At 39.6% G+C, this 68,327-nt stretch overlaps 1 long non-coding RNA gene and 1 pseudogene across 1 annotated transcript; one reads left to right on the top strand and one right to left on the bottom strand.

Annotated features, from left to right (window-relative positions):
• Positions 1 to 8,048: 8,048 nt before the first annotated feature.
• On the bottom strand, positions 8,049 to 37,207 carry LOC143268694 (uncharacterized). The gene is made up of 3 exons (XR_013044799.1): positions 37,135 to 37,207; positions 9,830 to 10,355; positions 8,049 to 9,024 (listed from the first exon to the last, which is right to left on the bottom strand). It is a non-coding gene; the product is annotated as an uncharacterized LOC143268694 (long non-coding RNA).
• Positions 37,208 to 40,619: 3,412 nt separating this feature from the next.
• On the top strand, positions 40,620 to 41,815 carry LOC102906878 (speckle-type POZ protein pseudogene; annotated as a pseudogene).
• The last annotated feature ends 26,512 nt before the right edge of the window (positions 41,816 to 68,327 follow it).

Raw genomic sequence — 68,327 nt, 5'->3', positions numbered from 1 at the left:
TGTTCAGACAGTGCCGACCTAGTGCTCTCACACCACAACACCGAGGTTGATACTGTGGGAGAAGAGTGCTTTTCCATTAGCAAAGACTGGACTTTAGGAGCTCAGCTTCACCACTTTCTTCCTGATTTTTTCATACCTCCCCATCCCATGTTATAGGATCTCTTTCTTTCCTAATCAGTGCCTTCACTTTGACATAAACATCCCATGAAGCAGGAAATTGAACTTGAGTTATTAATTTCATCAGACACAAAATGAAATTCTGCATTTTATTTTCAATGATTTTAGTCTACAGGTCTTCTTCAAGACACACATGTGATACTCAAGAGATTCACCCTCTAACTCATCATTCTCATCGATTGCTTTCTTAAGTCACAGTGGAACACTAGAAAATTTCATTACATTATTTAGTTTTTGTCCTCCTTTGCTTTCTATTGCTGTGACAAACACCATGACTAAAATCAACTTTGAGAGGAAAGAGTTTATTTCATCCTACAGCTTATAGTACATCATGAAGAAAAATCAGGGCAGGAACTCAAAGTAGACATCTGGAGACAGGCACAGAAGCAGGAACCATAGAGAAATGCTGCTTGCTGGCTTGCTTTCCCCACGACTCCCTCAGACTTCTTTCTCATACCACCTAGGCCCACCCGTCTAGGAGCCTTGGAAGCCATTAGAAGGTCTCACAGTGGACTAGACCTCCTAAATTCAGAAAATACCCCTTACACTTGCCTACAGGCCAATCTGATGGAGACATTTTCTCAGTTTAGGTTTCCTTTTCCAAGATGACCTTAGTTTGTGTTGACAAAAACTGACCAGCACAGTTTCCAAAAGAAATTCTATAGTGCGTTCAGAGCCACCCAGCTCCCAGCTTCTTGTAATAGACTGGCTGTCAGTATCCAATGCGGATCTTTTATGAATCTCTATAACCACTTCACATCATGGACCATTATTGTGTTTGTGCATGTGTTTATATAAAGAATTAATTAACACAATTATGGAGGCTGAGAAATCCTATACTCCAATCTCCTTTCTGTAAGCTCAAGCCCAGGAGATAGTTCCAGTGAGAATCTGAAGGGCTAGAAATCATGAGAAGCAGTCATGGAAACTGTAGTTTGAACACAACAGAATTAGTCAGACAGGGAGAGGGAGTTCTCACTTAGACGTTCCTCCCACCCCTGATGCAGCATCATTTGCTTGCTGTCATCATCCAGCACTGCTTCCAGGCTGCAGCCGTGGAGACGGAGCACATGACCCGTAAGGCCTAAAATATTTACTCTCTGGCCCATTAGGTAGCAAACCGTATTCAACCTTGTCCCAAGACACTGGCTTTAAGAGTTTAATATGCACACAAGTCACCTGGGAGATCTTGTTAAAATGTTGACTTTGATCCAGAAGGTCAGGACCCAGCTTCATTTCCGTCTTGATTCTCAGGGAGGCTATGCTGCTGGACTGCAGACTGCTTCTGCTTCCCAGTTTTCACTCTTGTCACAGCTCCTGACTGAAATGTCTCAAACATACGCCTGTATCAGTTTCTTTAGGCCCATTGAGCTTAAATCTCATTACTTCTGTGTGCCCTCCAAATTGTACCAGTGGCAAGAATCATATGTCTTCCCGTATAGAACTAGTGCTAAATAAAATCCAAATCTTTGGACTGATATATTAAGTCAGACAGTAGTGCTGAAATTTAAATGATGCAAGCCCTTACATTAAAAACTACACCTCAATTATGAACTGAAAAGCTGCTTACTGTGCAAATTGCCTGGTGACTGCAGAACTAAAAATGTGATGTTAATTTCCCATCTTCATGATTTCAGAGTTTGCTTGAGGAGATATTGATAAATTGTAACAGCCAATTCTGTATGAAAGTTTACAGACTATGAAAATGGTTTATTTTGCGATTAAGAATCATGTATCCCAGCCTTTGTAAAGAATTATTTGAGTAGTTAAGTGAGATGAGGAACTTCTGCAGTCAAAAATTAGTCAATTTGTTTTGCTTTTCTCCTAATCAAGAGAAATTTCTACCTGAACTATTTCTGTATATCCTGAGAATAAACGTGGCGTGATTATGGGCTGCTGGAAAGGCATCCAAGAGACATAAAAAGGCAGCTTTAAGTGTTTGGCATTTCAGAAATCCTCATAGCACCTCTATCTCTACCTAAAATGATATACAACCATTTCACTATCTAATACATTTAGACCTAATAAATGCCAATAAATACCCTTTCCATAAATGTGCACAAAGAAATATTATAAAGAAATTATGTACATAACATTATTTCAGATCTTAATAAAGTATTTTAGAACTAAATTTTTAAAGAGCCAATGTATTTTTCTTTTAATCAATGTATTATTGTTGGCTTTTAAATTTGTTTCTATTAATATTTGAATGTTTAAAGAACAAGGATCAGGAAGAAAAAAAGCAATCAGTCACCTCGGTACATCCCAGTTTATCCACATGGTGGAGCCCTGTGGCTAGATCCTGGAGACTCTAGCTTTATTATACTCATTGTGAAAGAAGTAAAGGTGAGGCCAACCGGCCAAAATTCCTCCATGAGGTATTCTCTGGCAACCCCTCACTTTAACACAGTGCGGTCTCATTGCTGCCCAGCCTGCTTCCTATAGCAGCAGGTCTGCGGCCTTGGCTCTGCGCTAGCGTCACCTGGGCAGTTTTTCAAAGCCCTATACTGAGGTTCCTTAGTCCAAGTGGACAGAATCTTTCCCCGGTGCTAAACGGACAGTGGCCAATTTTAAGGATCCACAAATAGATCTATAATGAAATTGATGTTGCACACTTTATTACTGTAAATACGTTTAAGAAAATCGAATCTAATGGCACCATATTTTTGGCATAACCATTCGTTGTTTCCCCCATTTGCTCTACGATAAAATCACGTGATGAGCAAACTTAGGAGACCACCTGACCATTTCCTTTCTACTGTCATCAGCACCGTCTCCTGTCCCAATCTGTGCAGGCTCAGCCTGTGGAGTCACTTTCAGATTTCTAAACTCACCAGGCTTTTCTACACTTTTAAGCTTGTGCTTATGTGCCCAACCATGAATATAGTAGGTAACAATTAATATTTATTGAACGGCAAAATGAATAATGTAAATTGTCTTCCTCCTATTTAGGATGGGAATATTTATTCTGTGAAACACTTCACAAGTGTTTGCTTACATTCTAGTAGGTTGGAGCACAAAATGTGGCATCTGATCAGCAGCAAATCTGGCATATATTTTAAGGACTCTGTGTTCTGCCAACTGACTCAGTTTAGATGCAGCATTTGAAACGTTCTTGGGAACATCTGCTTCTCTTTTGTCTCCTTTCGCACTCTGAATTTCTCAGCCCTGGCATTAGTGTTTAAAGCAACAGAACGGTTACTTGCATGTGAGTTATGCTCCAGGCATGCTTTCTGAATGTGTGGGGCTTTGGAAAGCCATTCCCAATTTTGCTCTGATAATAGTTCTCATCCTAAAAATGTTACTGAACTTTATCATTAAGGCCAGATTGTCTTCCCTGCAACTCACACATAATGAGGGCTGACATCAAACACAAGGTAACATGCTGGACAAGTGCTCTCACACTGACCTTCACACTCTACCCTGTAAAAACATTTAAATGCTCTGTAAATCAGAGACATAAACTAGTACATTGAGGAAAAATGCTAATATAAAATGCTAATATATCTTTTGCCGACACAGTGATTAAAAGGCAATAATTACTTTTTTCTTGAATAATCAGTTTGTGAAGGTAAAACGGCCTAAGGTTCAGAAAACTCATGTGGCCCTTGTTTCAGGGAAACAAGATATAGTAGGATTCTCTAAAGATATGGAAATTGATACAATGAAATGTATGTATACATATATACATATACATATATTCTATTCCATCATATATATACATATATATATATATATATATATATATAATATGTATTTCATTCTATCATGGTGTGTGTGTGTGTGTGTGTGTGTGTGTGTGTGTGTGTGTGTGTGTGTGTGTTTATATGGGACTTATTAGAATACCTTACAGGCTGAAGCCCAGATTGTCCAACAATGGCTATCTCCTGACTGACAGGTCAAGGATTCAGTAGTTGTTTTGTCCTGGTGCTGGAGTCCCAGGAAGGTCCTAGAAAGCTGCCGGTTCTCAGTCAACATTGGAACCCCAAAGAAGTAGGTTCTAACACTGGTAAAAGAATGGCTCAGGAACAGGATAGATGAACTTGCCAGTGAGGTGTGGGCAAGGAAGCAAGAAGCAAAAACTTCCTTTTTCCATGTCCTTTTATGTGGGCTTCCACCAGAAGGTATGGCCCAGATTTACGGTGGATCCTCTGACCTCAAATAATCCAACCAAAAAAAATCTCTGACAGGTGTACCCAGCTGCTTGGGTTTTGGTTGATTCCAGATGTAGCCAAGTTGACCACAATGATTAGCCATCGAATAAGGGAAAAGCCTTCCAGCCCTGTGGTGGTTTGACTGAGAATGGCCCCCAAGGGCTCACATTTATGAATGCTTGGTCCCTAGTGACTGGAATTCTTTTGGGAAGGATTAGGGGCTATAGTCTTGTAGGAGAAAGTATGTCACTGGGAGGGGAGGGGCTCTGACATTTCAAAAACCCATGCCAGGCCCTGTCTTTGGCTGTCTGCCTCCAACTTGCCAATGAGATTTAACCTCTCAGCTATTGCTCTGCCACCATGCCTGCCTGCTTGCTGCCATGTTCCTGCATGGGCTCACAATTGGAAACTGTAAGCAAGTCTTCAATTAAATGTTTCTGCTGTAAGTTACCTTGGTCATGGTGTCTCTTCCCAGCAATAGAACAGTGATTAAGACACAGCCCTAAAAAAGGCTTCTTATGTTGTAATTGTCAGAAGACATAAAAGTGGTAGCAGCTGCTTACAGTATCTTGGTCTTTATTTTCAGGCCATCAATCAAAGTTGCTTGCTTGCTTCCTCCTCCTCCTCCTCCTCCTCCTCCTCCTCCTCCTCCTCCTCCTCCTCCTCTTCTTTCAGATTTCCAGGAGAAGCTGAGTGAGTTGAGGACTCAGACATCAAACACTGTAAAGTGTATGTCTAAACACCACTCCAAACTAATGCTTTAATGTGGTACATTTCTCTTACATATACCAGTGAGTTGCTTGGCATGGAAAGGCTACCTTTTAATGCAAGCATATCTTGACATTGTTTGAATAAAAAGATGTAAATATTAGAACAAAGTAATAATGTTCTGTTATGTACACACATGTAGTCTTCAGAATAAGTCTTGTATAATGTCTTCTGGTGAATGAGTTACTGAAGTTTTCAAGTTCTTGAAAATACACGTTTCTGAAAATGTTAATCACTGTTAAGAATTCAGATTTATATGAACATCTGTGATGCTTAAATCCATGATTAGAATATGGACAACATTAATGTGCAGTAATAATCAAGGCGTTTTGCTTTTCTAATGTAAATTCAAGCATGCTGCTGAATCAATTAGCGTTTCTGTGACATTGAGTAGGCTTAATATTATTCTTTATTAAAGACAATAAATACTAATGAATCCTATTTATTTGTTCATTTTAATTTTTATTTTTTGAGATAGGCTTTTATGAAGTTTAAGCTGACTTTAAACTCACTGTGTAGCTGATGAAGACCTTGAATTCCTGATCCTTCTGCCTACAGCTTTAAGGTGCTGGAAACTTTATTTCTTTTATTGACTATATTAGGAAATTCATACTTGGTGATAAGAATATTTTATGGTTGATGATCCTTAAAAATTGGGATGTGCACAGTATACATTTTGGCTATACAGAACAAGTATATATGTATTTAAACCCCAGTGTCATGATCAGAAAAAGGCAGGGGCTTTTAGCTATGTGGGTTCTGGCTCCCTAGTTGGCATTCAAATTGCATACTTGGACAACAGTTCACCTTCTTTCTTTATAAAATATAAACTAAAAATACTGATACTGTGTTGCCGGAGGGCTTCTCTCCAGGTTCCACCAAGCCCCACAGTCCCACAATCCACATATAAAATAATCACTCAGACGCTTATATTACTTATAAACTGTATGGCCATGGCAGGCTTCTTGCTAACTGTTCTTTTATCTTAAATTAACCCATTTTTATAAATCTATACCTTGCCACGTGGCTGGTGGCTTACCGGCATCTTTACATGCTGCTTGTCCTGGCGGTGGCTGCAGTGTCTCTCCCCCTTCTTCCTGTTTTTCCAATTCTCCTCTCTCCTTGTCCCGCCTATATTTCCTGTCTGGTCACTGGCCATCAGTGTTTTATTTATATAGAGTGATATCCACAGCACTTCCCCTTTTCCTTTTTTTTTTTTAAAAGGAAGGTTTTAACTTTAACATGGTAAAATTACATATAACAAAACAATTATCGAGCAAGAATTACAGTCACAATATTAAAGAAGATATCCTATCTATTTTATATTTGTGAGTTTAAGGTTTTATATCTAACTTATCTTTTATCATAACTAAGGAAAATTGTAAGTATCTAGTCTTTAACTACATCAAAGACCTCAGAAGGATATAATACCTGAGAAATGGGAGAAGGATGCAAGCAACTTTCGGGAGTCTTGCAGGGAACAAAGAGGCAGCTGACAGCCTGGACAGTTATCCAAAGTTCTCATGTAAAGTTGGGGCATTTGTCTTCAGCCCACAGGCCTAGAGTCTCTTATTTACTTTTTTCTGTGTCCTGTAGAATGTCTGGCAGTTTCCTCTGTGAAGCAGGAACCTGAAGGACCATTTTATCAAGCAAAGTTCAGTGGTCACCTTCTTATGGGTCCTGCATGTCCAGTTGATCAAACAGTCCAGGCAAGAACAGTTTCTTATCCAAATGGCTATTTTTGCCAAGGTGAAGATAAACTCCATATAGAGTGTCTTTGATGCCCATCCTCCTCTGTGGAGTAAATCCAGTGCTGTCAGGAGCAGACATGTCTCACTGTTCAGAATGTCTAAATTTTTTAAACATTTTAAATGCCATATTCTGTAGGACTTTGAAGTGTTTAAAGACTACCTATCTATCTGAAATATATCTATGTATACCTAGAAGACTTAACTAACATGGCTATAAATATGATTATCATAGATGACTAATTATTAATCTATTTTTTAATTTTCCATTACAATTTTAAATGAGTTACATAAACATAATACCTCAAACAAGAATAGAAATATATATATATATATACAGTATAACAAAACTAACTTCAAGTTTGTATCAATAACTAAAATTTATATCAATGTAAAACATTTTAAACATAAACTAAAATCTATACCAATGTAAAACATTTTAAACAAGTTGTTCTTTAAAAGTAAGTTGATTAATCTACCCTTTTATCTTATCATCTCTATATCCTCCTATATATCTATATCATATCCCCTTTTGTTTTTTAGAAAGAGATCACATTTATAATGAACCTGTTTTAAATAAAAATATTGGTTTTTCTCTGTCCCACACCAGAGGGCTCTTCTGATTTGGGACACAAGGATCTCTTAACCATTTTTTTTTTAAGCAATATGTCTGGGTTTAGAGGGGGAGTGAGCCAATTCCACCTCTAAAGTCAGCTTAGTATATTTGGGAATTTGGGTGTAGCATCTCTTACTACTTCCTGCTGGAGGGGGGCGCTGTATCTTATGGGGACGCAAAGAAAATTTTAGGCCTATGGGGTAGTCCGTGAGGCTGTATTGTGTGAACCAGTTGCCTTGAAACCGCTCTGGATGTTGGATCATCTGGGCCATGGTGTCTTCGGAGACCTTTCAAAGGGGGTCTTGGCTGGTGAAACCTGATGTATCTTAATCTGGAACAAATCCACAGCCTCTGGCTTTCTGTGGAAACAAAAGCAGAACCTCTTTTGCAAAGCAACATATCCTTAAATCCAAATTTTGAAGTCAAGGTACCTTTAAAATATACATATTGATTTAATTCAACATCTTTTTCGATCAAATTTTTTTTGCCGTTAAAAATCCCAAAGACAACACAATCCAGATTGTCTGTGTAATATTCATCTTTACGTGGCTTTTTTATATTAATTTATCTTTTTTTTTTGTCTCTTTTAAGCCTACGTATTGTGAATCTGTTGCTTTAAACTGCAGTATTCTAAGACTGAAACGGGCTGTGGCTGCTGGCTCCGCCCATTTCAGTTTACCAACATGGCGTTTTCCACCAGTTCTGTGAGTCATCAAGTCTCAGAAATAGTGGGTCTAAGCTTTTATCAAAGCAGCGTGTAGCCCAGAAACCTTTTTTTTTAATACTAGTCAGTAGAGCATGAGACTCTTAAACTCAGGGTTGTGGGTTCGAGCCCCACGTTGGGTGCCAATTGTTGCTGGAGGGCTTCTCTCCAGGTTCCCCAAGCCCCACAGTCCCACAATCCACATAAAAAATAATCACTCAGACGCTTATATTACTTATAAACTGTATGGCCATGGTAGGCTTCTTGCTAACTGTTCTTTTATCTTAAATTAACCCATTTTTATAAATCTATACCTTGCCACGTGACTGGTAGCTTACCGGTGTCTTTACATGTTGCTTGTCCTGGCAGTGGCTGCAGTGTCTCTCTCCCCTTCTTCCTGTTTCCCCAATTCTCCTCTCTCCTTGTCCCGCCTATACTTCCTGTCTGGTCACTGGCCATCAGTGTTTTAATTATACAGAGCGATATCCACAGCAATACTGCTACTAAATAACTTCAAATGAAAAGGGGCTCACAATTGTCTCATATACTATTGTCAATAGTTTTTGCTTTTTGTTTTCTTTGTGGTGCCTTTTCTTACTTCTGGGATTAACATTCTGCCTTTAGTAATGGTTGCTGATCATAGCACACCGTAATGTGGTTTTAGAGTGTCAGCTCTACTTGCAATCTGTCGAGGTTGTTAGTACATCCAGAATGTTAGAGGATGATAGGAGACTCCGAGGTCAAAGACAAAGGACTTACTTTCTCACAGCACAGCAGTGAGCACCAGCATACATGATTCTCCTCGTCAAGTCTCTGAGACAGGCCAAACAGATACCTACACCCTACACATGAGGTGATCTGCTGGAGAGGATCCAGAGACAAGGGCTCAGTGACTAGCTACAAAAATGACTTGACATCAGGGTTTATATAAGTTTTTACAATCTGGCATACAGAGCACGACCCTGCAGGACATGGCAGACATTCCCAAGAGTGCCCAGGAATTGCTGTTTCATCTTCATTGCAGGAATCATCTCTTTATAATCTTTTTTTTTAATTAAATGCATCATTTCTGGTGAATTTTTCATTTGTCATTGAAATAAGAAGGCATTAACCAAGGTGATTACTTACAATATATGGCTTGCTAGAGTCTGCATATACTGAAAATGTAGATCTGACCTCTGAAGTTTGCTTGTTTAATTCTTGCTATACATTTTCTCATGACTTTACATTGTCCATAGTTCCTCCATGATTACTGGTGTCCAAAGACTCCCTTAACATTGCAGCTGTTCTTTCTTGTTAAACATAAATCTAAGATTTACCTAGTCCAGTGCAGGAAATATGAACATCTAATTTTCTACTCTTATTAAATTTATCATTTGGAACTAAACAGCATTAACACAGGACTATATCCCTTCAATCCTATCCTTTCCTTTTTTAAAATGCAGGGTCTTATTTAGAATCTCTTATATAACTGTTGTATTTGCATCGTTTCCATCCCTTCCTCTCCCCAATGCCAACTCCTACCCAGTTCCTTCCACTCCTCAAATTCATGACCTCTTCTTTAATTATTTATTACTCTCTCTCCCGCTCTCCCTCCCTTCCTCCCCCCCTCTCACACACACATAGTTATATGTATGTATCATGTATGTATGTATCAACTTACCAAGTCCATTTGGTATTGCCCATATGTACATGTGTTTAGGACTGACTACTTGGAATTGGATAACCTATCAGGGAGCTCAGCCCTGGAGAGAACTGATTCTCCTTCTCTCAGCAGCCAGTATTGCCTGTAGCTCTTCATCTAGAGGTGGTGCCTTGTGAGAATTTTTCCCATCCATGTTGGCATGTCAACTGGTGTTGTCATAATATAGGTCTTGTTTGGGCCCAGGAATTGTTTCATGTTCATTCGAGGAATAATTTCATTATACTCTTAAATGACTCGAGATTTCATCAGTGCAGCTTTGCTATGATGTCTAGAACATATTATCTGGCAGCAGGCATCCTGATCTTCTGGCTTTTACAAACTTTCTGCCCCATCTTCTGTGATGCTGACTGAGCCTTTGGTGTAAGTGTTGCATTATAGATGTACCAGCTGAGGTTAGGCACCCAATGATCTCATATTTCAAGCCATTGTGGGTTTCTGTAATGCTCTCCATCTTCTTCAAAGAGGGATGACAGCTACACTTTATCTGTAAGTGCAAGGAAAATATGTTAAATACAATTAGAAATGATGCTGGTTTGGAAAATGGCAGTCATAGGTTCTTCTTAAGGGTCTATGACCTCTACAGTCATTGGTAATTGGCTAGGTTTACAGTCCCAGGCACAAATTCACTCCTATTCAGTAGGGCTTAAGTCCAGTTAGACTGTTGTTAGTTGTCCTAAAGATAAAAGTTCCACTATTGTGCTATTGGGGGTATCTTGCCAAGCCCCTCATGGTTGTGGTTCATAGGCTGTGCAGATGGGTAGGACCACTGATTGCTTTTCTCCCTTGGCAACTTGCATAGCACCCTCAGACACTGTGAGAACTAGTTCTCAAGAAGGAGGCTTCTGGATACAGTCCAGCTTGACTCCTCCAAGTCATGGGTCCAAAGTGTGTTGTATTTTCAGCAATAGGGTCTTACCTTTAAGTTCTGAGAGGCAACCAATAGCAAAGGTGTGATGGCTATCCTTGGTTGTCAACTTGACTACATCTGGAAATAACTGAAATAAAAAACTGAAGTGACACACCTGTGAGGGATTTTTGTTTACTTTGAAGTAGGAAGATCCACTTCTAATCTGTAGCTTTGAGGTAGGAAGACCAATCTTTAATCTGGATCTAGAGATGGGAAGATATACCATTAATCCAGGTTTTCTGAAATAGTAAAATCCACCTCTAATCTGGACCTGCTTTATGCTGAAAATCCTATATAAGGGCATTGAAGACAGAAGATTTTCCTCTTTGCTTACTTGCTTTCATCTTGCTTACAAGTCCATTTCTTCACTGACATTAGAACCTACTTCTTTGGCATGCTGGCATATACTGAAGACTGGCTGAGACAGCCAGTCTCATGAACAACTACTGGATTCTTGAAACTTACATTCATAGGTGGTCATTGTTGGATCAGCTGGACCACAGCTTGTAGGTCATCCTAATAAATCTCATATTCATAATATTCATTATATTCATAATACGACACACATATATGTACACACACGTGTACACACACGTGTACACACACGTGTACACACACACACACACACATATATATATATATATATATATATATATATATATATATATATATATATATATCTGTTTTTTTACTCTCCTGTGCTTGGCACTAAGATTTTTGTTAGTCTATGGCTCCTAGTAGAGCATTATCACCGTGTGTTACAACTCCATTTGTACTCACATATATAAATATTTTTACTTATACAATGTTTATCTCACTGTAGCTTCTTCCAACACCTCTAGTGTTGCTTATCTTTTCCTCCTTCTTCTCCTTTGGTTTTACTCTCCCCCATTCCCAGTTAAATTCTCACCTTCCATCTTTTGTCACATTTTCCCATTCATAGTACCTGCTATCCCCTCTCTAAAGCTCCCTCATCCCATGGTACCTTTTATTTTGCTGGCTCCTGTGGTTACTTCAGATTATATAATCAAATCTAAACAAGAGAGAATATGCAGTGTGTGTCTTTCTAGGCCTGGGCTACCTCATGCAGTACAATATATTTTTAGGACAAAAATCACTATATTTCTATATTTTTTTAAACTATGAATATCTTTCTTCTGCATGTTGCCACCATAAAAAAATAGGGAATACATTTAGGCTATAGTCCTAAAGGAGAAAAAGAATGATCAATGTGTGTGAAAAGTCTCTTTCAGAAAATCATTGTATCAGTTTAATCAAGGCAAGAGTGGATATCAGTGCAAAACTCTTAGAATATATGAGTGTGACCACACCCAGAGGACCATTTGATACATAATATAGAGACTGTAGAAGGCTAGGTAACTGTCCTAAGGGTCAGTAGCTAAGAATACATGGACTAAAGTCCACTAGGCCAAAGGTAAAACTGTGATCAGCACTGAGATGAATGAGAGGTATACGTAGATCAAGTCCAGTGTCTAGAAGGAGATTCTTTATACCGCAGAGTTCTAAATATCTTATAGCAACGACAGTCAACCCATCTATTGGTTGTTAGTGCCATTCTGGAATTCCAGTCTTCTGCTGTCTACAAATGGAAATGGTACGCTAACTACCAGAAGTTACCTACTCGCCAGCCAATCTCTTCTCCTAGAACAGAAAATCAGCGAGTACATTACAGAACGACATCTCATCAATGTGAGTCCTACAGTCTATTATGCAGTGAACTGGGCTTGGACCCTGGAGAGAGCATGGAAAACTTCACCTAAGCGGAGAAATGGATAACAAAGCAAAGAGCTGATTAGAACTTTGAGACATAAGCTTTTACACTAAGCTCTGCTTCTCCTTTTAAACCTCATTCCACTTGGAGTTACAGAGTAATTGAAAAAGTTTCTTTCAAACTGCTAATATTTGCCCAATAGCTTGTTACTATATTTTATCCAAGGAAACAAAGAATTTCCTGTGATTGAGATGAGAACTGACATGTGGTTCAACTCAATACAAAGTGTCTTAGGGTTTCTTGTGCCATGAAGAGGCTTCATGACCATGGCAGCTCTTATAAAGGATAGCATTTAATTGGGCTGGCTCACATTTCAGAGGTTCAGGCCACTGTCATCATGACAAGGAGCATGGTCACACGCAGACAGACATGGTGCTGGCTACAGTTTGATCAGGAAGTGGACTGAGACACTGGTGGTATTGAACATATAGGACACCTCAAAGCCCGCCTCCATGGTGATACACTTTCTCCAATAACAGCACATTTATGCCAACAAGGCCACACCTCCTAATAGTGCCACTCCCTTTGGGGGCCATTTTCTTTTACATCACCACAGGAAGTGTTCCAGTTTCCACTCATGTTTAAATTCATGTATTTCTTCAATTTTCCAGCTTTGAATGCAGGATACAGATAATCTGCAGTTGTTAATTAAAATAGTGTTTGCTCCTATAATTCTTTTCATTGGGGGTAAGAGAGTAGGGTTGAGTCAGGGTTTCTCCATGTAGCCCTGGATGTCCCAGAACTCACTCTGTGGACTGGACTAGTCTGGAACTCAGAGATCCGCCTGCCTCTGCCTCCAGAGTGCTGGGATTAAAGGTGTGTGCCATCACTGTCTGGCTTACAATTCTTATTCTGCTAAACTATTAGATCAATGTATATTTTTAATGTAGTTTTTTTTTTGTGTGTGTGTGATAGTGTTGTTTTATTTTCTCATCCTAAAAAGCTTAGGAAAAGTGAATATAGGACATACAAATACCTTGTGGAGATTGAGGAAGCTAAGGTGAATAACTGAAGGTTATGAACAGAACCAAGATCAATGGATTCCTTATCTGATGCTTTTGTGCTTTGGTTACTACCCTGTGCTTTCTCCAAGCACACCTGTCATGATAAAGATAGTATTTATTCTGGGTCTCTTTCCATATTCACATGTCAGGAAAGATAACATGTCATTTTTTTTTCTTTCCTGATGCCTCTACTGCTTCAAGGGAATATAACTTTAATATTCAATTGCGAATATTAAATACATCTATTAAACATGATATATGACAAGAAATCTATATCCTGCATTCAAATTTATACTGTTATTCAACATCCTGATGTATGTGTCAATGCAGAGAACACAATGGATCACCTTTTAACTACCCAAGTTTTATAGTTCTTAGGACTGCAGACAGAAAGCTCCTGCAGCATGTCAAACTTGATGGCCCCCATGCCCCCTTCTTAATCTTGAGCAGAGAACAAAAGGTACTACTGCCCTTATATGGTTGGTAACTGATAAGCAGATGTCTGCTCCACAGTTTCAAAAGAACTGATGCTGTCACAACCTGCCCCCAGGGTTCCAGCAGGGATTCCTGACATTCTACATGAGACTCCCATAAAGTGATAGGTTTATTATGATCTCTCAGATGTGCAGGCGGACTTTATGCAGCTAGGGGAACAGCACTGAGCAGTGAATTCTGGAGTTCGGGAAAATTATGCTGATTCTTTTTGCCCATCATTAAGTGCATGGTGTTAGCAAACCACTTGCTTATGCTCATTTATACTCAAACCAACTTTTGTTCTTTAGAAAAAATGCAAATGAAAACTCACTCGCCTTTTTCTTGATATAACGTAAAGCATTGGTTTTTCTGGGATATATATTGTAAAAAATCTCTAAGACTGTAACAAAAATTTTTGTGATTATTTCTATTTATCTATAGAGGACTGATGGAAACTAGGAACAGAAATTAAGCTTCATACACTATTTTTTCTTTTAATTCTTCTCCTCTTTCATTTTCTCATTATAACAGGTCAAGTTTAAAAATATTTTCATAGTATCTAATGTGGCACAAAAATAGAGATAAAAGGAAGGGATTGACATACGTTAGAAAAGTATAGCGGTAAGGCCTTGGACTTGCGAGATGATTCAGTGTGTAAAAGTGCTTGCCAATGCAAATTCAATGACCTGTGTTCAATTTCTGGAACCCTCATAAATGTGGAAGGAGAGAATTGATATCACAAATTTGTCTTCTGACTACCACATTCATGCCATGACTCACATGCGCGCGCGCGCGCACACACACACACACACACACACACACACACACACACACTACACACACATCATATACACACCCTACACACACACTCATCACAAACACACCCTACACATATACTCATCACATACACACCCTACATACACACTCATCACATACACTCCCCCCTCAACACATTCATCACATACACAAAGAGACAACAAAACTTTAATAGAAAACAAACCTAAACACACAAACAAACTAAAGGCAAGACCTTGTGTTTTTTTAAAATTGTTATTTAATGCATTTTAGATTCATTCGGGGAAATGGTGATACCTATAAAATTCCTCTGCATATGGTGTGTTTGATAGTGTTGCAGGCCCAATATGGTCATACTCCTTACTGTGGCAGCAAAACCATTAAAAACAACTAAAAACTGACATCATAGAGGTTAAGAAAATTGAAAGAAGTCTTGAGTGAATTCCCAATGTGTACATTAGATTTTCCACTGTGCTAAGGGAAGGCACCCTAGAGTTTCTACAGAGCATGAATGGTCTGGTAGAAAATGGTCATTTCTTTTTGTCCTTTTTTTTTGCGGGGAGGGAGGGAACTGTCATATATCTGTAAGGACAAAAAATGCCCAGACAAAGCATGTGAGACAAAAATATCTCCCCAAATCCCGTTGAATTTACTTTCTGTATATCCAGTAAGACTCTGTTGGAGAAAACTAATTTTTCCTTTGCAAGTAGTTATCAACTGGAGGTGGCTTCTGGGTTAGAGGTGGGGGCTTGTGTCCACTGAGACCCTATCTGGTTTATACCTAGCAGGCCCCATGCTTGCTGACACAGTCTCTCTGAGTTCATGTGTGCATCAGTCTGGTTGTGTCTAGAAGGCCTCCTTTCCTTGGTGTCTTCCATACCCACTGGCTCTTACAATCTTTCTGCCTCCTCTTCTGCAACTTTCCCTAAGCCCTGAGGGGAGGGATTTGACAGAGACATTCCATTTAGGAATGAGTATTTCAAGGTCTCTTTCTGCACATTGTCTAGCTATGGGTCTCTGTATTTGTTCCCATCTGCTGTAGGAGGAAGCTTCTCTACTGAGTAAAGAGCAAGATACTGATCTATGAATATAATAGAATGTTGTGAGGAGTCATTTTATTTGTACATTCCTTTAGCGGTAGGTTTTCTCCTAAGACCTATTTAGTCTCATGTTCTTGACTACCTGGGCAATGTCCGTCTCACGAGGGCCTAAATTTCAATCAGTAGTTGTCGACTCCCACAGCATTTTACCACTTTTGCACCAGTGTATATTTCAAGCAGGTCAGCATCATAGATCAAAAGTTTTGTAGAAGGCTTGTTTTTTACCTTTCTCCTTTGGTAGGCAGAGTACTGTTTTGTACCATGAACACTTGTCAGTAGGGGTGAAGGCTATAGGCAGGCACCATCTTGACTTCTCCACATTCAGTGAGTCATGTAGGTGCTGTCTTCAGCAATTGGGTTATACCATCAATTTGTGGAGTGCAACCAGTAGCCTTGGCAATAGGTTGGTTGTTTGGGGGTTTCTTTTTTTCCCATTCTATTAAAAATAGATTCTTTCCTCATACAATATATCCCCTCATACAGTTTCCCATCCTTTTTCTCCTTCCAGTTCCTCCCCATCTCCCCTTCCATCCAGACCCCCTCCCTTTCTGTCTCTCATTAGAAAAGGATGGGCTTCTCAGAGGTAACGACAAAACGTAACAAAATCACACTGAAGTTGAGCAAGGCAACTCAACAAAAGGAAAGAAGCCGCAAGAGAAGGCACATGAATCAGAGAACCACTCCTCTGCACACTCACAAGTTCCATAAAAATACTAAAAAGAGCTATAATACACATCCAGACGATCTAGTGCAGACCCATTTAGCCCTGTGCTTACTGCTTCAGTCTCTGTGAGTTCATATGACCTTTGCTCAGTTGATTTAGAGGGCCTTACACTCCTGGTGTTCTTTATCTTCTCTGGCTTTTACACTCTTTCTTCTTTCTGCTTCCACTTCCATGGAATTCCCTGAGCTCTGAGGGGTGGGACACATCTTTAGAACTATGTGTTCCAAGGTCTCTCTCTCTCTCTCTCTCTCTCTCTCTCTCTCTCTCTCTCTCTCTCTCTCTCTCTCTCTCTCTCTCCCTCCCTCCCTCCCTCCCTCCCTCCCTCCCCTTCTGCTGTGGGTTTCTGAATTTGTTTCCATCTGCTGCAGGAGGAAGCATCTCAGATGGTGACTGAATAAGGTACTGATCTATGAGTACAGCAGAATATTATTAGGAATCATTTTATTGTTACTTTTCTTTTTTAGATCAGTAGTATTTGGTTTTTCCATAGGTCTCTGGGCTGTCTAATCTCTGGTTCTTGGTCACCCAACTAGTGTTGGGTATAGATTCCATCTTTTGGAGTGGGCCTTAAGTCAAATCAGACATTGGTTGGTCACTCCCACAAGCTTTGTACACCATTGCCCTAGCATATTTTGCAGGCATGACAGATTGTACATCAAAGGTCTTGTGGTTGGGTTGGTGTTTATGTTTCTACCTTGGTGGCCTGCAGAGTACCTTCCCAACCAAAGGCACTAGAGCATAGGGATAAAAGTTCTATGTAGGACCAGATTGACCTCTCCACGTTCAATGAGTTGTGTGAGTGTTGTCTTCCGCAATAGGGCCTTGCTGTCCATTTGTGGAGATCAACTTTTTTTTTTTCAGCCTGGATTGGTGAATTTCCATGGGACTTACTTGGTCAATCACTCAATTGTATGAGCACAGTCACAGTAATGGAAGCTCCAATTGGTGACAAGAGATGACCAGTTGGGACCTCCCTTATTATTTGGATATTTCATTAGGATTGCCTTTGTGTATTTTAGGAAGTTTCTATTACAGTAGGTTTCCATACCACCTCTCAAATGCCCTCAATTCTAGCTGTTTCTCCCTCAATTCCCTCCATCAATCCCATCTCACCTCCTGCTCCCCATCTGATCTTCCCATTCTCATGCCGCACTTGACCCCTGTCCACTCATAAAATACTTGTCCCTCCTAGGGAGATCTATGCTCCTTCCTCTGTGGGAGTTTGTATGGGGGCCCTTTGGCCAACAACTTGTTTAAATATAACTCATTTCTGGCAATGGATGCTTCATTTGGTGGTGAAACATGTCTAGGAAGGGCTTGTCTCCCCACTATTTGTTGATTTGAGTTTAGATTTCTTTCATATATGTATTTATTTTAGGAAGCTTCTACTCAATTAGGTTTCTCTATGACCCCTCAACTGGCTATTTGGTTTAGTGGTCCTTCCCCATGAATATTACCCCCTCCGTTACCATCTCCACATTTGATGGCCCCACTTACATCCCCCCCACATCCATCCATAACTATGTATGTCATTTTCCTAGGGATAGCCTTCCCCCCTCCCTAGTCCCTTACTCTATACTTAACCTCTGTAGCTTGCTTATCATTGACTTAATAGTTAACATCCACTTATAAGCAAATAAATACCATATTTGTCTTTTGGGATGTAGATTACCTCATTTGGGATGAATTTTTTCTAGATATATCCATTTACCTGAAAATTTCATGATTTTGTTTTTAATAACTGAGTAGTATTCCATTGTGTAAATGTAGGACATTTTCTTTATTCATTTATCATTGATGGACGTCTAGGTTGTTTCCAATTTCTGGCTTTTATGAATAAAGTAGCAATGAACATGGTTGAGCACATATCTCTAGTAGTATATGCCCAAGAGTGGTGTAGTATAGCTGGATATTAAGGAAGCTCTATTCCTAGTTTCCTGAGGAATGATTATAGTTTTTTTCTTTGTCTTTCTTTCTCTTTGCTTTCTTTTTTTTTTGTTCCTTTCTTTTCGTTTTTTTTTTTTTTGAGACAGGGTTTCTCTATGTATCTCTGGTTTCTAATCATGATCTATCTGAAGATTGCAAATATTTCTCTCTGTCAATAACCATAACTGATATCAAAATATCTCTTTTTTATCTACACATGTTACCCTTACTTTAGACTCTATATTCCTCCCTCACAGGAAATATATTCTGTCAAGAGTAATTAGAAGAGTTCTGTAGAGGTTCAAGAAGAATATGTACAACTTAACATTTGTGTGTACATCTTATATAAAACCTAGAATGAGTGTGGTCTTAGCAATCCTGATCTCCAAAAGTATGCTTGCCAATGATGTATGTTTACTATAAGTGTTCATTGATTAGAGTAGCTCCTCCCAACACCCAAACCTGGGCAAATAATATTCAAAGTTAAAAAGTAATAAATCTTTAAGGAAGAAGAGAACTGATTTCCTTTCTTACAATTTTGAAAGCAATCATTATCAAAGACTTTCCCAGTTGTATTAATTCTATTTATTTACTCTCTCACTTTTATATTGAGTTCCCCAAACTAATGGATATTGTTCTGACTTAAATTCCATTGCCATGATAAACATCACAATCAAAATCAATTTGAGGAAGAAAAGATTTATTTGCCCTATACGTCCAGATCACAATCCATCACTAAGGGACCTCAGGGCAGTAACTCAGACAGGAACAGAAGCAGAATCACAAAAGAGTGCTGTTTCCTGTCTTGCTCTTCAGGCTCACATTCAGCTACCTTTCGTATATCTCAATGGACCATTTGTCCAGGGGTGGCACTTCCCATAGTAGCCCCCCCCATCAATCATTAATTAAGAAAATTCCCTCCACAGGTTTTCCCACATGCCAATCTAATGGAGGTATTGTCTCAATTGAGGTTCCCTCTTCCTCTTCTTAGATGGCCCTAGTTGGTATCAAGGTGACAAAAAATTAAGCAGTATAGTTTTAAATTAAAAAAAAAAAAACAGTTGTTTCTTTAGCTATAGACAATCAAACCAAAGTGTGGACTGTATTGCTATTAAATGTCACTGTCTTCTTTTCTGGTTATGGACATGGAGTGGGAGAAAGGTTTAATTCTTCTAGTTAACAATTGTAAACCTTTCGTTTTTTTAAAAAGCTAATGTATATATGGGGATAATACTGGGAGTATTACCCAAATAAAATGTAGGAATATTAGAAAATAAAGCCTCCCTGTGTGTTTAATTAAGAGCATAGACTATGCATTAGGCTTTATATTGAATTTCAGATATGAAACAAGCACTCTCTAAACACAACTGTAGCAAAAGGGTAGAGCAATTATATCAATTTATTAAACACTGAACTTCTGTTTAATTTTTGAAATAATAAGAACAAAGAAGTAATACATTGTTTGAGACTTAAAAAGCCCAAGTTGTCTGCAAGTCTCTGAAGTTGAAGAGTACTTATTTTTCTATTCTTCCTGTACCCTTACTTTTTATAGAAATATTACCCTTTAATTTATTTAATTTTTGACATGCAAAACATGGAAAGAGCAAGAACATTGACTAGCTGACAAATGTCAGGGCAAAAATAAGATGTAATTATAGCTTCACATGATGTCTAAATTTCCCATAGCAAGTAACACAAGTCTCTGAAATCAGGGCCAAATAAAAACCTAAATTTTATACTCAGGCAAAAAGATGGAGAATAACTTTGATATTATATCACAAATCACACTTTTGAGAATTAAGAAAAATACAACTAAATTTGAGGTTTTCATCATTTTTTAAAATTCTAGAAGGAGATAAAATGTAAAGTATAAAATTTTCACTAAGCTACTAATTTTAGAAAAGTATATTTCAGTCACTTTATCAGTGCTTGGGGGTAACTGTACATATTTTATCATCTCTTTTCTTGCATTAATGTGCTATTGGTGTGAAAACTCTTGCCCTTTCAGGGATTGATACTATGACTAAATTTACTCCTGAGTGTTTTTCACACAAGTTTCTCAAAAATTTTAACTTTCTGACCTAGTGTTTTTCATATCTACAGAGTTTCTCTTTTAAATGGTCAGGGCTTACTTATCAGTTGGAGTGTTTTGGGTTTCTGGTATAAGGTAAATTATAAGCATACCTTGAAAAAATAATTCAAAGACTAAAATCAAATATCTATTTAAACTTCTAAGCTGTTTATTAATGTGGGTAATTAGTACATGTCAATTGCCTAAAAACATGTTGCCATATAATGGTAATTTCAAGAACTACTATCTTTGATTAGTGATTTCTGCTCCAAATATACATGTGAAATAATAATGTTCAATCCAAGCATTATCTAAGCAAAGACCCCATGGTTAGGCTATACCTCTAGGCAAACTGGGAACATGAGTGGGTGAGAATTAAGCACTGTTTTTTTTTCTTAAAATTTTATTTTGAAAAAAAAAAATCAACCCAATAGACTATACCTAGAACAGCAAACCAACGCTGATACCCCTTGTAACATTTGGACTAGCTGTTAACATAAATATTAATGTTTCATTATTCTGAGGCATTTGCAAAATTTATTCTCAAATCAAACTGTGAAATTTTATTCTCCACTATTCCTGAATTTATCTCCTAAGTAGCAAAGGCATCCTTCTGTATGAAAAAGTCTGATTATCTCAGGAAATGTAACAATAGTAACACATTATTGTGAAGGGTACAGTCTGTATTCAAGACCCCCACCCCCGACTTGCCCTCCTTACATCCTTCATAGATGTGCATTTAAAAATCAGAATCCAGTCAAAGATCCTGCAATGTGTAAGCTGGCCTTCTTTTTTATTTTCCTTTAATTACAGAAGTATTTATTGCTCTACTTATAGATACAGAATTCTATAAAGAGTTTCCTTTATTTTTAGTTTCAAAATTAAAATTTGTCACCTTTAATTTGACCTTGCCATCATTACTACGCTGTGATGCATATTAATTATAGGTTAAAATATTCACTATTTTATTTTTTGGATTTCTATTTCACATATAAAAATATTGAGAAAATTTGTTTGTAATGTACAACATATTTTGGAATATGTATATAGTATTGAAGACTCAATAGACCCAGTTGACATGCCTTACATTACATACTTATCATTTTTTCTTTTATTGAAAATCGATTTTTTTCATACAATATATTTTGATTATGGTTTTCCCTCCTGCTACTCCTCCCAGTTCCTCCCCAACTCCCTTCCCATTTAGATCCACTCCCATGTCTCTCATTAGAAAACAAACAAGCATCTAGGGGGTAATAATAAAATAAAAGTATAATAAGATGAAGCAAAAACAAACAAATTGGAAAAGGAAAAAATACAAAACAAAGAGCCTAAGAAAAGACACAAGAACAGATATAGACGCAGAGAAACACTCAAGAATCCCACAAAAACATAAAACCAGAAGCCAAACATATGTACACAGGAACTGTGGGATAAAATAATTAATTAATAAGTTTAAATTAAAAGAGGGAGAGATAAAACAAAACAAAACAAAACAAAATCCCGGCACTAACTTATAAGACAAGGAACCTCCAAATATGCTATTGAGTTCATTTTCCGTTGGCCGTCTACTGCTGGGCATGCAGCCTACCCTTAAGAGTAGCTTGGTATTGGACCAAGAGGCAAGTCACTTTTCTCCTAGCTGGTCACTTCAGCCTCCAGGCCTTAGGTCCTATAGCATAACCCTTATCCCCATAACCACCCATTGCAGCCCCAGTTGCAGGCCAATGGTGATATTTTATTTGTACTGATATGTGATTTTATTGTATGTTAATAAATAAAGTTGCCTGGGGGGCAGATCTAATAGCAAGCCATAGCAGAAGTCTGGCAGTGGTAGCACACGCCCTTAATTCCGATCACATGACAGGCAGATCTCTGTGTGTTCAAGGATACTACCAGCATGGAGACACATGCCTTTAATCTCAATACCAACCATAGAAGATCTGGAGGTCTGTATAGATGGGCAGTGACAAGGAGGTCATGTGGTTGCGTTTACAACCAATGAGAATGCAGAATAGAAACAACAAAGGCAGAATAGAAAGTCAATAAAGAGGACAAACATACAGGAAGTAGAGCTTGGCTGAGGAGGAGAGCAGTGGCAGTGAAGGGTAAGGTTTTTGGGCTTTTTAACTCTGCAATCGGCTGGGCTCTGTGTTTCTTATTTAAAAAGATGGTTACTTCTACATTTGGTGCCCACGTGGCAAGAATTTATTAAAAACTGCTTGGCTTGGCGGTAGGTCCAGTTTCCTGCCTGGGCGGCCCAGCTCCCTAGCTCAGGCCATGCTCCCTCAGGCCCAGCCAACCTTAGCTACAAGCTGTTACTGTAGCTGGAGTTACTTACTTAAAAAGCTGGTGCTCCGAATAATTCTGCCCTGCCGGAGCTACTGCTAATTGCAGTAGCTACATGCAACTGTGAATAGAGCTGCCTTTGGCTGAAATGCCAACACACGTGGTCAGAGCTTAAGGAAGCCAGAGCCCAGGCTTGACTTGGCTTAAGTGGGAACACGTGGCTGGATTTAAGCTTTTTTTTTTTTTTTTTTTTTTTTTTTGGTTTTTTCGAGACAGGGTTTCTCTGTGTAGCTTTGCGCCTTTCCTGGAACTCACTTGGTAGCCCAGGCTGGCCTCGAACTCACAGAGATCCGCCTGCCTCTGCCTCCCGAGTGCTGGGATGGATTTAAGCTTTTAGCCCGAACTTGTGACTGTGCTTTCTCTCTTTGTCTCTCTCTCTCTCTCTCTCTCTCTCTCTCTCTCTCTCTCTCTCTCTCTCTCTCCAGATTCACACCTCGGACACTAGGTAGCTGTTTTGAAATTCCCTCAGATATCTACTGTTCTATGCAAACTTGGTAAGTCAATTAAGATATCAGATATTTTATTTTTGGTTGTGAGCCTAGCCTTTAATGGCTGAGCCATCTCTCCAGCCCAAGATATCAGATATTTTAAAGAAAACTATTTAAAAGAGAAATTTTTTCCATATTAAAAAAAATGGGTTTTATTTGTACATTGGAAGAAAATTGGGCTTTGTTTGAAATTTTAGGCAGTCTGACAATGGAACAACTATATGAGAAGATTAATGTTGATCAAATTATTCACATCATTACTTTTCTTATCCTTATTTTACTATTTAAAAAGATAGTCAATTTAAGTGCCAGGATAAAAGTTTTAGAAAAACCTGTTAAACATGTTAAAATGAATTATGGAGAAATTTAGATTCAGACAGAAGAAGAAATTAACAGTGAAGTTGTTTCAAGATTGGATTATAAGATTATAGAAAGCCTGATTTCACACAATCACCCTTAATTTAATCGGTAACCATACAGCATCTACCTGGCCAAGAGAATGCACAAAATTTTTGGACACCTACTGAAATGTTAGATTTATGAAGGTTTAAGGAGTCAATAGTATCTTATGGCATGCATTCCCCATATGTAAAGCAAATGTTAAATTCCACAGGACTGGCAGGAGCTGGTACATGCTGTTCTGGAACATGGACAACAGTTGCAGTGGCAAATGTGGTTCAAAGAGGAATCTAAAAACATAGCAAAACAATGTAGGGATAAAGGTATACAAATCTTCCAGGATCAGCTTGTTGGAGAAGGCCAATATGCTGCAATACAAACACAATATTTATATGATATCCAAACCCTAATTCTATGTCAAATGGCAGCCTTGAATGCATGGGACAGAGTTGAGGAAGTAGGAAAGAAAACTGAGTCATTTACAAAGGTTATACAGGGCCCAAGAGAATCTTTCACAGATTTTTTACAAAGATTGACTTCAGCAGTAAAGAGAATGGTCCCGAATTCAGAAGCTAGTCAGATAATAATTGAATCTTTGGCTTTTGAGAATGCAAATGCAGCACTTAAGAGAATAATCAGGCCATTAAAGGCAAGATCTGCACCCTTGGAAGATTAGATTAGAGACACAATTAATGTTGAGGCTCATGATTGTAGTAGGTAGTCATTCCAGCTTTGGTCTGGAAGTTCCAACCCCCATTGAGGTTTTGTTAGCTATCACGCCCACAAGGCAGGGCCAAGGGAGGTCCAGAAGACCCGAGATTGGGACATGCCATGCTCTCTTGCTGCTGGGAGCCCAGATGCTAGAGGTGGACAGAGGAGAGTTCTCCAGAGAACATCGCCGAACTACTGCTGCGTCTTTCCCAGAACCCTCAACCTACCTATTCCTTCATTTGTAAGTTACACCATTAAGTAAATCTCCTTTCAACTACGTGGAGTGGCCTTAATAATTTCACCAATATCTGGAGCTCAAATGGAGCAAATTCCAAAGGCCTGAACGGCTCCCACCTTCTCCCCGGCTGGAGGGTACCTAAACCCACCTGCACAGTTCCATATAACCAGGGAACGCCTACATGGTTCCATTCCCAAAAAAGGGAGCAGCTAGTCCAGTCTCAGTTTCCTAGCTTAGCCCCGGCTCCCGCCATCTGGATTTCTGCCTGCAGCTGCAGTCAGCCAAGGTCACCAGCAGGCCCTACTTTGGAGCTGTACCAATGTCACCTTCTGGCTGAAAAGTCCTACTACACCCCCAGAACCACAGAAAGGTAAAGCAGTGTCTTATTTCAAGTAAAAGTACTTGATAATTTTATACACATTTTGAGTAATTCTTATAATATGGCTTATAATATGGCTGACAACATTACCTCACAACAATTTAAAAACCTTTTTGCCTGTATGATGAATGACATTCTCCTGGAAATATATGACCTTCCTCAGGCATATTTGGCCTGTACCATTTTATACTTACACCATTAAAGATCAGATCAGGTCCTTTGGAAGAATGGATTCAATATACTAATAGTGTTCAGTCTCTTAACTACAGTAATGAAGCTTGGATAGGAGAGACAAATCCCAGAGATGAAAGAAGGCCCCATGGTAACAAATGTTTTAAGTGTGGTACACCAGGTCATATAAGTAAAAACTACACATGGGGTACTCCTAGAAGTAATACTCCTTTTAGGAATAGCCTAAACAGGAGACCCCAACCACCTCCTGAATTATGTACAAGATGTGGCAAAGGCCAACATTGGACCAATGAGTGCAGATCAAAAATAGATATACGAAGCAACCCTTTACTGGCGGGAAATGCCTCAGGGGGCCTCTTACAGGCCCCCAAATCAAACGTAGTATGAACATTCCCAACCAGTGTGGAAGAAATTCCTCTCCAGGACAACTGAATAAACCAATGCCTAATGTAAAAACTGATGCTTCAATGGATGACAAAACACCTTTGATAGATGGATCACAGTTTACAAAGAACACTATAAAACAAATATTTTGGCAGACTTCCATAAATGAACAAAGACCAAAGCTTAGAATTCGAATTAATGGCCTGGTTCTGGAGGGCCTGGTAGACACAGGTGCAGAAGTGACTATAATTACACCAAAATCATGGCATCCAAATTGGCCTCTTCAAGAGGTAGATGTCCAACTTTTCGGGATTGGCACCCTATCTCAGATAAAACAGAGTTCGAGATGGGGTGAATGCATAGGGTCAGAAGGACAGAGAGGAAGGCTGAGGCCATATGTAGCAAATGTAGCAGTAAATCTTTGGGGCCGAGATCTGTTAAAATAGTGGAATACCCAGATTAAAATTCCTACACTTTCAGAAAAGGAATACAGACCAATGCATGTTTTTAGGAATAATATCATAACATGCTATAAAAAACAGTCACCAACCATTCAGGCTGTATACAAAAAGAGCACAACTGCTGCTGAACTCTCAGAAGTACCAACTGCCTTACCTTTAAAATGGCTAACCAATAAACCTGTCTGGATTGGACAATGGCCTTTGACAAAAGAGAAGCTACAAGCTTTAGAACAGCTGGTTCAAGAGCAGTTAAATGCTCAACACATTGAAGAATCTACCAGCCCTTGGAATTCTCCTGTATTTGTTATTAAAAAAAAAAAAAGTCTGGTAATTGGAGAATGCTGACAGATCTGAGAGCTATTAATAAAGTAATTCAGCCAATGGGCTCCCTACAGACTGGGATGCCCTTGCCTTCTCTGCTACCCAAAGAATGGCCTATAATAGTTATTGACTTAAAAGACGTTTCTTTACCATACCCTTACAAGAAAATGATAGAAAACATTTGCCTTCACAGTACCTAAATATAACAATTCTCAGGCAGTCAAGAGATATCAATGGAAGGTCCTTCCACAGGGGATGTTAAACAGCCCTACTTTGTGCCAATACTTTGTGGAGGAACCATTGGAGATAATTCATGTAAAGTTTCCACAATCCATAATTTATCACTATATGGATGATATCCTATTAGCTGATCCAAAGTTAGATACATTAGAAAGCATGTTTGAAGAAGTTAAAAAAAAGTTTTGCCTCACTGGGGACTGCAAATTGCTCCTGAAAAAATACAAAGAGGAGATTCTATTAATTACTTAGGATATAAGATAGAGCTACAAAAAATTAGACCCCAAATGGTACAACTAAGGAGAGATCAATTGAAGACTCTTAATGATTTTCAAAAGTTATTAGGAAGCATTTCCAACTTACTGGGTATCATAGGAATACCCAAAGATGGACTACAAAATTTGGCTACTACTCTAGAAGGGGACAAAGAATTAAATAATCCGCCGGGCGTTGGTGGCGCACGCCTTTAATCCCAGCACTCGGGAGGCAGAGCCAGGTGGATTTCTGTGAGTTCGAGGCCAGCCTGGGCTACCAAGTGTGCTCCAGGAAAGGCGCAAAGCTACACAGAGAAACCCTGTCTCGAAAAACCAAAAAAAAAAAAAAAAAAAAAAAAAAAAAAAAAAGAATTAAATAATCCAAGAGAATTATGAGCCAAAGCTGAGAAGGAATTGGCTCTAGTAGAAAAGACAATTTGAGAAGCATATGTGGATCGTGTGGATCCAGAACTTAAATGCATTCTTGTCATACTCCCCTCCAGACATTCCACAACAGGTATTTTGATACAGAGAGAAGATATTATATTGGAATGGATATTCCTACCATGTAAACCAAATAAGAAATTAAAGACTTATATAGAAAAGATCTGTGATTTGATTCAAAAAGGTAAATTAAGACTTCGCCAGTTGACAGGAATGGACCCAGCAGAAATTGTAGTACCTTTAACTAATGATGGAATTTCATCACTATAAAAAGATAATGAATACTGGCAGAGAGCCTGCAGTAACTTTTTGGGAGAGATTAACAACCACTATCCCAAAAGCAAGAGAATAGAATTCATAAAGAAGACTGAATGGGTCCTTCCTCACATTGTACGACAAAAGCCAATTTCTGGAGTCCTCACATTCTATACTGATGCAAATAAATCAGGGAAAGCAGGATATAAATCAGGAGACTTAAGTAAAGTGGTACAAAGTCCATATAGCTCTGTACAAAAGGCAGAACTATATGCCATTCTTATGGTACTGATGGACTTCACAAAACCCCTCAATATAGTCACTGACTCTTCATATGCAGAGAGAGTTGTTTTACATATTGAAACTGCTGAATTTATTCCTGATAATACAAAATTAACGTCATTATTCATACAATTGGAGGAAATTTGGCAGATAGATGTGTTTCATTTTGCAGAATTTGAAAGTATGTATGTCATACCATTGACACCTATTCAGGGTTTCAATGGGCAAATCCCATGAGTTCTAAAAAGGCTGATTCTGTGAACACACACATGTTATGTTATGGCCATCATCGGAATACCTGTACAAATTAACACAGACAATGCCCCAGCATTTGTCTCCAATAAAATGAGACAATTCTTTGCTTATTACAATATAAAGCATGTTACAGGTATACCACACAATCAATCCCACAGGCCAAGCAGTCATAGAAAGATCCAATCAAACTTTAAAGGAGATGCTAAATAAACAGCAACAGGTAACAATGACTCTTAGAAATTGATTGCATAGTGCTTTATTAACCTTGAATTTTCTCAATGCTAATGAGAAAGGAACAATGGCAGCGGAGAGACATTGGACGACAGACAAAACTCGTGAGCTAAACCATCCGGTTTATTTCAAGGATGTGCTGACCTCAGAATGGAAACCTGAATATGTTCTAGGTTAGGGAAGGGGTTTTGCCTTTGTTTCTGCAGGAGAAGAAAAGCTATGGATATACCAACAAAATTAATAAAAATTCTATCCAAACAGGAAAAAAACCTTTATGAGGAGAAGTAAAAGATCATCCACCAATGTGACATCTCTACAAGTTGTAAGAAAAAGTTAACAATCAAAGGTTTGGGCAGGGTTCTGTTTTTGTCTTTCCAGGATAATGTAAATACCCTTTTCCAAAAATCATAAGGCCGTGGATATCCGGATGTTTAGAGCAAAAAGAAAGAGTCTATTGGTACCAGTCTACACATGGTAAAATCTCACTGTCTAACATCTATCTAGAAAAGTTATGGTTCCAATTCAATTATAAGCCAAGTTGGCTTTGGAGATGGAATTGACTCACTCCTTTTCTAAACCCAAGCATATTGCTAAAACAAAAGTTTGAGAGATTCTTCAGTCCCATATCAGAAGATCCCTCTGGTGTGGGACAGAAGGAAACCAATAAAAAGGGACCATTGTCTTTTCTAAATTCTAATTCTCTCCATGCTTACTCTTGATTTCTCCGAATCCTTTCTTACATGCAATGTCCTCTTTAAAAGATTTCAATGGAGGGTCCTCCCACAGGGAATGTTGAATAGCCCAACTCTGTGCCAATACTTTGTACAACAGCCATTGGAAGTGATACGTAAAAAATTTCCTAAATCTATAATTTATCATTATATGGACGATATTTTACTAGCTGACTCAAATGCAGATACTTTAGAAATAATGTTTGAAGAAGTAAAGAAAATTTTGCCTCGCTGGGGATTACAAATTGCTGCTGAAAAGATACAAAGAGGAGATTCTATTAATTATTTAGGATATAAAATAGAGCTACAAAAAATTAGACCCCAAAAGGTGCAAATTCGGAGAGATAGACTACAGACTCTTAATGACTTTCAAAGATTATTTAGAGACATTTCTTATCTACAAACTATTTTTGGGGTAAAAAATGATGAGCCAAATAATTTGTTCAAAACCTTAGAAGGTAACAAGGACTTAAATAGTCCAAGAGAATTATCACCTGAAGCTGAGAAAGAATTGACCTTGGTAGAAAAGAAAGTACATGAAGGACACATGGATTGTATTGATCCAAAGCTGGATTGCATTTTGGTCATTTTACCTTCTAGGCATCCTCCTACAGGAATTTTGTAATGACTATGAGACATGTTTGCTCCTGGCAGTACCAATCTACTTCAGAGAAAACATGGGCATTGAAGAAACTGCATATGGAGTTAACTTTCATTGTGGCAAAAGTTAGCCACTGGACAACAAAGTATCCTTGAATCAACTGCTGACAAATGGGACAGACAGGACATGAAACAAAGGACTACCGATTCTTGCCAAGATAAGTGTGGTGTGGCTTTAACAACGGGAATCCTCTGAGGCCAGGACAATATGGCACCATCCCTGAAGTGGCTTTTGCAATCTGGAAAAGGTACACTGTCCTTTTCTTTGAAGGCAGCTGAACAGGGAGTGGGCTGATGGCTTCTGATGTGCAATGGAACAGCAGCTGAAACAGTTATTCTTGAAGAGTAACTAAGCTCACACCTCTCAATAGTAGACTGGCATTTAATAGAGGGATATGGAGAAGAATGGGATGCCAAGATGAAGCCACACACACATAGCCAAGAAGAATGGACAGCTGAATTAAAAAAAAACATCAACAATTTCCAGAATTTAAAATCCTGAATCATGACATGACATTAGTGGAATTCAGGTGTTTCTGGTACATGGACTACTCTCACTCAATGTGAGGTCGAACTGTTGACTTTGTGTACATCCTACTTCACAAATGAGTCTGTCAGATATGCTAAGCCTATAGGCTGAAGATGATACCCCAATGCTGTGGAAAAACCTTGGGTGACTGTCCAGGCAGCTGGCTGTTTCTATCAACTCACATTTTATTTGGAAGTTGCTTACATGCACTTCCTGTTTTTATTTTTGTTAGGTAATATTATTTCCTTCTTGGGTCTCTGAGGGAGTTGAAGATTAGTTATTTAGAGTTGAAGATTAGTTATTTAGAGTTGAAGATTATTTAGTTATAGTTGAAGATTAGTTAGAATAGAAAGTGAATTAGGTACATTTTGGATTTACCAAAATAGGATAGATAATGGAATTATTTTCTCTGAATTTGTCAAATACAAATGGACTAGACATTGTTTAGGTATTTATTGCTTATAGTTATTGTACTTTTGTATATAGTTTTTCTCATATTAGTTACAACTTTCCTTTTTTCTTTTTATTAAAATAGAAAAGGGGAAATATGGTGATATTTTATTTGTACTGAAATGTGATTTTATTTGTATGGTAATAAATAAAGTTGCCTGTGGGTCAGAGCTAATAGCAAACCATAGCAGAAGTCTGGCAGTGGTAGCACACACCCTTAATCCCGATCACATGACAGGCAGATCTCTGTGTGTTCAAGGATACCACCAGCATGGAGACACATGCCTTTAATCTCAATACCAACCATAGAATATCTGGAGGTCTGTATAGGTGGGCAGTGATGAGGAGGTCATGTGGTTGCATTTACAACCAATGAGAAGGCAGAATAGAAAGTCAATAAAAAGGACAAACACACAGGAAGTAGGGCTCTGGCTGAGGAGGGGAGCAGCGGCAGTGAAGGGTAAGGTTTTTAGCTCTTAGCTATTGCTCTGACCTGTTGGGCTTTTTAACTCTGCAATCGGCTCTGTGTTTCTTATTTAAAAAGACAGTTACTTCTACACAGGCCAGAAGGCAAAACTCCTGCAGGCAGGCCTGACAAACTTCCCATCTGACCCTGTAATCTACAAACCCCACTCCATGTCCCCCAAACACACCCATTCCCCCAGACTGCAGCTGCTCCCTGAGACACAGACTCTGCCAGCTCCAATTGGACCAACATGTGAGTCACTGTTTCCCTAGCCAGTCATCCTAGCCTTAAGTCCTTAGGTCCTGTGGCACAATGCATGCCCCCATATTACCACCCATTGTATCCCCAGTTGCAGGCCAATAGGCAAGACTCCTGTGGGCAGACCTTTCCACAATCACCCCATTGAGCCCTGTAGTCTACAAGTCTGACTCTGTTCCTCAAACCCATTCATCCCCTCCCCAAGACCCCAGCAGCTCCCTGAGACACAAACACCTCCAGTGCTGATTGGATCAAGAGTGGCTCCCTGAGACACAGACATCATTTGCACTGATTGGAGGAAGAGATGGGTAGATGCCAGTGCAAGAATACATTCAACAACATAAGAACAATATGGCACCACTGGAACCTAGTGGTTCTGCTACAGCAAGACCTGAACATCCCAAAGTAGAAGAAGCAGAAGAAAATGACCTTAAAAATGACTTTATGAAAATGATAGAGGTCTTTAAAAAGGAAATGAAAAATTCCCTTAAAGAAATTGAGGAAAAGATGAACAAAAAATTGGAATAGATCCATAAATCCCTTGAAGAAAGTCAAGAAAACCAAGAAAAGCAATCAAACAAGTGAAGGAAACAGTTTAGGACTTGAAAATTGAAATAGAGCCAATGAAGAAGACACAAACCAAGGGAATGCTGGAAATGGAAATCTGAGTAAACGAACAGAAACTACAAATGCGAGCATAACCAACAGAATGCAAGAGATGGAAGAAAGAATCTCTGGCATTGAAGATATGATAGAGAAAATAGATTTGTCAGTCAAAGAAAACATTAAAACCAACAAAGTCATAACACAGTTTCCAGGAAATCTGGGACACCATGAGAAGACCAACCCTGAGGCAGGTAAGGCCGAAGCACTGGGCCATGCCTTAAGCAAATGATGAGTTATACATGTGCAGAGAGCACTCTGGTCAGATGAAACCTGACTCATAAGCTCTAAACCAAAAGATGATGATGTGCAGCCTAGAGCTGACCAAGAAACACCACAGCAGCTAGGAACAAAGCCCCACCAAAAAGCCACATGTTTAAACCTGAGCCCTTTGTTTAATAAATGAGAGATTGCTTGCAACCTCCTGGAGTCTGTATCATTGACTCTGCATCTACTCAACTCCTGTCCCCAGGTATCAGAGACAGTGAGACGCCAGCTGCAGAGCCAGCAAAAAAAAAAAAACAAAAAAACAAAAAAACAAAACAAAAACAAAACCAACCAACCAACCAAACAAACAAACAAAACCAAAACCAAAACCAAAAAAAACATGATAGGGATAGAAGGAGAAGAATACTAGCTCAAAGGCACAGAAAATATATTGAACAAAATCATAGAAGAAAAATTCCCCAACCTAAACAAGGAAATGCCTATGAACATATAAGAAGCTTACTGAACAAGATAGATTGGACCCTCACAAAAGTCTCATCTCCACATAATAATCAAACCACTAAACATACAGATTAAAGAAAGAATATTAAGAGATGCAAAGGCCAAATGCCAAATAACATATAAAGGAAGAGCCAGAAGAATAATACCTGACTTCTCAATGGACACTCTGAAAGCCAGAAGGTCTTGGACAAATGTTATACAAACACTAAGAGACCATGGATGCCAGCCTAGACTATTATACCCAGCAAAACTCTCAATCATCATAAATGGTGCAAACAAGATATTCCAAGACAAATCAAGATTAAAACAATACCTAACCACAAATCCAGCCCTACAGAAAGCACTAGAAGGAAAAATCCAACCTAAGGAAGTTAGATGCACTGACAAAAACACAGGCAATAGATAAAGCCACAGCAGCAAATCCCAAAGAAGGGAAACACATAACACTACCAACAAAAAAATAACAGGAATTAACATTCACTAGTCATTTAATATCCATTAATATCAATGGACTCAATTCACCTATAAAAAGACTCAGGCTAACAGAATGGATATGGAAACAGGATCCATCCTTCTGCTGCATACAAGAAACATATCTCAGCTTCAAAGACAGACACTACCTCAGAGTAAAGGGTTGGGAAAAGACTTTCTGATCAAATGGACCTAAGAAACAAGCTGGTGTAGCTATCCTAATATCTAACAAAATAGACATTAAACTAAAATTAATCAAAAGAGATTAAGAAGGACACTACATATTTACCACAGAAAAAAATCCATCAACATGAAATCTCAATTCCAAACATTTATGCCCCAAATACAAGGGCACCCACATTTGTAAAAGAAACATTACCAAAGCATAAATCACACATCAAACTCCACACACTAGCACTGGGAGACTTTAACACCCTACTCTCACCAATGGACAGGTCTGCCAGACAAACTTAACAGAGAAATAAGGAAACTCACAGATGTTATGACTCAAATGAACCTAATAGGTATGTATCTACAGAACATTTCACCCCAAAACAAAAGAATATACATTCTTCTCAGCATTTCATGAAACCTTCTCTAAAAGTGACACATACTCGATCACAAAGCAAATCTTAACAGATACAAAAAATTGAAATAACCTCCTGTATGTTATCAGACCACCATGGCTTAAAGTTAGAATTCAACAACAACATAAATTACAGGAAGCCTACAAACTCATGAAAACTGAATAATGCTCAACTGAGTCACCACTCGGTCAAGGAAGAAATAAAGAAATTAAAGACTTCCTAGAATTCAATGAAAATGAATGTACAACATACCCAAACTTATGGGACTCTATGAAAGCAGTACTAAGAGGGAAGTTCATAGCTCTCAATGCCTACATAAAAAAGTTGGAGAAATATCACACTAGCAACTTAACAGCATACCTGAAAGCTCTAGAAAAAAAAGAAGCAAACTCACCCAGGTCGAGTAGAAATCAGGAAATAATCAAACTGAGGGCTGAAATCAATAAGATAGAAACAAAGAGAACAGGAGAAAATCAACAAGATAGACAAACCCTTATCCAAACTAACCAAAAGGCAGAGAGAGACTATCCAAATTAACAAAATGAGAAACTAAAAGGAGACATAACAACAGACAATAAGGAAATTCAGAGAATCATCAGGTCATACTTCAAAAACCTGTACTCCACAAAATTGGAAAATCTAAAAGAAATGGACAATTTTCTGGATAGGTACCACGTGCCCAAATTAAATCAAGATCAGATCAACAGTTTAAATAGGCCTATAACCCCTATGGAAATAGAAGGCATCATTAAAAGTCTTCCAACAACAACAACAAAAAAAGCCCAGGGCCAGATGGTTTCAGTGCAGAATTCTACTAAAATCTTGAAGAACTAATACCAATACTCCTCAAACTGTTCCACAAAATAGAAACAGAAGGAACATTGCCAACTTCTTTTTACAAGGCTTCAGTTATCTTGATACACAAGCCACACAAAGATGCAACAAAGAAAGAGAATTACAGACCAATTTCCCTAATGAACATTGATGCAAAAATACTCAATAAAATACTGGCAAACTAAATCCAAGAATACATCAAAAAATCATCCACCATGACCAAGTAGGCTTCATTCCAGAGATACAAGGATGGTTCAACATACAAAAATCTGTCAGTGCAATACATCATGAAAACAAACTGAAAGGAAAAAAACCCACATGATCATCTCATTAGATGCTGAAAAAGCCTTTGGCAAACATCCAACCCTCCTTCATAATAAAGATCTTGAAAGATCAGGATATAAGGAACATTTATAAACATAATGATGGCAATTTACAACAAGCCAACAGCCAGCATCAAATTAAATGGAGAGAAACTCAAAGAGATCCTACTAAAATCAGGAACAAGACAAGTCTGTCCATTCTCTCCATACCTATCCAATATAGTACTCAAAGTTCTAGCTACAGCAATAAGACAACAAAAGCAGATCAAGGGGATACAAATTGGAAAGGAAGAAGTCAAACTTTCACTATTTGCATATGATATGATAATCTACATAAGTGACAACACAAATTCAACCAGGGAAGGAAACTCCTACAGCTGATAAACATCTTTAGTAAGGTGGCAGGATACAAGATTAACTAAAAAAAAAAAAAAAAAAAAAATCAGTGGCCCTCCTATAGGAAATGGGATAAATGATAAACAGGTTGAGAACGAAATAAGAGAAATATCACCCTTTACAATAACCACAAGTAGTAAAATTTATCTTGGGATATCTATAACCAAACAAGTGAAAGATCTGTATGACAAGAACTTTAAGTCACTGAAGAACGGAATTGAAGAAGATATGAAAAAAAATGGAAAAATCTCCCATGTTCATGGATAGATAGGACCAACATAATAAAGATGGCAATCTTACCAATATCAATCTACAGATTCAATGCAATCTCCCTCAAAATTCCAAAACAATTCTTCACAGACCAATAGATTTGTTCTCAAAAGAACAATACTAAACTTCATATGGGAAAACAAAAGACAGGATAGCTGAAACGATCTTTTACAGTTAAGCAACTTCTGGAGGCATCACCATCCTTGACTTCCAGCTCTACTATAGAGCTACAGTAATAAAAACAACTTGGTATTGGCATAATAACCAACATATGTATCAATGGAATTGAACTGAAGATGCTGACATTAATCCACACACCTATGAACATTTGTTTTTGATGAAGAAGCCAAAATTGTACAATGGGAAAAAAAAGCATCTTCAACAGATGGTGATGGCATAACTGGATGTCAACATGTATAGATTGCTAATAGATGCATATCTATTGCCATGCACAAAACTGAAGTCCAAGTGGATCAAAGACTTCAACATAAATATAGCTACACTGAACCTGATAGAAGAGCAAGTAGGAAGTAGCCTAGAATGCATTGGTTCAGGAAAACAGTTCCTAAATATAACACTAGTCACACAGACACTGAGAGCAACAATTAATAAAGGAGACTTTCTGAAACTGAGAAGATTCTGTAAGGCAAAGGACATGGTAAATAAGACAAAATGACAGCCCACAGAATGGGAAAAGATCTTCACCAATCCCATATCTGACAGAGGGCTGATTTCCAAAATATATAAAGAATTCAAGAAACTAGACATCAAAATACCAAACAATCCAATTAGAAAATGAGCTACAAATCTAAACAGAGAAATCTCAACAGTAGAATCTTAAATGGCCAAAAGACATTTAAGGAATTGCTCAACATCCTCAGTCATCAGTGAAATGGAAATCAAAATGACATTGAGATTCCATCTTATACCTGTCAGAATGGCTATGATCAAAAACCCTGATGACAGGTTATGTTGGAGAGGATGAAGAGCAAGGGAAACTCTCCTCCACTGCTGATAGCAGTGTAAACTTATACAGCCGCTTTGGAAATCGGTATGGCGGTTTCTCAGAAAATTGGGAATCAATCTATCTCAAGATCCAGAAATACCACTCTTGGGTGTAGCATGAACCTTAAAGGTACTTACTAATAAAAATCAAACCTGAGCCAGGTATTGGGGTGAATGCTGGAAGATCAGAGAAGCAGAACAAGCCACAGCTTCCTCACCTTGCCAGTTCCTCAGCCGATCCTGTTTCCTCAGACTGGAAACCACTGAGTCCTCATCCAGAATGAATCTCTGCTGAACTGCTGCTTGACAGCCTAGAAGCTCAACCAGCCAAATGCTTAACCAGCCAAATGCTTCTAGTTTCTGGTCTTCATGCCTTATATATCTTTCTGTTTTCATATAATGAAAGGATGCTCAATCATACCACAAGGACACTTGCTCAATTGTGTTCATAGCAGCATTATTCATAATAGTTAGAACCTGGAAACAACCTAGATGCCCCTCAACCAAAGAACAGATAAAGGGAATGTGGTATATTTACATAATGGAGTATTACTCAGTGATAAAATAAACAAAACAAAAACAATGACATAGTGAAATATGTAGTCAAAAGGATGGAACTAGAAAAAAATTATTTCACATGAGGTAACACAGACTCAGAAAGACAAACACAGTATGTACACAGTCTTCAGTGGAGAGTAGATGTAAAACAAAGGATAACGAGGCTACAATCCATAGCCCTAGGGATAACATGGAGGACCCTAAGAGGCATACATGGATCACTGTGGGAAGGGGAAATAGATGAGGTATTCTGGGTAAACTGGGGAAGGAGGTGCAGGGGAGGAGATTGAGATGGTCAAGTTGGGGAAGGACAGAGAGGGTGAGTGACAAGGGAGATATCTTGATAGAGAGGGCCAGAATGGGACTGGAGAGAAGTTGGTGTTGGGGAAGCTCCTGGGAATCTATGAAGATGATGCCAGTTAGGTCTGCTGGCAGTAGTAGAGAGTGCCTGAACTGGTCTTCTCCTGTAGTCAGAGAGATGACTACCCGAATTGTCGTCATAGAACTTTTGTCCAGTGACTGATAGAAGCAGATGTAGTGGTCCAAGGCCTGGCACTTTGGGAATCCAGCTGAAGAGAGGGAGGAGAGATTATATAAGCAAGGGTAGACAAGATCATGAGGGAGGGGGAAACCCACGAAGACAGTTGGCCTGAGTTCGTGGGAGCTCAGGACTCTAGACCACTCTAGGGAGCCTATATGGGATTGATTTAGGTCCTCTGAATGTAGGTGACAGTTGCGTAGCTTAGTCTGTTTGTGGAGCCCCTAGCAGTGGGACAAGGACCTGTCCCTGGCACATGAGCTGGCTTTTTGGAACCTACTCCCTATGGTGGTATACCTCAATGCAGGGAGTAGGAGGTTGGTTCTGCCTCAACTTGATATGTCATGCTTTGTTGGCTCCCATAGAAAAACTTACCCTTTCTGAGGAGTGGATGAGGGGGGTTGAATGGAGTTGTGGGGAGGGAACAGGAGAAGAGGAGGAAGAGGAAACTGTGGTTGGTATGTAAAATAAATATAAATAAATTAATTTTAAAAAAGACCTATGATTAAAATCATGATTACCTCTTGAATACTTGCTAAAACATTTCAGAATGCCAAAGCTTTAGAGAACAAACTAGTCTTTCAGAGCTCTCCTGTCATCTTTAAGAAAGCAACTGTGATGGGATGTAGAACTGGTTCAGCAGTAAAAGGTGCTGGATACCTTTCCAGAAGACTGGCATCCAATTCAATGCATTCACACAGCAGTTGACAACTGTATCCAAATTTCTATGTGGTCTTATTAAATAAAAAACACAGAACCAAATATAGGGGTGAAAGCCTTAGAGATCAGGGAAATAGTGATATCTTTTCAGCTCTGCAGCTACCAAAAGTGAGTTGCTTCCTGTCTACCCATGCTTTTACTGACTTGCTATTCTGCCCTCTCATTGGTTCTTAGCCCAGCTACCTCACTTCCTTGTCACTGCCTGCCTGGACAGACCTCCAGGTCTCTATGGTTGTTACTGGGATTAAAGGCATGTGTTAGCATGCTTGGCTGTTTCCTAGTGTGCCCAGGAACACACAGAGACCCTGCCTGCCACATGATCAAATTAAGGGCGTGTGCTACCACTCCCTGACTTCTATGTTTACTTAAAAATGGCTAGCTTTTCCCCCCTTGATCTCCAGGCAGGCATGCTTTATTTATTAACATACAAGTAAAATATCACCACATTTCAGCACAAATAAAATATCACCATAAATAAAATTCGGTAACTCCAGTTATCCAGGGGATCTAACGGCCTCTTCTGGCCTCTGTCTACATCATAGATTCATGGTGCACAGACCCACCTGTGTAACTGCATAATGAAAATACCACTCTAGGTGTAAAACCCAGTACTTGTGTAAAAAACAAAACAAAACAAAACAAAACAAAACAAAACAAAACAAAACAAAACAAAACAAAACAAAAACAGCAATCCCTGCCACAACTAAAACAAAGGCTTAACCTACCAAAGTCCATAGTTCTGGGAATATCTCTAAATGTTTAAACCTTTCTCAAAATATACGAACATTTTGGCTTCTGTCCTGCCACTTCTGGCTAACTGTTCTTCTTAACTGAAGTGTGTCAATCCAGAATATAGCTTTTGTGCTTAAAAGCTCACCCTGAGAAAGGCTACTTGTTGCACTGGAATCTGGAGCACTCCAGGTACTTGCCAGCTGGCTAATAAAGACTTTCTAATGGCTTAAATCCACGTTCAAAGATTAAAGAGGACAGAACTCACCAGTGAAGGATGAATACTATGAGGTATTGAGAAACTGAAGCCCTTAGGGCCTTCTCATAGCATTTCCTTAAGTGGATCTGGAAGAATGTTTCCAAGGAGGATTATCTGAGGGGGAGGGGCAAGATGGCCAATGAAAGTTGATGGAGTCATATTGGAGACTGTGAGTCTGGATGGAATAAAAGGCAGGAAAGACGACAGCTACTTTCAGAGGTTCCTGCCTGGCTCTGCTTCTTGCCCACCACATATGAATTTTTCCACCCTGACCTCCATGTTGTGAACGCTGAGATCTGACAAGGTAAGGAAAACACCTCTTCCTGAATCTTGTTTATGGGAGGGACTTGTGTAAAACCCTGAGAAGATTAAATAACAGTTGTGTAGGAATGGACACCATCCCTTACTTTGTGGAAGATGAAGCACAGTAAGCAAAATACATTTGTCATGGTTGTTCTTGGTTCCCAACTTAACTAGACATGGACTAACTACAGTCCTAAAATGGAGGGCACAACTGTGAGACATGCTTTGCTTAAGTAGGTAGATTCACTTCAAGTACAGACTTTGGAGGTTAAAAAGACACAGACATTTAACCAGGATCTCAAGACCGGAAGACACACGCCTTTAATCCATATCTTGAGGCTGGAAGACACACCCTAAATTGAGCCACGCCTTCTGCTGGAAGCCCTATAAGAAGACATGGAAGAAGGAAGCTGTCGCTCTTTGCCTGCTTGCCCTCACCTTGCCACAAGTCCATTTCTTCACTGGCATTAGAGAACACTTCAGAATTCCAGCATATACGGAAGACCAGCCAACTCATCCAACCTCCTGGATGAGGTAAGAGAAAATAATCCCTGGTTCTTAATTTTGGATCCAGTTTAACCTTCAAACTACCTCCAGAAGAAATGTCAGGGGATGAGATAGCCCAGAGCTGGGACTACACGCAGATCAGCGTCCAAAATTTCTCCTACAAGTGGACCATCAGCAACTTCAGTTTTATTCTGGAGGGAATGCGGGCACACATTAGAAGCCCAGCTTTCTCAATAGGAGCCAATGAGAAATGGTGTTTGAGAGTACACCGGGACGAGATCAATGAAGAAAGGACAACTTACCTGTCAGTTTACCTGCTGTTGCTCAGCTGTCCAAAGAATCACGTTAGGGCAAAGTTCCAGTTCTGGATCGAAAGCGCTGAAGGAGAGAAAACCCGAAGTATGAGGAGCCCAGGAGCCTTTGCGTTTGTGCCTCACTACAGCTGGGGATTCAAAAAGTTCGTTCGTAGAGATTTCCTCTTGTCCCATGCCGACTGGCTTCTCCCAGATGACAAGTTCACCCTCCACTGCAAGGTGAGCGTGGTCCAGGACTCCTTCAGCATCTCTGACCAGAACAGGAAGCCAGGGATCCAGGTTCCCAAGTGCACATTGGCAGATGAGCTAGGAGGGCTGTGGAAGAATTCCTGCTTCACAGACTGCTGCCTGTTGGTAGGTGGCCAGGAATTCCGGGCTCACAAGGCCGTTTTAGCAGCTCGCTCTCCAGTTTTCAGAGCCATGTTTGAACATGACATGGAGGGGAGCAAAAGGAACCACCTTGAGATCCAAGACCTCGAGCCACGAGTCTTCAAGGCAATGATGGACTTCATTTACACCGGAACAGCACCAGACCTGGACAGCGTGGCAGATGCTCTGCTGGCAGCCGCTGACAGGTATGGCCTGGAGCGTTTGAAGGTCATGTGTGAGGATGCCCTCTGCAGGGACCTCTCTGTGGAGAAAGCTGCCCACACCCTCTTCCTGGCTGACATCCACAGCGCAGGGCAGCTGAAAACCCAGGCACTGGATTTCATTACAGCTCATGCCTCTGAGGTCTCTGAGACCTCAGGCTGGAAGGCAATGGTGGGCTCATATCCCAACTTAGTGGCTGAAGCATACCGCTCCCTGGCTTCTGCTCCCCGCCCTTTCCTGGAGCCCCCTCTCAAACGCCCGAAGCAATCCTAGGACCTGGGCAGCTGTGACCTACATGTGTCTCTCAGAAGCAGCAGCCAGTGTTGTTGCCAATGACATCTGGATAAACTATATGGAATGTGTGGAGCATGTACTGTGAATCTGGGGAAAGACAGCATGGTGGTCTGGGCTTTAATACAGCCGTAAATGAGTTGAACGGCCGGTTGGGGGAGGAAGAGCGCTCGACTCTGGTGTACTCTACTCTGTTGCTGTACCGGTTTAATTTTGTTCAGTGAACTGGAAACTGGGATTCAGTTTTGATGCCGGCCCCAAGCATATCCCAACAGGGTTTCTTTGGAGAAACCTGTCTGGATTGGACTGAGCAGAACACATACATGGTCAAAGGCTCAGCAAAGGAGAAAATAAACATGAATGTTTGCTTACAAGAGACGGGGAAGAGAAAGAAGACATTTTCTTTCCCTACAAACTCAGTTTGTGGACCCTGGAGAGGACTCCGTCGGTGAAAGCAATTGTTGCAGAGGACCCTTGTTCAGTCTTCCTCTTGTCTCCATGGGCTCATCCGTCTCTGTAGACAATACCTTACTTACCCCCAAAATATAAAATGAATAAAAATTTTAAAATAAAAAAAATCCTTTTTTTCTGTTATGGGTCATGTTGTAGCTTTTTTATTCTTTAAAAGTTTCATTTCAATATTCATCTACCACTACCTCCCCCAAACTCCCACTGGTGCCTCCACTTTGTCTCCTTCCCAAGCGCATGCCGTCTTTTTTATTTTCATTTTTCCTTGGGGATGTGGTCACTAGTAGGTTACTTATGCCCCAGTGGATGGTCACATATCATGGACCCATTTGCAGCACTAGCCGGATTTAGGGGTCTTTAATACCAAGAAACTGCCAAAAATTCTTTTTTTTTGGGGGGATGGGGTTTCAAGTCATGGTTTCTCTGTGTAGTTTCGGTGCCTGTCCTGGATCTCACTCTGTAGACCAAGCTGGCTTTAAACTCACAAAGATCCACATGGCTCTGCCTCTCTAGTGCTGGTATTAAAGGCGTGTGCCACCACCACCTGGCTGCTGCCAAAAATTCTTAACAAGTATAATTTTGTATTTTTGCCAGCTCCCATTTCTATCAAAGGAGGCTTTTCATTTGTTGGTTTGTTTGCTTGTTTGCTTGAGACAGGGTCTCACTCTGTAGCTCAGGTTGACCTAGAACTCCCAATGTAGGTTAAGCAAGCCTGATAATGCTCCTGCCCCAACCTTCTGAATGCATGCATACAGGCATGAGTGACTATGCCTAGTTCTGGGCAAGTTAAGAGACTTGTCATGAATGAATACTTTAAAAAAAAAAACATTTATTTATGTATTTGTGAAGTGGTGTGTATATGTTAAGGTCAAAGAATAACTCTGGAGGAGTCAGGATAGGAATCCAGAGGCAGGAGCTGATTCAGAGACCATGGAGGAGTCAGGACAGGAATCCAGAGGCAGGAGCTGACTCAGAGACCATGGAGGAATGCTGCTTACTGTGTTGTTCCTTACAGCTTGCTCAACCTGCTTCCTTATAAAAGGCAAGTGTGGTGGTATTGTGTTCCCCCAAAATATTGTGTACTCTAATAAATTTATCTGGGGTCAGAGAACAGACAGCCACTAGATACAAAGGCTAGAAAATGGTGGCACTCACACCTTTAATCCTAGCATTCCAGAGATAGAAATCCCTCTGGATCTCTGTGAGTTCAAGGCCACACTGGAAAAAGCCAAGCATGGTGACACACGCCTTTAATCCCAGAAAGCCAGCCTTTAATCCTAGAGAGTGGTGGTAGAAAGCAGAAAGATATATAAGGCGTGAGGACCAGAAACTAGAAGCATTTTGGCTGGTTAAGCATTCAGGCTTTTGAGCAGCAGTTCAGGTGAGACCCATTCCGGATGAGGACTCAGAGGCTTCCAGTCTGAGGAAACAGGACCAGCTGAGGAACTGGCAAGGTGAGATAGCTGTGGCTTGTTCTGTCTCTCTGATCTACCAGCATTGACCCCAATAACTGGCCTCGGGTTTGATTTTATTAAGAAGAACTTTTAAGATTCATGCTACAGGCAAGATCACTGGTCCAGGTGTGGCCCCACTTGCAATACACTGGGCCCTCCGACATCAATCACTAATTTAAAAGTTACCCTCCAGGCTTGCCTGTAGTCCAGTCTTATGGAGGCATTTTCTCAGCCTGTGTTGATTTAAAAACTAGGCAGAACATAGAGAAAACCCACACAGTTGTTTACATATATACATGTATGTATTATAGATTAGGATCCACATATGAGGGAGAACATGAGGTGACCTCAATTAATATCATACATACCGAGTCCACCTAGTTTTCTGCAAATTTTGTGATTTCAGTTTTCTTTAGAGCTGAATAATATTTCATTTTCATATGTACCAGATTTTGACTATCTGCTGCTGAGCCTGTAGATGGCTTCTATGTCCTTACTATTATATACTGAGGGGCAATATACATGGATGTTTAAACATCTCTATGGTAGGCTATGGAGTTCTTTGGACATATGTCAGGAGTGGAATAGCTGAGTCATATGGTAGTTCTCTTTTTAATTATTATTATTTTTTTTTTGGTTTTTTGAGACAGGGTTTCTCTGTGTAGCTTTGCACCTTTCCTGGAACTTGCTTTGGAGATCAGGCTGGCCTTGAACTCACAGAGATCTGCCTGCCTCTGGCTCCCAAGTGCTGGGATTAAAGGTGTGCACCACCACCTCCCGGCTTTCTTTTTAATTTTTTTTTTTTTTTTTTTTTTTTTGGTTTTTCGAGACAGGGTTTCTCTGTGTAGCTTTGTGCCTTTCCTGGAACTCACTTGGTAGCCCAGGCTGTCCTCGAACTCACAGAGATCCGCCTGCCTCTGCCTCCCGAGTGATGGGATTAAAGGCGTGCGCCACCACCGCCCGGCTTTCTTTTTAATTTTTAATGAAATTCAAAACTGATTTCCATAATGCCTGTATTAACTTGCACCCCCACCAGCACTGAAGAAGGGTTGGTTCCTCTTTCCCACAGCCTTTACAATATTTGTTGTCAGATTTATTGATGACAGCCATTCTGACTGGATGAAGTGGTATCTCAACAGAGTCCACAGCCCACAGAATGGGAGAACACGTTTATTATACTTCAGATTATTGCACTCTGTTTCACAAAACCCCCAGAGACCACCAAGGAGCCAGTTTACAATGCAAGCCCATAAGGGTCCTTTTATTGTCAGGTTCAACCTGGGCCACCACACAGCAGATGGATGGAAATGTGGCAGCAGCAGCGAGCCCAGGTGTAGAGAGTTTTTATAGGGAAAAAACCGCAAGGAGGGAATTAGCAACTTGGGATTGGGTAGAAGGGATAAGGGGCAAGGTGATTTTTTTGAAACTATTGGTCTAGACTTTGGGCTCAAAACCACATATGAAACCATTGGGTTAGACTTTTGGCGGGCAACCACAACCCAGTGAACAGGATTGTATGGACTGCTCAGCAGGATTATCTAGATAACGTCAAGGGCCATAAACCGCAGACAGGATGTCTGCAGGAGGATACTGCTCTGTATCTGTTCCAGTTGCTATGGCACATTCCTGAGGTCCTTCCTGGAACTGAGTACAGCAGGTGGTCTAAGATGGTAGCCCTACCCTAAGATGGAGTCTGTATTGCTTTCACAATATAAGGAACTAATATACAGAATTTACAAAGTATTCCAGAAATTAAATAATAAGGAAATGAAACTGCCAATTAACAAATGGACTAATGAATTGAATAAATAGTTTTCAAAAGAAGATATACACTAACTATTTTTAATTCTTCTTTTAGGGGTGAAGTGTTTCAAGGCAGTGTCTTCCTGTAGCCTTGACTGTCCTGAAACCAGCTCTGTAGATCAGGCTGGCCTGGAACTCAGAAATCCACATGCTTCTGCCTCCCGAGTATAGGGAAGTCTCAATCAAGGATTGTTTGGGTTAGGTTGGCTCCTGGGAACTTCTGTAGGTGATTATCTTGATTATGTTAATTCAGGTGGGAGGTCTGCCTACACTGGGTGGCACCATGGGGAGACAGGAGACCTTGGATTGCATCAGAGTAGAGAAAGAGAGCTAAACATTAGCATCCATGCGTTGATTCACTCTTCTCTGCCCTTGGCTGTGTAAATATTGTGAACAGCTGCTACAAGTTCCTGCCACCTTCACTTCCCACAGTGATGGACTGTAACCCGGAATGCTGAGTCAAATAAGCCCTTTCTCCTCTTAGTTGTCAGGATATTTTACTTAGCCCCAGGTGATGCTCCCATCCTGCTTCTCTAACTGTCCTTTTCATTTTGACTCTTACCTTTGTCTTATATCTCAGGCAACTGATCAGACACTCCATTGGCTCTGACCTTAAAATGTGTTTATCTTTCTACTACTTTTTTGCTCACCTCCTCTGCTACAAATCCTGTCTGAACAGCCGCTATCTCTTACTTGCTCAATTACAGTAATCTCCCAGGGAGTCTTAGTCTTGCTTTGCTTCCAGTCTTATTCTGCATCTTATTTGATGCAGCCATCAAAGCAACCCACTGAGCCCTAGAAAAGGCCTGAAACTCCTCAGATGCCTCATTTCGTGCACAGCAGAAATGAAACCCAAGCTGTACAGCCCTTGTCCTCCCTATTAGGCTGCCTGTGCCTCTCTGGCCTTGCTGAACTTTTCTTCTCTTATACTCCACCCACCCACACTTAGGGCTTTGCTTTCTTGAAATCAATATATATTTGTCATTAGTTTTTTTGCACTTGCTCTTTATTTTGAATCCTCTCTCTCTCAAGTCCTTCCTAGGTATTTAACCCAAAGTAACCTCAGCACAGGTTTCCCTTGTCACCTCTCTAAAACGGTGACTCTCCCTTTCAACAAACTTCCCACCTCCCTTTACTTCTGTAATTATGAGTTTTTATCCAGACATCACTGTAAGTTTCTTGTTTGTCTTACTTAGTGTGCATCTCTCCTGTCGGAATGAATGGTGTGTGTGGTTGGGAACATCTCATTTGTCTTGTGCTTTAGTACCTGGAACAAAGCCTGCGGCAGAGGAGGTTCTCCCAGCATGCAGAAAAACAGGACAGACACTTCACCATTTTTAAAGTGCAGATATATTAACAGCATTCTTTTCTTACATTTCTTTCAAAAAGCAAAGACTATTTTAAAAATGACTTGGGTCCTTTCCAGCTCTGCATTTTCACTTAAAGAAAGGAAAAGTTGCACAGTTGTAAGAGTATAGGCTATGAACTTTGGCTGTTTGAGTTAAAATCACAGATGAGGCCCCTCTGACTACACCACCTGAACCTTGGTAGAGACAAAACACCAAAGGGCATGGCGGGCACTGCCTGCGTCCTTGCTGTCAGATGGACCGGGTCCACATTTGAAAGCGGGAGGTCAGATTCATCATCAAAGGAGGGACACAGACAAGCTCCCTCCGGCAAGTCCAAAGCACAGCTGAGGCAAGCAGTTTGCTTTGTAAGAAGTGAAGTGGGGCTTGAACGTGCGGCCCAGTGACAGAACACTTGCCCGCTGTGAACAAGGACCTGGATTTGATCCTCTTCGTTTAAAACAAATGAACTTAAAGATTAAAGTTACATAAGAAGTGAATCAAGAGTCTCAAATCCAAGATATTCACTGGTTATTAGGATCTGATGACCTATGAAAGAGTGAAATGGTTTATCTGTCTGAGCTGAGATTCGGGGTAGGAGTCAATGTCCTGAGAGGTTGGGAGCTCCTCTGAGGTGTATGTTCATACATTTACATACATACAGAGTTTGACAGTCCTCGGCAAGATACGTTATGAAGCCTGAAAGAACTCACAGGGAAATATAACAGATTTCATGTTATGCTATTATGGCAGGGATTTCTCTTTCTCTGATTTGTTCAATATTTTTTTGACAGCTATCAATGTGTCAGTCAATTTATATCTCTATGAAAGGAAAATGAAGGGTAGCTTGTGTGGAGAGTGATCACTTTCCTGGCCCATTTCTCCACTTTACTTCATCTGCATTTCCTGACCTGTGAGTTGGAATCTCGTTTCTTCATATCCCAATACTCATTTTAGTCATGTGACTTGCTTCGGCCAACCAGATGTGAACATATTGACCAGACACCAGCAAATGCATGAGGTTGCAGTCAAGCCATGGAAAACATAAATGAGTCATTCTGGTTGTTCCTTGTGATCATCAATCAATAGCCAATGGCAGGTGAGCCCCTTCACAGCCAACTAGCCATATACGTGTCAAATTACTGTTTTTTTTTTTTTTTTTGATTTTTCGAAAGAGGGTTTCTCTTTGTAGCTTTGCGCCTTTCCTGGAACTCACTTGGTAGCCCAGGCTGGCCTCGAACTCACAGAGATTCGCCTGGCTCTGCCTCCCAAGTGCTGGGATTAAAGGCGTGAGGCACCACTGCCCGGCCAAATTACTGTTTTTTAAATGTCACTTTCTTATTATAGTGATTATTATTGGTATGTGGGTGCACAGGCATTCACATGTGTGCTATCATGTGCTTGTGATGATCATAGGACAAATTTTCACGTTTTTAGGGTTAGGTCATCAGGCACATATGAATAGCCAACTCTACAGATTTGGAGAAAATCAAAAATTCATTACATACATCTCAAATTTCTATATAATAGAGCAAATATCCTTAAAAGTTCTTGTCATTTTTTGCCCACTGAGATGTAAATTTAAAGATGGTAAGATTTTTACTTCATTTCTATCATTTTTGCTAGTTGTTTAAATCAACTTTAAATATTAACTATATTGTAAAGTTATAAAGTACACACATTATTTTGTAGCTTAGAAACCTGGAGCTCCCTCTAGACAATTTCTAAACCCACAAAAAATTACATAGCATAATATTTGCATCACTTTGATTAAAATAGGTAAGCACTGAATATTCTTATTCAAATAGTTTCAGATCTGTCGATCTGCAGAAGAGAATTATAGTTAAAGGGAAGCACATGAACTGAATGACAGTGTCAGCCTAACCTTCTGGCCTTCAAATGAGCTTCTATCAGCTATGCATTGGTGTGTTTTTTTCATCCTTTGCAGTATTTTACACAATACATAACATTTAGACACACACACACACACACACACACACACACACACACACACACCACTCAAAGCTATAACATAAGGCATATTTTCAGTTAGAACTACAATTAGCATAAATTGTCAGGTTAGAGATTATTTAAATGTAGAAAACATGTAATATAGACAATTTAGGTAAATGCTGAAAAAATAGTTAAATCTTTAGCAGGTCCTTGGGCATTAATGCTAAAAACAAGTATATTCTTTTCTTAACTATTTAAATTCTACTTCATGAGATAAAGAAGTAAAAATAACTGCCCTAACTATTTCACTTAATCACAAAGTAAGGAAACTTTGTAGAAAAGATTTTATGTGATACTAGATTAGATAGAAGCATGTTATACAATTTATTTTTGTCATAGAAATTAGAGCCATGCTATATTTGGGAGGAGGAACTATATACACAAATCACTATTACATACATAAAGATAACCTTGAAGATACAAAGTTGAATAGGAAATGAACATGGAAACATAATGGTTGCTCTGCTCTATGTTACAGTAAATGATGAGTGCATGTCAATTATGTCCCAAGAAACTGTCACTATACCTAAAAATAAAGATGAGGGCAGGTTCTTTAAATCACCATTATCTAGATAAATTGCCTTAACAGACTTCCCGAGGCCTGTTTGTTTATAAAGAAAAGTATTTAGTGTAGTTCATGAAAGGGGCCAGTGCATTAAGTAGAGAGTAATTACAGCATTGTGTTTATCCTGTCTTTGTAAGACTGCCTGTGACTTTGCTCATGCTGGGCCTGCCTGTTCCTGTCTCTGGTGATGGTTGGTGTGTCTAAATGGAAGTGCAGTTGGCCACATAGTAGAGAAATGCAACATATGATTGGGGCATGCAAAGGCTTAGGCTGCACTTTGTGGGTTCTATAAACTACCGGTTTGCTGGTACCCCCTACTTAATGAGAAGGTGCTGTTCTGACAAAAATGCAGGTCACTTTGACCCTTTCTGGGTCAAACTACATTTCTGGGAAAATTTAAGGAAGGTGAAGATATTGGGACTATTTCACAATCCAAGATAAGGAAGTTAGATGCACTGACAAAAACACAGGCAATAGATATCCCCACAGCAGCAAATGCCAAAGAAGGGAAACACACAACACTGCCAACCAAAAATTACAGGAATTAACAATCACTAGTCATTAATATCCATTAATATCAATGGACTCAATTCACCTATAAAAAGACTCAGGCTAACAGAATGGATATGGAAACACGATCCATCTTTCTGCTGCATACAAGAAACATATCTCAGCTTCAAAGACAGACACTACCTCAGAGTAACGGGTTGGGAAAAGACTTTCTGATCAAATGGACCTAAGAAACAAGCTTGTATAGCTATCCTAATATCTAACAAAATAGACATCAAACTAAAATTAATCAAAAGAGATCAAGAAGGACACTACATATTCATCACAGGAAAAATCCATCAATATGAAATCTCAATTCCAAACATTTATGCCCCAAATACAAAGGCACCCACATTTGTAAAGGTAACATTACCAAAACTTAAATCACACATCAAACTCCACACACTAGTATTGGGAGACTTCAACACCCTACTCTCACCAATGGATAGGTCTGCCAGACAGAAAGTTAACAAAGAAATAAGGGAACTCACAGATGTTTTGACTCAAATGAACTTAATAGGCATCTACAGAACATTTCACCCCAAAACAAAAGAATATACCTTCTTCTCAGCACTTCATGAAACCAGTACAGCGACTTCTCATAAAATTGAGAATCAGTCTATCTCAAGACCTAATTATACCACTCTTGGGCACATACCCAAGGGGTACCCAATCATACCAGAAGGACACTTGCTAAACTATGATCATAGCAGCAGTATTCATAATAACCAGAACCTGGAAACAACCTAGATGCCTCTCAGCAGAGGAATGGATAAAGAAAATGAGGTACATATGCACAATGGAATACTACTCAGCTGTAAAAAGCAATGACATCATGAATTTTACTGGCAAGTGGATGAAACTAGAAATACCATCTTGAATGCAGTAACCCAGATTCAGAAGGACAAACATGGTATGTATTCACTCATAAGTGGATAGTAGATGTAAATCAAAGGATATATAATCAGACTACAATTCACAGCTCCAGAGAAGCTAGGAATCAAGGAGGGCCTTAAGAGGGACTCATGGGTCACCCTGAAAAGGGGAAACAGATGAGATCTCTATGAGTAAACTAGGTATCAGGGGTGACAATGGAGGAGAGAGGATTGGGGATGAGAACATTAGGGAATAGGATGGTCAAGCTGATGGAGGGATGGAGTGGGAGAGCAACGAATGTGATTTCTTGATAGAAGGAGACATCATGGGGATAATGAGAAACCTGGTGCTAGGGAAATTCCCAGGAATCCACAAAGATGACCCCAGATTAGATTACTAGCAGTAGTGGAGAGGGTGCCTGAACCTGCCTACACTGGTAATCAGATTGATAAATACTCTGTCATTGTAGAGCCTTCATCTAGTAACTGATGGAAGTAGATGCAGAGATTCACAACCAAACACCAGGCCAAGCTCCAGGAGTCCAGGCAAAGAGATGGAAGAGGGCTTCTATGAGCAAGGTGGTGGTGGTGGGGTCAAGATCATGATGGATGGGGAAGTCTACAGAGAAAACTGAACCAACTTGTAGGGACTCACAAACTTTCGACTGACAGCTGTGGAACCTGCATAGGACCAGACTAGGCCCTGTGTATACGGGAGATGGTTGTGTAGCTTGGTCTGTTTGAAGAGTCCCTGGCAGTGGGATCAGGATCTATCTCTGGTGCATGAGCTGGCTTTCTGGAGCCCATTACCTATTGTTGGATGCCTTGCTCACCCTTGATGCAAACAGAGGTGCTTGGTCCTGCCTCAATTGAATGTACCAGGCTTTGCTGACTCCCCATGGGAGGCCTTACCCTTTCGGAGGAGGGGATGGAGGATTTTGGGGGGAGAGGGAGTGGAAGGAGGGATGAGAGGGGGATCTGTTGTTGGTATGTAAAATATAAAAATATAAATAAAAAATTAAGAATACAGACATATATCAGTGGCTATAACAAAAAATGTAAATATGAAAAATAAAGTAATACAAATATACTAAGCCATGTAAAGATGGAAAATACCCAGAGAGTCTGGATACTGTGTATTATTGTGTTGTTTTTTGGATTTTTAACTGCAGAGAGACATTTGATTTTAGGAACTGCTAAGTTAAACTAACATATATATCTTAAAGGTATCTCAACTTCAAAATTTGGATCTAAGGATATGTTGTTTTGGAAAAGAAGTTCTGCTTTTGTTTACACAGAGGATGAGAACCTTTCAGTTCCTTCCAGGTTAATATGGTTTGATCAACCAAGACCCCCCTGAAGGTCTCAGATGACAGCCATGGCCTAGATGATCCATTATCCAGAACAGCTTTAAAGCAACTGGCTGAGATGATACAGCTTCACAGACTACTACAGCCAAGATTTAACTATAATTCTAAATTTTCTCAGGATGCCCATAAGCTTGCCAGCAACCCTAATCTGCCGAGGACAATTTCAAGAGTCATGCCATATTGCCTGCCTGAGTTAAGTTTCTGTTGTCCAGTATTGAGGCACTAACCAGAAACTTTGGACATGCCTGGACAAGTCCTGAGTTATTAGAAAATAACATTTCCTTATCCTTCTGCTACACTGACCATTAGCAACAATGTTTTGTGGTTGGGTTGCTTGGCAACTCAACAGTCCCCTGATCTTTTCCCAAAGAAAGTTTCCTGGTCTGCTTACTATAAAACCCACCCGAGAAAAATAAAATTTTGCAGCTTGGTCAGAATACTGTCTTGCTGTCAATTCTTTGTGTCTCTTGTCCCTTCATTCACCATTCTCCCTTCTAGGGTCTCTGCTGAAGATCCCACTGGCCAGGACACTAATAAGCAGGTAGTAGTACGAAAAGCTATGCCCAAATTCCCAGAATATTGTTTATGGATGTTTGTTTTTATTTAAAGGGGGTTGATTATAAATTCAATCTCTTCCTAAAGAAAAAAGAGAAATATAGAAATGATAAAAAAGAGATTATTGAATATACTTTGGTCCAAAAAACAACTGTTAATCTTAAAACACTTTACATTGATATGGATTTGGTTTATTGATACAAATTTAAGGTCAATTTTTTATATGGTATGTTATTTCTACTCTTGTTTAAGGTATTATGTTTATGCAACTCATTTAAAATTGTAATGTATAATTAAGAAATACAGAATAATAGTCATCTATGATAATCAAACTTATAGTCATGTTTGTTAAGTTTTTATGTGTACCAAGTTATATTTCAATTAGATAGATAATATTCAAACATTTTAAAGACCTACAGAATGTGGCTTTTAAAATGTTTTGAGAACTTAGACTTTTCTGGATGTGAGACACATCTGCTCCTGATAGTACCGATTACTTCAAAGAGGATGATGGGCATCAAAGAAACTCATTATGGAGTTTGATTATAGTATGGAAAAGGCTAGCCATTTTGGTAAGAAACTATTTTGCCTGGACTGCTTGACAATATGTTGCATAAAATGGACATGCTGGACCCACAGGAAGGTGACCACTGAGCTTTGCCCAAACAAGACGAGATGGTCCTTTAGGTTCCTGCTTCACAGAAGAAACTGTCAGGCTGAAGATAGATTCCCCAACGTTACAAAGGGCTGTCTCTGTCATTTCTAGAATCATGGAAGTTTCTTCCAATGTATCCTGTTTACTCAGACAATGTTATATCCTTCTGGGGTCTTTGCTGGAGTTGAAAATTTGATAGTTAAAGTTTTCCTTGGTCATGATAAAAGGTAAGTTAGATATGAAAATTTAGACTCACAAATATAGGATAGATGATAGAGTATTTTCTTTAATTTTGTCAAATACAAATAGACTAGATATTGTTATTCTTGTTTGATAACTGTTTTGTTATACATAATTTTACTATGTTCAAGTTAAAACCATCCTTTTTGATAGACAGAAAAAGGGAAGTGTTGTGGGATGGTCTTTCAGTATGCTGTGAATATGTGTTGCTACCATTGGTTAATAAAGAAACTACTTTGGCTTATGGTAAGACAGGTTGTAGCCAGGTGTGAAATTCAAGCAGAGAGACAGAGAGAATAAGGGTGGAGTCAGAGCAGATGCCATCCAGATGCCCAAGGAACAAGATGCCAGCAGACCGGTAACACCATGGCCATGTGGCAAAATATAGATTAATATAAATGGGATAATTTAAGATGTCAGAGCTAGCTAGCAATAAGCCTGAGCCATAGACCAAACAGCTTGTGGTTTAAAACAAAAGAGTAGTTCGTTTGGCAAGCGAGTCTCCCTTGGGAAAAACTAAATTTTCATTTGCAACTGGTTATTAACTGGAGATAGCTTCTGGGTTAAGGATGGGGGCATGTGTCCACTTATCCTTTCAGCTCTAGGACCCCATCTGGTGCAGCCTGTCCAGGCCCTGAGCATGCTGTGCCAGGCTCTGTGAATGCATATGTGTGTCACTCTTGTTGATTTAGAGGACCTTTTTTCCCTCTGTGTCCTCGTTCCCATTTTGCTCTAACTTTCTACTTCCTCTTCATCAGAGTTCCCTGAGCCCTGAGTGCAGTGACATGACTGAGGTGTATATGATGGAGGCTCTGTCTCCCCTGAGGTTTGGTGATTTTATTTAGATTGCCTCCATATATGTATCTATTTGGGGGCACATCTACTGTACTAGGTCTCCACACTACCGCTCAAGTGGTCCTTACTTTTAGCTGTGCTCCCTCCATATTACCTCCCTCCTCCCCCTTTTTCCTCCCCCTGCTTGGCCCTCTCACTTCACCTCTGCACCCCATCCCTTTATAACTATCTATTCCATTTCCCTCTCCTAGGGAGCCCTGTCCCTACCCCTAGACCCTTCCACTATATGTAACCTCTGTGGTTCTATGGATTGTAGTTTGGTTATTGTAGCTTAGAGTTAATAGCTAATATTCATTTATAAGAGAATACATCCTATATTTGTCTTTCTGGTTCTGAGTTTCTGTAGCTAGAGTTTTCCTGCCTTGCCCACAATCAGGAGAAATCTTTGTCACCCGCCAGTCCCACAGCCACTCATACCCAACCAAGTAAACACAGAGACTTTTTTTGGTTACAAACTGTATGGACGTGGCAGGCTTCTTGCTAACTGTTCTTATATCTTAAATTAATCCATTTCCACAAATCTATACCTTGCCACGTGGCTCGTGGCTTACCGATACTTTACATCTTCCTTGTCCTGGCAGCAGCTCCAGGCAGTGACTCCTGCCTTCCTGTTCTTTTATTTCTCCTCTCTGTTAGTCCTGCCTATACTTCCTGCCTAGCCACAGCCAGTCAGGTTTTTTTTATTGACCAATCAGAGCAACTTGACAAACAGACCATCCCCCAGCACAGCCAAGTGCAGACCATCTCAGACACCTGCACTCAGGCCCGTGGTCCTAATCATCCTCTATGCAGACCTGCTGGGTAAAGCCACGAGGAACCCAAGAATGAGCTCCCACAGGACATACAGAACATCCCACAGCAAGTTTCCTCACTTAGGATGGTATTTTTCTAGTTCTACCAATTTACCTGTGAATTTCATGATTTCATTTGTTTAACTGATGAGTAATAGTCCATTGTGGCAATGTACTACATTTTCTTTGTTCATTCATTTGTTGATGGGCATACATTGTTTCCAATTTCTGGCAATTATGAATAGAAGAACAGCAACAAACATGGGTGAGCAAACATCTCAGTGGTAGGATAGAGCATACTTTACATCTATGCCCAAGAGTGGTATAGCTAGATCTTGAGGTAGATCTAGTACTAGCTTTCTGAGAAATCACCATATGATTTCCATAGCAGCTATAAAAGTTTGCACTTCCATGAGCAATGCACGAGTGTTCCTTTTACTCTGCATCTTTGCCAGCATGAGCTGTCATTTGTTTTATTTATCTTGGCCATTTTTACTGGTATAAGATGAAATCTCAAAGTAGTTTTAATTTGCATTTTCCTGATAACTAAGGATGTTGAACATTTCTTTATTTTCTTTTCAGCCATTTGAGGTTCCTCTTTTGAGAATTCTGTTTGGATCTGTATTCTATTTTTAAATTAGGTTATTTGTTTTCTTGAAATAAAAAAAAATTAAGTTCTTTATATATTTTGGATATTAGTCCTCTGTCAGATGTATGTGTAATTGGTAAAAATCTTTTCCAATTCTGTAGGCTCCCACTTTGTTTGAATGATGGTATTCTTTACCATGCAGAAGCTTCTCAGTTTCACGAGGTCCCATTTATTAATTGTTGATCTTTGTGCCCATGCAATGACATTCTGTTCAGAAAGTCTTTTCCCATGCCAGTGAGTTTAAAACTATTCCCCACTTTCTCTTCAATCAGGTTTATTGTATCTAGTTTTATGTTGAGGTCATTGATCCATTATAGAATCGAGTTTTGTTGACAGTGATGAGTATGAATCTACTTGGATTTTTGTACATGTAGCAGTCCAGTTTGACTAGCACCATCCATTGAAGATGTGCTCTTATTTTTCCAGTAAATATACCTAGCTTCTTTACCATAAGTTACATATCCATAGGTGCATGGATTTATGTCTAGATCTTCAATTTGATTCCATTCATCAACATATCTGGTATTGTGCCAATAACATGCTGTTTTTATTACTATAGCTTTGCAGTATAATTTTAGATTAGGAATGGTGATATCTCAAGGAGTTCTTATATCATGCAGGATTGTTTTATCTGTCCTGGGCTTTTCCTATTGCCACATGAAGCTGAAAATTTGTCCTTTAAAAATCTTTAAAAATTTATGTTGGAATTTTGATGGCAATTGCAATGAATCTGTAGATTGCTTTTGGTAGGATTATTTTTTTACCATATTAATCCATATTACCACAAGCATGGAAGATCTTTCCATCTTATGATATTGTTTTCAATTTCTTTCTTTAAAGATTTGACGTTTTTAATCATACACATCATTCACTTGCTTGGTAAGAGTTACCTCGAGATATTTTATATTATTTGAAGCTATTTGAAAGGTATCATTTCCCTGATTTCTTTCTCATTCCATTTGACATTTGTATATAAGAGGGCTACTGATTTTTGTGAGTTAGTCTTATATCCAGCTACTTTGCTGAAAGTGTTTGTCAGCTGTAAGATACCTCCTAGTGGACTTTGTAGGGTCACTTATATGCATATCATCTGCAAATATTCTTTGACTTCTTCCCTTCCTATTGCTACCCTCTAGATCTCCTTTGCATGTTTCATTGCTCTAGCCAAGACTTCAGCTACTATATTGAATAAGTATGGAGAAAGCAGACAACATTTCTTGTTCTTGATTTTAGTGAAAATGGTTTGAATTTCTCACCATTTAAGTTGATGTTGTCTATGGGTTTGCTATAAAATTCCTTTATTCTTTTGAAGTATATTCCTTTTATCTGTAATCTTTTCGGGATTTTTATAATGAAGGGGTGTTGGATTTTGTCAAAGGCCTTTTCTATATCTAATATTATGATCATGTGGTTTTTATCTTTCAATTTGTTTATATAGTGGGATTATATATATTTAACTATTTATGTAACTTGAAGCATGCCACATCTCTGGGATGAAGCATACTTGGTTAAGATGGATGATCTTTTTGATGTGTTCTTGGGCTTGATTTGCAAGTGCTTTATTGAGAACTTTTGAATGTATGTTGATAAGGGAAATTGGTCTGTAATTCTCTTTCTTTTTTGGGTCTTTATGTTGTTTGGGTATCAGGTTAACTATGGCCTCATAAAATTGATTGGCAATGTTCCTTTGTTCCTATTTTGTGGAATAATTTGAGGAGTATTGCCCTTAACTCTTCTTTGAAAGTCTGGTAGAATTCTATGCTAAAACCATCCAGCCCTGGGATTTTTTTGTTGTTGTTGTTGGGATTTAATGGTAAGTGAAGCATTTATCTAATTATTCTTTATCAATTAAAAACTTGGGAGTCAGATATCAGGGTAAGAACCTAGTTTATCAGAGAGTTGGCAGAGAAGTGACCAGTGACCTCCTCTCTCTCTCCTTCCTTGATCCAAAAGGGCTGAGCATTTGTATAAGCCCCTCCCTACTACTTCCTGTGTTTCTCTATATGTTCTCAGTCTTCCAAAACCTCTATGGCTAATTTTGGCCAGTTAGTAGGTAGCTCTACCCTCTGATTCAAAGAACACTTTATTAGTAGTCTTTGGAGTGTCAGAGTGTGATCAAAATATTCTACAACACTTCCCCTTTTTGTCTAAATAAAGAGAGAAAGATTTAACTCTAAGAGAGTAAAGCTATATACAATGAGAATAAGTATCAGGTAAGAATTACATTTACAATATTCCATCCATTTTTATTTGGCAAATTCAGAGAAAATACTCATTATCTATTCTATCTTGGTGAGCCCAATGTCTTGTACATAATTCACTTTCTATTATAACTTATATTACTAACCCAAAACTGTCTTTTTAGGTGTCAAAACATTTTCTTAGATAAACAATTTAAGCTTTTATGTCTCTCAACCTTATACACTTTAAAATTATTTTTATAAGTTTCTTTTCTGAATTTGGTAACAAGGAAAACTATAACTACTATCTAGTATTCAATTCCATCAGAGGGCCAATAAGGACATAATACTACTTGAGTAAACAGGAAGTAGAGAGCAAACAATTTTCAAAACTATAAGAATGACAGAAACAGCTGGCTGTCTAGACAGTCACCCAAGGTTCCTTTGCACCCTTGGGGCATTCATCTTCACCCTATAAGCCTAGAATATCTGACAGACTTGTTTTTGTGAAGCAGGAATGTTTGAAGGACTGACCTACCTTATCTTGGCAAAATTTGTTAGTCATCTTCTTTGGTGTCCTCCTTGTCCAATTTGTACAGCATATTGTCAATAGTCAAGGCAAAAGCAGTTTCTTGCACAGTGGTTAACTTTGCCATAATGAAAGCAAACTCCATGTGGAGGTTCTTTGATGCCCATCATCTATTTTTGAAGTAAATTGTTGCTGCTAGGAGCAGACATGTCTCACTGTCGTGAAAAGCCTTATGCTATTAAAACATCTTAAATGCCATAATCTTAGGTATTTGAAGTGTTTAAAGACCACCTACCTATCTAAACTATATCTCTGTTTAAATTTGAAGTCATATCTAACATGATTATAAGTTTGATTATTATAGATGACTAATTACTAACCTGTATTTCTTAATTATGCATTATATATTTAAATGAACTGCCTAGCTACAATACCTTAAGCAAGAGTAGAAACAATTATACAGTATAGCAAAAGTAAATTTAAATGTGTATCAATATACAAAAATATCTTAAACAAGAGCCAAAACATATAGAGTATGTTCTAACAAAAATAACCTTAAATTTGTATCAATACACAAAAATCCATGCCAATATAAAATATTTGAGACTAGTAGTTGCATTTTAGTCTAAGAGTTGATTCAAAATCTACCATTTTATATAAAAAATACCTTAATCAAGAATAGAAAAATACATACAAACTATTATAACAAAAATAACCTTAAATTTGTATCAATATACAAAAATCAATACCAATGTAAAGTATTTAAGACTAGTAGTTGCTTTTTAGTCTAAAAATAGACTCAATAATCTACCCCTTTATCCTATAATTCTCATATCCCCCTATTTTCTTTTCAGAATTAGATACCTGAATCTGATCTCCTTTGCTTAGTTTCCTCCGTATGACCAACAACAACTTGCAACCAAGCCCCCTAAATGATGACAAGTATCCATAATCCATCAAATAACCAAAAACCACCCACCCTACCTCTTGGGAATATGAGCATCATGTTCTTAAAATGACTTCCTGTTGTCTGGGAGTGACAGCACCTTTAGGAGACACTGAGAAAACTGGGATAATGGTCAAGTCCTAGGAGAGCTAGTTGTTCTTCAGTTTCCATGAGATTGGAAAGTGCAAAGCTTATCTGAAGTCCTGACTGGAGTAGTCTATGAGGCTGATTCATCTTAGCTAACTGCCTTGAAATTGTCCTGAGCAGTTTGTAGTCCAAAGCTTATCTTTTGGTGGTGTTTGTCAGCTTAGTGGCATTACCACAATATAGGTGGAATTGTCATTATGGGTCCCCATCATCCTTTTGGAGACTTTAAGATTGACCAGGGTTCACTGCAGAAAACTTAAGACATTTTAAATGTCATATGCAGCAGAGGTTAAAGGACAATTTGTTAAGTACATTAAGTACAAACTTAATTCCTAGGTACCTGTTTCAGACTCTAACCCAAAATCATGAACAGGAAGCTAGATGAAGCCTATTTTTAGAATTAGTGTTCTATATGACCATTAATATCATGACAGAATATTTAAATATCAATCTTATAAATTTTGAGATAATATTTATACCTCAATAAAAGTTTTAAACCAAAGAATTATGAGATTAGTGTCAATAGAATAGTCCCTTAATTTTGGTTTTTATGTCTCATTCCAGATGAGACAAGAGATTTTGATATGAGACAAGAGATTTTGAATTTTCCTTTACCAAGAATGCTTGAGTTTCGAGAAGGAGAGAGCCACGCTCCAAATCCAAAGCCAGCTTCACTTTTTAATTGAATTGGGACTACATAAAGACCATTTGTGTTATGTGCCTGTAGAGGACAACAGAAACAAACATTTGAGAAGCTTTATGAAATGTTTTCCTGTTGGAAATGGGCTCTACCACTAGGCCAACTTACTCTTTTTCTTGAGACATTTTCTCTAGATGATTCATCCTTTTTCTTCAGATGTCTCATTTGTCCAGCAGTTTTCAGATTCCCTAGTTGGATGCTTTTATTCTCCTGGAGAGACAAAAACAAAACCCTTCCCAAACCCTAACTTTGGAGAGTTTCTCTTTTTGGTGGTTATATCAGATCAAATGAAAGGCATTTGTTAGTTTTGTAAGTTGTGTTAGGGTCAATATGTGATTTAAGCTGTAGTAGTGTTTCTTTAATTAACTTGTATATCCTTGTGTTTGGTAATAGATGTTAAATTGCAATGTCCTCTTGGTGGATTTGGTAAGTACCTACATGTTTATCTTCTCCCCATTTTCCTTTTTATTGAAATAGATACTTTTCTCACACAATATATCCTGCTTAATTTCCCTTCCCTCTACCCCTCCTAGTTCCTCCTAACCTTTCCTCCCCCCTCAATTTACTTCCATTCTGTCTCTCATTGGAAAAGAACAGGCTTCTGAGAGATAACACCCAAACATGATAAAGTAAAATATAATAAGATGACGCAAAAACTATTATATCCAAGTTGGACTCAGCAAACCAACAGGAGGAAAGAGTCCTAAGAGTCAAGAGACCCACTTGTTCTCACAGCTATAATATGTATGTACAGACCCATGTAGGCCCTGTGCTTGCTGCTTCAGTCTCTGTGAGGTCATATGTATCTTGCTTAGTTGATTCAGAGAACCTTGTTCTCCTGGTGTCCTCCATGACCTCTGGTGTAGCTAGAGTTTTCCTGCCTTGTCCACAGTCAGGACAAATCTTTGTCACCCGCCAGTCCCACAGCCGCTCAGACCCAACCAAGTAAACATAGAGACTTATATTGTATACAAACTGAATGGCCATGGCAGGCTTCTTATTAACTGTTCTTATAGCTTAAATTAATCCATTTCCATAAATCTATACCTTGCCACGTGGCTTGTGGCTTACCGGCATCTTTACATGTTGCTTGTCCTGGCGGCGGCCATTTGTTGCTGGAGGACTTCTCTCCAGGTTCCACCAAGCCCCGCAGTCCCATAATTCACGTATAAAATAATCACTCAGATGCTTATATTACTTATAAACTGTATGGCCGTGGCAAGCTTCTTGCTAACTGTTCTTATATCTTAAATTAACCCATTTCTATAAAGCTATACCTTGCCACGTTGCTTGTGGCTTACCGGCATCTTTACATGCTGCTTGTGCTGGTGGGGGCTGCAGTGTCTCTCCCCCCTTCTTCCTGTTTTCCCAATTCTCCTCTCTCCTTGTCCCGCCTATACTTCCTTTCTGGTTACTGGCCACCAGTGTTTTATTTATATAGAGCAATATCCACAGCACTCTGGGTCTTACAGTCTTTTTGCTTCCTCTTCCCTAAGATTCTCTGAGCTGTGATGGGAGGGATTTGATGAGACCCCCTGTTTAGACTCTCTACACAATACTGTCTGTCTGTCTGTCTGTGGGTCTCTGCATCTGTTCATATCTGCTACCAAAAGAAGCCTCTCTGAGGATGACTGATTTATGAGTGTAGCAGAATATCACCAGGGTACATTCATTTTTTTTATTTTTTTAGACTGGTAGTATTTGGTTTTCATCCTAGGTCTCTGGGCTATCTAGTGTCTTGTTCTTGGTTACCAAAGCAGTGTCAGGTATGGGTTCCTTCTCATGGAGTGGGCTTTAAGTCAAATCAGACATTGGTTAGCTACTCTCATAATGGAATTTTCCCAGGGGCCTGCCCTGAGGAGATTTCTCTCAGAGTCCTGGGGGAGATGCTATGTCCAGCGTGGGGTTATCTGAGGGAAAATAATCTATGTACACCATGCTCTTTTGTCTGTTTACTTTATTTCTCTATGACAAAATTCTATCAATACAGCTTCAGCTCCTCTCTGTACCCACTTTTCCTGTCCTCGTAGTGTTAGTAAGCTCCTATGCTTTTGACCTCGTTTTCATCCTCTGTGCCTTCATTCTCCATCTTTTCTTTCTTGCTTCTTACCCTGGCCCTGAGAAACTCTGCTTTCTTCTCTTCTCTCCACCACAGCTCTGCCTCACCAGGAATTCCACTCTAGTCTTTACTGCACTTGGTTATGCAAAAAGCCCTATTGTCCTGAGTCAATAGCTCTGAGTCAATACTTCTAGGCCTGAAGGAAGAGGATGGTCTGTGCTTCATTTGCACAAGAAACAAAGCTATGCATCTACAGCTGCCCATCTCCTAGGCTCTGCAGGAGTGTTAGTTACCTAGTGGATCAGCAGTAGGTCTGAGAAGCTAAACTGTTTTGCCATATGGCCTAGTAGTATATGAGCATACAAGAATTCCATAGCAGATAGCTGATATAGTAAAAACTGAAGAACACCAAATATTCCTTGATAAATGGCTTCCTCTGGAATAATGCCTTGACTTTTCTAGGTATAGCTTTAATATACAGCTGAATCTCTATAATTTATTCTTGTGGCCCACTGCACTCTCACAAATTTTTGTGCCACCATTGCCCTAGATATTTTGCAGGCAGGACAGAATGTAGGTCAAAGGTTCTGTGGCTGGGTTGGTCTTTCCAAGTGGGGAGATCAACTCCCCTAGAGCAGGGCTCCACATGGGTACATTGTGCAAGAGAGAACTCCAGTGGGTCAAGGTCCCCTCATCAGAGCTTGGAGCAGACTTATATTTATCTTTTTTAAAAAGGTTCATTCTTAAATTTTATATATATGAATGTTTCCTGGCATGTAAGTCTGTACATCATGTGTGTGCAGTGCCCATCAGAAATCAGAAGAAGACATTGGATCCCCTGGAACTTAAGTTAGAGGCAAATGTGAGTTGCTGTATGGGTGATGGGAACAGAACCTAAGTTTTCTGCAAGAGCAACACGTGTTCCTAACCACTGAACCATCTCTTCCATCCTTATATTTACCATTTTAAAATAAAAGCAGTAACAATGTACTTTTAGACATTTTCAATAATACCATGCATTATTGCTAACCGAAATAATCATAATGTGTAATCTCTTGAATTCATTCTTTTTCAACTTTGTTCTACTTTTATTGATTCTTTGCAGATTTCATATCATGTATCCCAATCCCACCCATCTCCTCCCTCTCCCTCCACATCCAACTAGGCCCTTGCAACCCTGCAGCAAACAAAATAAAACTTAAAAGAAAAATCAAAAACCAAACAAAACAAGCAAACAAAGCAAAACAAACCAAAACCAAAACCAAAGCAACAAAAACCAAAACCTAAACAAAAACCCAACCCACCAAAAACCCCCACCCCCAAAAAAGAACAGACTCTCATTATGGATGCTCTAGTGTGCCCATTCACTTGCAAGTGTTGATTGCCATGAGTCATAGGTCTGGTTCAAGGCCTCTGGCTTTGCTGCACTGTTGATAATGGGCTCTCACTGGGGCCCCTCTTGGATATCCTGTTGTTGTCCTGTGTCTTGGAGATCCTGTGGTTTTAGATCTGTAGTTTCATCCCCTTCTCATGCTCAACAGTTCAGAGATGAAGTGGATGTTGGGGTGGGCCAACTTGTATCCTTGGTTCTGGGCCTGGGTGGTATCCAGGTTGGTCAGCCCAAAAGCTTTCCCCCATTGTCACCACCTGAGTGAGCTCTCCAGCACTCTCTCAGCTAGCCCACTCAATGCAGCCTGCAGCGAGGAGTAGGACCAGTTCTTTTGCAATGAGGCCTTTGGGTCCAGCTTATCTTCACTCACACCCCTAGGTCCAGCTTCAATGTCTTGCCCAGGCCAGGTGTAGGGCCCTCTCTCTCAATTGCTGTAGAGGGAATTACAGAGAGGGGCAGGATCAGCTCTCCCACTCTCATGTCCTCAGGACTGGCTCACTTGGGGTCCCAACAGCAGGATCAGCTCAAGTGTGCTGCCAAGGTGGTGTGGAGGGTCCCTTCTCCTGTGTACTGCAGCTGGTGTATGGCAGGGCTAGTTCTCCCACTCTTGTAACCTCAGGGCCAGCAAGTGGGTGGAGGAGGGCATCTTCCCCTTACCCATGCCCCACAAGGCAGATGAGGAAGAGCAGGGTCATATCCCATTCACTCAGGGCCAGCTCACTTGCATCATCACCAATGGGTAGCTCTAGTGTACTGCCTAGGTGGGGTGCAGGGCCTGCTCTTCCATATGCTGCAGCCTATGAAGGACAAGGCTAGTTCTCTAACTCTCACGATCCCAGCGTAGATTTATCTGAATCCCCAACAACAGGCTCAGTTCTAGTGTGTTGCCCAGGTGTGTTGCATGCCCGTGGTGAGCGGTGGGGCCATCGTTCCCAGTTGCAGAGGTCAGCTCTCCTGCTGTAGTCTCCAGTGAGGGGCAGGGCCAGCTAACCCAGGGATAGTGATGGGTGGGGCCAGATCAGCACAGCCCTCTGATTTCAACCTGCTTGGTTCCTATGCTCCCAGTGATAACACAGGACATGGAGATCAACAGAGACCCCAGCTACAGCAGGACTACAGACTCAGACACGGCCCTCCTCAGCAGCCCTGGTCCAGACAACACCAAGGCCCCAGGTGACAGCACAGGCAACTCAGACTAGCATGGCCCTGGTGGCAGCATAGCTCCTGGACAGAATTTATTCTTTTTGTGTAAATAGTTTTGGATTTTTTTTTTTATTTTTTTTGTGATATATATTTTTTATTTTACAATACCATTCAGTTCTACATATCAGCCATGGGTTCCCCTATTCTCCCCCCTCCCACGCCCTCCCCTTACCCCCAGCCCACCCTCCATTCCCACCTCCTCCAGGACAAGTCCTCCCCCGAGGACTGTGATCAACTTGGTAGACTCAGTCCAGGGAGGTCCAGTCCCTTCCTCCCAGACTAAGCCAAGTGTCCCTACATAAGTTCCTGGTTTCAAACAGCCAACTCATGGAATGAGCACAGGACTTGGTCCCACTGCCTAGATGCCTCCCAAACTGATCAAGCCAATCAACTGTCTCACCTATTCAGAGGGCCTGATCCAGCTGGGAGCCCCTCAGCCTTTGGTTCATAGTTCATGTGTTTCCATTCATTTGGCTATTTTTTTTCAATAATTGAGTAAAACTGAAATTGATTATATGCCACAGTCATCCTAGGGACCTCCATGCTATATATATAGCCTCTATGGTTCTATGGGTTGTGGTCTGATTGTTCATTTTATATCTAGAATCCACCAATGAGTGAGTACATACCATAACTGTCTTTCTGGGTTTGGGTTACCTCACTCAGGATGATTTTTTCTAGTTCCATCCATTTGCCTGAAAATTTCATGCTTTCATTGTTTTTCTCTGCTGAGTAGTACTCCATTGTGTATATGTACCACATTTTTTTCATCCATTCTTCCGTTGATGGGCATCTAGGTTGTTTCCAGGTTCTGGCTATTACAAATAGTGCTGCTATGAACATAACTGAGCATGTATCTTTATGGTATGTATCAGCATTCTTTGGGTATATGCCCAAGAGTGGGATGGCTGGGTCTTGAGGTAGTTCGATTCCTAATTTTCTGAGAAACCGCCATACTGATTTCCACAGTGGTTGTACAAGTTTACATTCCCACCAACAGTGGAGGAGTGTTCCCTTTGCTCCACATCCTCTCCAACATCCTCTCCAAGGCCCCAGGTGACAGCACAGGCAACTCAGACCAGCATGGCCCTGGTGGCAGCATAGCTCCTGGACAGAATTTATTCTTTTTGTGTAAATAGTTTTGGATTTTTTGACTAATACTTTTCAAACTTTTACTCTTTGTTTATCATGAAGTTTCTGGTAAAGGTTGTTGTTCTGCTTTCTGTTTCTAAGTTTCATTTTTATAAATTTCACACATAAGTAAGCTTATTGTAGCTGAAAGTTTTCCTGTATCCTGCCTGGTCCGCAGGCTCTCAGACTCAAGTAAACACAGAGACTTATATAATTAAAGCTGCTCGGCCATTAGCTCAGGCTAACCACTGACTAGTTCTTACACTTAAACTCAGCCCATTTCTGTTAATCTGTATATTGCCACATGTTCCATGGCTTTACCTGTGTGTCATTACATGCTGCTCCCTGGACAGTGGGCTGGCATCTCCTAACTCAGCCTTCCTCTTCCCAGAATTCTCCCGCCTATACTTCCTGCCTGGCTACTGGGCAATCAGTATTTTATTAAACCAGTGTACAAAAGCATTATTCCACAGCAGCTTATACAACATTTTTGTCTTTGTGTGCCTTGCTTATTTCACTTAACATCCTCCACATTAATCCAGCTCTTACATGACAAGATATCATTTATTTAGGAGGTAAATACTACTACATTGTACATAGATTATTGTGCATTTTTGGTTATTCATGTAGTGATGGTCACACAGGTTGCTTTCATGTTTTGGCTGTTAATAGTGTTGCAGAGAATATGAAAGAGCAGGTACCTCTTTGATAGACTCAGGGTTTTTTTTTTTTCTTTTGATATATACCAAGAGGTGGGATTGTTTGGTTATGTGATAGCTTTGCTTATAGTTTTTCAAGAATGATTCACTACTGTTCTCCATAAATGCTGGTGTAATTACCATACTGTTTTTGTTTGTTTGTTCTTTTGTCTTTTTGTTGCCTCTTCCTCCTCCTCTTCTTCAATAACCATTCTGAAAAGTGTGAGGCTTCATTTTGTGGTTTCCATGTGAATTTTTCTGATGATTTGTTTTGTTGAGTACTTTTGTCATAATGTACTAATATGACTCTAGAGAATCATTAAAATGAGTGTTTTTTTTTGTGTGTGTATGTGTAAAATGGGTATTTATTTGATTTACTTATATATACCAATAGTGGCATCTTCACAGTGGAACAACTGAGAATCAGTAGTGTTCAGTGAACAGGGCTGGATACCTCAGCAGTCCCAATCTGGTCCTGAAGACCTAGAAGATGCCTGGGAAGCCACTGTTCTGTAGTTCATGTTGGAGGGCTGAAGAATCTGGGTCCTGATAGTAGTCAAGGAAGATAGTAGCAGCAACACAGGAGCTGGATGGATGAACTTGCCATTGAGATGCAAAGGAAGGCAGACAAATTCCAAAGCTTTGCCTTTGGACCTCCTTATAACTGGGCTGCCACCACAGGCTGCTACCCACATTTAGGGTAGTTCTTCCCACTTTAACTACCCTAACCAAGACAATTCTTACAAGTGTTCCCAGAGCCTACCTTCTTGATTCCAGATCCAGCTAAGTTGACAACCAAGGTCTCTACAATTCTTTGTCTGCATTTTTTTTAGGACTCACTCTTCAAGTAAGCTCTAGGAGCTTAGACAACACGAGGGTTATTACCTAGGTGTCTTCACACACTCTACTAGGGTAGCAGGTTTCAAAGTAGCAGGCTTGAGCTAATGCAGCTGTGGTGGGTATGATCAATACGGGAGCTAAAGAATTTGAACTCACCCTTGTGGGTTTCAAACAGTTTGCCTTGACAGTAGAGAAAACCACAGATAACAGCATCTATTAGTCATTTAAATAATTTAAATTTAGTGTATGTGTGTGAATATGATCAAAACACACATGGAATCTGAAAATCAAAGAATAAATGTTTTTTAGATGTTTATATTTTGAAGATATCATGCAATATATTTTGATCATTTTCTTTCCTCTCTCCTAACTCCCCACAGATGCTTGCCAAATCCTTACCCATTCCACTTCAGGTTTTCTCTCTTAGAAAAGCCCAAACCCTAATCCAAACTGAAGCAACAATAACAAAAAAAGTACATACATCCAAAAAGCCAAGGAGTCTGATTTTTGTTGGCCAATTATTCCTGAGTCTGGGGCCTGCTCTGGAGTGTGGTTGATGTACCCCATGTCACTCCATTGAAGAAAAGTGA

Source organism: Peromyscus maniculatus, chromosome 15, assembly GCF_049852395.1.
Source record: "Peromyscus maniculatus bairdii isolate BWxNUB_F1_BW_parent chromosome 15, HU_Pman_BW_mat_3.1, whole genome shotgun sequence".
NCBI lineage: Eukaryota > Metazoa > Chordata > Mammalia > Rodentia > Cricetidae > Peromyscus > Peromyscus maniculatus.
This window is presented reverse-complemented; position numbering and strand designations above follow the sequence as displayed.